Below are 57,404 nucleotides of genomic sequence, written 5' to 3'. Positions count from 1 at the left end.
CTGGATGGCTAATACTTTCTACTTCTCTCAGTATATCTACATTTTATTACATGCATAAAATTTATGCGTACTCCCTATTGACTTAATAGTAACTATTTAAGATAAACAGAAACTTGTTACTCAAATAATATGTTTAGAAATGCTATCAAACTTAAAATTAAATGACAAGGCATAGAAACACATATGTATACATATATCTTTTATTTTAAAACATAACTACTTTTGTAAAATACATTAATATCACTGTGATTAAATACAATTATTTTATAAATCAAGTAAAGTTCAAAATAAAGGACAGAATGGTATGGACCTAACAGAAGCAGAAGATATTAAGAAGAGCTGGCAAGAATACACAGAAGAACTATACAAAAAATATCGTAATGACCCAGATATCCACGATGGTGTGATCACTCACCTAGAGTCAGACATCCAGGAATGCAATGTCAAGTGAGCCTTCGGAAGCATTACTTACAAACAAAGCTAGTGGGGGTTTTGGAATTCTAGCTGAGCTATTTCAAATCCTAAAAGATGATGCTGTCAAAATGCTGCACTCAATGTGCCAGCAAATTAGGAAAACTCAGCCCTGGCCGAAGGACTGGAAAATATCAGTTTTCATTCCAATCCCAAAGAAAGGCAATGCCAAAGAATGCTCAAATTGAAACACAGTTGTTGCACTCATCTCACAGGCTAGCCAGGTAGTGCTCAAAATTCTCCAAGCCAGGCTTCAACAGTATGTGAACCAAGAACTTCCAGATGTTCAAGCTGGATTTAGAAAAGGCAAAGGAACCAGAGATCACACTGCCAACATCCCTTGGATCATAGAAAAAGAAAGACAGTTCCAGAAAAACATCTATTTCTGCTTCATTGACTATGTTAAAGCGTTTGTGTGGATCACAAGAAACTGGAAAATCCTTAAAGAGATGGGAAAGCCAGACCACTTTGCTGTCTCCTGAGAAATCAGTATGCAGGTCAAGAAACAACAGTTAGAGCTGGAGATGGAACAAAAGACTGGTTCCACATTTCGAACGGAGCTCATCAAGGCTGTATGTTCTCACATGGCTTATTTAACTTAAATGCAGAGTATATCATGCGAAATTCATGGCTGGATGAAGCACAAACTGGAATCAAGATTGCTGGGAGAAATATCAATAAACTCAGATATGCAGAAGACACCACCCTTAGGGCAGAAAGTGAAGAGGAACTAAAGAGTCTCTTGATGAAAGTGAAAGAGAAGAGTGAAAAAGCTGGCTTCAAACTCAACATTCAATAAATGAAGATCATGAAACCCAGTCCCATCACTTCATGGGAAATAGATGGAGAAACAATGGAAACAGTGACAGACTTTATTTTCTTGGGCTCCAAAATCACTATAGATATTGATGGCAGTCATGAAATTAAAAGGTGCTTGTTCCTTGGAAGAAAAGCAATACGCAATCTAGAGAGGATATTAAAAATCGGAGTCATTACTTCACTAACAAAGGTCTGTATAGTCAGAGCTATGGTTTTTCCAGTAGTCATGTATGGATGTGAGAGTTAGACCATGAAGAAAACTGAGCGCTGAAGAATTGATGCTTTTTAACTGTGGTGTTGGAGAAGACTCTCAAGAGTCCCTTGGACAGCAAGGAGATCATAACAGTGAATCCTAAAGGAAATCAGTCCTGAATATTCGTTGGAAAGACTGATACTGAAGCTCCAAAATTTTTGGCCACCTGATGCGAAGAACTGATTTATTGGAAAAGACCCTGATGCTGGGAAAGATTGAAGGGAGGAGGAGAAGGGGACGACAGAGGATGAGATGGTTGGATGGCATCACTGACTCAATGGACTCGAGTTTGAGCAAACTCTGGGGGTTGGTGATGGACAAGGAAGCATGGTATGCTGCAATCCATGGTGTTGCAAAGAGTTGGTCACAACTGAGTAACTGAACTGAACTGAACTAAGTTGGAGAAGGAAATGGCAACCCACTCCAGTGTTCTTGCCTGGAGAATCCCAGGGATGGGGGAGCCTGGTGGGCTTCCGTCTATGGGGTCCTAATCCTTTGCCCCAAATAACACAAACCACTTAAAACACAGTCAGATCCCATTTCTTTTTATATCAAGAAAAATGTATATACTGTATGAAGAGAAAATCAACCCATTAAATCAAAACCACAGCCAAACACCAGTCCCAAAAAGATTTCTAGACAATTTTTTCTCTCTCTTTTGGACAGAAATATTTCTTAAGAATGTTTTCATCATTATCACTTTCCTTTCTTTCTATTGTTAATATAGCTTTATTTGTTTTAAATTTTTTAAACTTATTGCAAGGAGATATCTTGACAAGAGCAGGAAAACATTTCAAGGAATTCAAGGACTCTTCTCTTCCTCTGCCCATTTGATACCAAGATGGATTGAATAAACAATAGAAACCTAGGGAATTAATCTTACAGAGAAAGGGATATGCTTGTATTTCCCCAGATGGCTCCAACGAACTCATATGACTTCCTCTTCAGAAGATTCAACCTAAGGGGGCCCCCAGCATCCAGACTAGAGACGATACAACAAAAACCTCAGGAGGAAGGAATTCCAAAACAAGACATGGCGACTTTAAAATTTTCCAAAAAACACCGCACTCGAGGTCATCGACCTTATGATCTCCCTACTTGGAGACAGATAAATACCCTTACTAATCAAACTGAAAATCTGATTTTTCAACAGGGAATGCCTCGGAATCCTGAAAATATTTTTCTTCTCTATGCTTGCTTTTGCCTCCCCTGCTCGAGCTAAACCAATTAATCACACTTACTGGGCTTACATACCTAACCCCTGCTTTATTTCAGGTTGTAGTATGGATGGAGAGAAAACCAAGCGTATGAATCAATGACTCCATACATACACCTTCTCCCTGGAGCCTTAAAGGGCCCTCACACTATGAAGAAGGGAAACTAATTAATATCTCTCTAGGTTATGAAGTCCTTCCTTTATGTATGGGCCCAGCAAAATTATGCATAAAAGTTAGTCGACAAACTTGGGTGTTTTCCCTGCCTCCAAAAGACTTTCGGACACTGCTTGGATTATTTACTGCCCTTTCCTTGTCCGTGAATCATGTTTATACTACTAAAACTTTAGGGAAAGAATTAGGAAAAGAACAAAGAACACTATGCAAAGGATTTACTAATAAAAACTTTAAATATATTCCTGTTCACTGGGACAAATGTCAAGCCAAATCAGGAAAATTAATATTTGTGGCTAAGCATACAATTGTCGATTGGGGACCCCATGGTATATGGTTATCTAACTGCTCAGTTCAGTTCAGTTCAGTTCAGTCGCTCAGTCGTGTCCGACTCTCCGCGACCCCATGAATCACAGCACGCCAGGCCTCCCTGTCCATCACCAACTCCCGGAGTTCACTCAAACTCATGTCCACAGAGTCGGTGATGCCATCCAGCCATCTCATTCTCCGTCGTCCCCTTCTCCTCCCGCCCCCAACCTTTCCCAGCATCAGAGTCTTTTCCAGTGAGTCAACTCGTCGCATGAGGTGGCCAAAGTATTGGAGTTTCAGCTTTAGCATCAGTCCCTCCAATGAACATCCAGGATTGATCTCCTCTAGAATGGACTGGTTGGATCTCCTTGCAGTATAAGGGACTCTCAAGAGTCTTCTCCAACACCACAGTTCAAAAGCATCGATTCTTCGGCGATCAGCCTTCTTCACAGTCCAACTCTCACATCCATACATGACCACGGGAAAAACCATTGCCTTAACTAGACGGACCTTGGTTGGCAAAGTAATGTCTCTGCTTTTTAATATACTATCAAGGTTGGTCATAACTTTCCTTCCAAGGAGCAAGCGTCTTTTAATTTCATGGCTGCAATCAGCATCTGCAGTGATTTTGGAGCCCAAAAAAACAAAGTCTGACACTGTTTCCACTGTTTTTCCATCTATTTCCCATGAAGTGATGGGACCAGATGCCATGATCTTTGTTTTCTGAATGTTGAGCTTCAAACCAACCTTTTCACTCTCCTCTTTCACTTTCATCAAGAGGCTTTTGAGTTCCTCTTCACTTTCTGCCATAAGGGTAGTGTCATCTGCATATCTGAGGTTATTGATATTTCTCCCGGCAATCTTGATTCCAGCTTGTGCTTCTTCCAGCCCAGCGTTCCTCATGATGTATTCTGCATATAAGTTAAATAAGCAAGGTGACAATATACAACCTTGACGTACACCTTTTCCTATTTGGAACCAGTCTGTTGTTCCATGTCCAGTTCTAACAGTTGCTTCCTGACCTGCATACAGGTTTCTCAAGAGGCAGGTCAGGTGGTCTGGGATTCCCATCTCTTTCAGAATGTTCCACAGTTTATTGTGATCGACACAGTCAAAGGCTTTGGCATAGTCAATAAAGCAGAAATAGATGTTTTTCTGAAACTCTCTTGCTTTCTCCATGATCCAGCGGATGTTGGCAATTTGATCTCTGGTGCCTCTGCCTTTTCTAAAACCTGCTTGAACATCTGGGAGTTCACGGTTTATATACTGCTGAAGCCTGGCTTGGAGAATTTTGAGCATGACTTTACTAGCGTGTGAGATGAGTGCAATTGTGCGGTAGTTTGAGCATTCTTTGGCATTGCCTTTCTTTGGGATTGGAATGAAGACTGACCTCTTCCAGTCCTGTGGCCACTGCTGAGTTTTCCAAATCTGCTCAGATGATATTAATGGGACTATGTGTGATTATATTATTCAAGGCACATAGAAAACTACTAATACTACAATGGAACATTACCATGACAGAGGACTTCTTGGATGGCTTGAGGGTAGAATGCCCCCACCTTGTCCTTGAATCATTCCTGATAAACAGATTGGGCCTGAGCAATGGGACATCTGGAAACTTGCTGCAAGCACCAAGGAACTTAAGACTTGCACTGGATATTTCACAGAGACTAATCATAGCATAGCAATTATTTGTTTTGATATAATCAGTCATATTTTATACAAGGCTATGTTCCACTTCCTTTTGTTATAGCTATAGAAAACTTACAATTCAATAAGACTTTACGTTCTGTAACTTGTATAAATTGTAAATTATATACTTGTCTTAACTCCTCTGTTTCCTTGAGAAATGACTCCCTTTTGATTCTTCGATCTCGACATAATCTATGGTTACCAATAAATCTTCAATGGCCCAGGGAAGAAGGTCCCATGCCTGGACTTGCTTCTCGATTACTCACTAAATTGCTCTGGCAATCTAAACGATTCATTAGATGGCTGGTATTTGGCATTTTGGGATTAATACCTATTTGCACCACTGCTGCTGTCACTGGTGTTGCTTTACAAACCTCAATTCAAACACATAATTTTATTCAAAGTTAGACTAAAGATGCCCATACTATGTGGGCCACTCAGGCACAGATAGATGAAGATATTCAAGAGGAAATACGAGAACTAAACAGCCTTCAAATGGGTTGGAGATCAATTAACAGATATACAAAAACAAATGATGCTAAAATGTGATTGGAAATGCACTCAATTTTGTGTTACTCCTGTTCACTTCAATAATGCCTACAACTGGGAACAACTCAAATTTCATTTGCAGAACATACATGATAATGCTTCTCTCATTGTACAATAATTACAAAAAGAAATATTTGAAACCTTTTCTAATAATCTGCCCCCTTCCACTAATTTGGAAACTTTAGCTGAACAACTAGCTGATCAATTATCGGGGTTAAACCCATGTGGATGATTTCAAAGCATTACTCACAGCATCAGGTCCGGAACTGTAATTTTAGTGATTGTCTTGACAATTATATTTGTCATCTACCATTGCCTTCTTACAAAGATTGTTAAAACTAAACAAACTCTTATGGTCAGAACTCTTTTTACAAATATTATAAATAAATAAGGGGGAATTGTCAGGGAGTGTTTAACATGAGGATTCCTATGTGCTGTTTCTCACAAGTCCTTTGTTTCTTTTCAAGTGGAGGAAGCAAGCTTCTCCCAGGAACTGGGGTCATTGTGTGAGATGGGCTTGGATCTCCTCTAGTAAACATTCTCTTTATGACAAACTTGCTTAGTCTCTTCCCCCTTTTCGTTGAAATATGATTGTCTCCTGACCTTGCGACCATTATTAACCCCTGGTTCCCTTGGTAACAGTTACTTACGTTTGGTTTTCTGATCTTTATCATTGTTGAAAGAAATTTCTTGTACCACAGCCTTTATATACTCACAGAGAAACCATTAAAGTACCTTCGCTCCATCGGAGCTTGGGTCCCCGTGTCCTTCTTTCTTTCTCTCTCTCTCTCTTTCTCGCTCCTCGGCTGATACCTTAGAGCTTAGAGACGAGTCTTGCCCACTCCTGCCCGGACTTCTAAGACTCTCTCGAGAAGGCTCCCCCTCGAGAGAGTGCCCGGTGCCTTCGTGGGAGACGCAAGTCCTGTGCCAAGGACTTAACTGGTTTCCTGCATAAACCAGGGAGTATCAGGTTCTTTCTCTCTTTCACTCTTATCTTCGTCTCCGGACCAGCAGGTCCCCGGTCCACAAAGGACCCGAACAGATGGTAAGTAAGACCAATGTGCTGGGTAAAGTCTTTGTCACAATCCTTACATCTACAAGGCTTCTCTCCAGTATGAATTCGCTTGTGTTTAGTAAGAGTTGCAGTGACTGAAAGCTTTTCCACATTCTTTACATTCCTAAGGTTTCTCTCCAGTGTGAATTCTCTGATGGCAAGTAAGACCTATGAGCTGGCTAAAGTCTTTAACACAATCTTTACATTGAAAAGGCTTTTCTCCAGTATGAACTCTCTGATGGTATATAAGACCTGAGAGCCGGCTAAAGTCTTTGCCACAATCTTTACATTTATAAGCCTTCTCTCCAGTATGAATTCGCTGGTGTTTAGTAAGATACGACTTCTGATTAAAGGCTTTACCGCATTCTTTACATTTATAAGGCTTCTCGCCAGTATGAATTTGCTTGTGTTTAGTAAGAGTTGTAGAGTGACTGAAAGCTTTTCCACATTCTTTACATTTATAAGGTTTCTCTCCAGTGTGAATTCTCTGATGGCAAGTAAGACCTGTGCGCTGGATAAATTCTTTGCCACAATCTTTACATTTATAAGGCTTCTCTCCAGTATGAACTCTCTGATGGTATATAAGACTTGAGAGCCGGCTAAAGCCTTTGCCACAATCTTTACATTTATAAGGCTTCTCTCCAGTATGAATTTTCTGGTGTTGAGTAAGATATGACTTCTGATAAAAGGCATTTCCGCATTCTTTACATTTATAAGGCTTCTCTCCAGTATGAAGTTGCTTGTGTTTACTAAGAGTTGAAGAGTGACTGAAAGCTTTTCCACATTCTTTACATTTATAAGGTTTCTCTCCAGTGTGAATTCTCTGATGGTATGTAAGACCTGAGCGCTGGATAAAGTCTTTTCCACAATCTTTACATTTAAAAGGCTTCTCTCCAGTATGAACTCTCTGATGGTATATAAGACGTGAGGGCCGGCTAAAGTCTTTTCCACAATCTTTACATTTATAAGGCTTCTCTCCAGTGTGAATTCGCTGGTGTTGAGTAAGATGTGCCTTCTGATTAAAGGCTTTTCCGCATTCTTTACATTTATAAGGCTTCTCTCCAGTATGAATTTGCTTGTGTTTAGTAAGAGTTGCATTGTGACTGAAAGCTTTTCCACATTCTTTGCATTTATAAGGTTTCTCTCCAGTGTGAATTCTTTGGTGGTATGTAAGACCTGAACGCTGGAAAAAGTCTTTGCCACAATCTTTACATTTAAAAGGCTTCTCTCCAGTATGAACTCTCTGGTGGTATATAAGACGTGAGAGCCGGTTAAAGTCTTTGCCACAATCTTTACATTTATAAAGCTTCTCTCCAGTATGAATTCTCAGATGGTAAGTAAGACCCATGCTCTGGCTAAAGGCTTTGCCACAATCCTTACATTTATAAGGCTTCTCTCCAGTATGAATTCGCTGGTGTTGAGTAAGAGTTGCATTGTGGCTGAAAGCTTTTCCACATTCTTTACATTTATAAGGTTTCTCTCCAGTGTGAATTCTTTGGTGGTATGTAAGACCTGAGCGCTGGCTAAAGTCTTTGCCACAATCTTGACATTTAAAAGGCTTCTCTCCAGTATGAACTCTCTGATGGTATATAAGACGTGAGAGCCGGCTAAAGTCTTTGCCACAATCTTTACATTTATAAGGCTTCTCTCCAGTATGAATTCGCTGGTGTTGAGTAAGATATGACTTCTGATTAAAGGCTTTTCCGCATTCTTTACATTTATAAGGTTTCTCTCCAGTGTGAATTCTTTGGTGGTATGTAAGACCTGAACGCTGGATAAAGTCTTTGCCACAATCTTTACATTTATAAAGCTTCTCTCCAGTATGAATTCTCAGATGGTAATTAAGACCTATGCTCTGGCTAAAAGCTTTGCCACAATCCTTACATTTGTAAGGCTTCTCTCCAGTATGAATTCGCTGGTGTTGAGTAAGAGTTGCATTGTGACTGAAAGCTTTTCCACATTCTTTACATTTATAAGGTTTCTCTCCAGTGTGAATTCTTTGGTGGTATGTAAGACCTGAACGCTGGATAAAGTCTTTGCCACAATCTTTACATTTAAAAGGCTTCTCTCCAGTATGAAGTCTCTGATGGTATATAAGACATGAGAGCCGGCTAAAGTCTTTGCCACAGTCTTTACATTTATAAGGCTTCTCTCCAGTATGAATTCGCTGGTGTTGAGTAAGATGTGACTTCTGATTAAAGGCTTTTCCGCATTCTCTACATTTATAAGGCTTCTCTCCAGTATGAATTCGCTGGTGTTGAGTAAGAGTTGTGTATTGCCTGAAAGCTTTTCCACATTCTTTACATTTATAAGGTTTCTCTCCAGCATGAATTAACTGATGTTGAGTAAAGCCATAGTGCTGGCTAAAGGCTTTGCCACAATCCTTACATTTAAAAAGCTTCTCCCCTGTATGGACTCTCTGATGGTCAGTAAGACTTGCGTGCTGGCCTAAGTCTTTGCCACATTCCTTACATTTATAAGGCTTCTTGCCAATATGGATTCGCCGATGTTGACTAAGTTTTGAACTCTGATTAAACACTTTGCCACATTCTGTACATTTGAAAGTTTTCCATCCTGTATGAATTTTCCTACGTCTACATAGATTGAGTGCATTAGGAAAGACTTTCTCACATTTTTTACACTTGTAGTTTTTCTGTGGATTCTGAATACTCTGCTGTTGAATAAGTTCTGAAGACTGATTAGAAACACATTCACTACAATTGTAAGTCTTCTCTCCAGCATGTGTACTCTTATTTAGTGGACGACCTGATGTTCGATAAAAGATATTCCTACATTTATTACTTTTAGAATTCTTATCTGAAGATTGAGGTGCCTGGTGTTTCGTAAGATCAGAGTATTGTTCAATGTTATATCCAGTTTCATTGCATGAAGAGTTTCTTGCTCCATCATAAATACTCTGGTAACTATTGGGGTTGGAGCTCCTACTTAAGGCCTGACTCGTGTTATTACACCTGAAAAGTTGTTTCATATTATCCTTCTCACGAAATGCATCAAACAATGATGGCTGAATTAAGTCTCTTCCATTATTATCAACATTACACGTTTTGGAATGGAGAGAAACTGTCTTTTGGTGGAATAATGACCCCTTGCTCTCAGATCCCTCAAATTGATTATATTGTGAGTTTTCCGCATCATTTTTAAACTTCTCCTTCTCAGACGTGGTTGAATGTATGTGTAATCGACGTCTATGTTCAGAGTGGTTTGAATGAGCATTTGGAGTAGAGACTGGATGACCTTCCAGATTTTCCACATTTCCCCTCAGAGAACGTGTATGTTTCAAAACATGATGTAAGTCATCGCTTACAAAGATACACTTCTCCGCAGATGTTGATGACTGAAATGGCTGTTTTCCCCAATTTGACTCACATCGCTCATGTCTTTTGGCAGTCATGTCCACATTATGTGAAACGGCCTCAATTTCTTTATGTCCATAGAAACATCCTCTCAGTCTTTCACATACCCTTGTATATCTCCAGCCTTTGGTTAAATGTTCATTTCCGAGGTGAGCTCTTTCATATAGTCCTAGGTTTGCTTCTTGGATTAAATTTTCTAACCTTGGATTCTTTGACATCAAACCATGGCTACTGTGAGAAGACACAGCTGAAAGATACCAAATAAAAGTTTTCTCATCTACTGTTCTCAGTGAATATCCTTAAAAGTGTAGAGAAAATAGAGACACAAGAATCAAGATGCACGAGGATTAGGCAGACTTGGAGTTCAACACTCTGCACAAATGCATCAAGAATACATCTGTAAATGGAATAGTTCTCACGGAGCCCCCTGTGAACACTAGCAGAGGACCTACAACACCTAAAAGCACAAAAAAAAGACTCTTGCTGAGCCAGGCAGACCGAAGAAGGAAGAAGGAGAAGAGGAGAGGAAGTGGGATGGGACCTGCAACCCTGGGGACATCTGAAGACAGAAGAGGCCTCCGCCTCCAGGGAAGCCCGTCACTGGGGCGGGATGGGAGCTCAGGTGGGGTAGAAGTGGAGCCTCATTGTCTGTGGGAAGAGAACATGGCAGCCAGCCTGTGGCAGCAGGACAGAGTGAGACCTGCACACAGGGTACTGACCCCAGCCCTGCCCGCCCAGCCTGAGAGGGTGTCCACCCCTGCAGACAAGGGCTGGGTGCTGGAATGTGGGGTCTGGAGAGCAGACCCAGGCAGAGGACTACTGTGGGCTGTGAGGAGACATCCTGAGGGGACGGGAGTGAGGGAGGAGCTCTACACATGGGAATGCATGTGGAGGAAGCCTGAACCTCCATAGCGCAGAGCGCCATTGGTGAGTGATGCCCAAAGAAGAAGCCCATTGCAGCCTCTCTCCCCCTGTGCTGGCCCCTCCTCCCTGGCACTAGGGAATAGGGTGGGCTCTATTGAGCCCCAGGCACGGCCTCCCCCCATGCACCTCCTCCACCATCAGCAGACTCCTGTGGGTGGGCCACATGCACAGATGGAGCTGAAAGCACAGCTAACTCCAGCGTTAAGGAAGAAAAGCTGAAGTCTCTCCTCACAGCTGCTCTAACCATGCTTTTACACCCACAACCAGCTTTGTCAACTCAGCCCCTACAGAGCATCTGAAGGACAAGGAGGGCTCCCCCAGTCACAGCAGGTGTAGCTTTAGCAGCTGTAGACTTTGTGGGCTCGTACACAAGGAGGTGTGGCCAGGCCGGAGTCCAAGCTGCCCCCACAGCACCACAGCACCTGGGCCGAATTCAGAGGATCTACGCTGGTGACCTGGTGAAAACATCTGAGAGACCCCAGGGCCATGTGCTGGCATACCCATGATTGAGGGGGGGTCAAGGGCAGTGCCAGCACGGGGTGACACGAGAGCTCGCACAAGGCATGAAGGGGACACACAGAGCACACCCCGAGGTGAACATCCCCAGAGGAGCAATCCTCAGTGGCTCCTCTCCCCGTGGGTGTGCTCCAATCACACCTGCCTCGACCACAGATCAGAATCACAGCGAAGAAACAGATCTGGGGGCTTCTACTCCACCAACCAGGGAGCAGACCCCACCATAGACAGGACGGTGACAGCCACAGAGCCAAGGGGAAGCTCCCCTCAATATCAGGGCAGGCTCGGGTCGCAGCAATCAAGTGCCCAGCAAGGGGATAAGGGCACAAACCTCAGGACCAAACTGACCCCCTAAGGGGCAGGCACAAGAAACAAGAGGAACTTGGATCCTGCAGCCTTCAGGGCAGAGACCACAAACACAGAAAATGTAATAAAACGAGAGGACAAAGAGTATGGTGCATGGAAGGGGCAAAATACTGAGCTACAAGCACCACTAACGGAAGCTGAGACACGCAGTCTAATGATTACCTTTTGCCCTAAGTCATCTTAAGTGGAGACAACAAACATTTTCAGAAATACTATGTGCCTTCAAATACTTTAATCCACTTCTTATCCCGTGCATTTTTATTGGAACACATTCTGTTAGATGTTTGTATCTAAAAGTCATAAATGATATTGACATACAACTAATTAGAAACTGAGGGCCATCGGAAACTGATAACAAATGAGATAAATTAATAAAGTCTGGGGAAGCTGATAACAAACAAGATAAATTAATAAAGTCTTAAGCATTAAATAAGAAGTGAGATTTTTAAAAACATGTTGGGAACACACAGAACTCTACTCAGTGCCCTGTGGAGACCTAAATGGAAGGAAATCTGAAAAAGAGTGGCTATTTATACATACACTGTATTCTCTTTTCTGTACAAGAGTACCGCATTGTAAAACAGCTACAGTCCAACAAGGATTTAAAGGACTTAAAAGGACTTCTTTATATGATCTAAAATGTTAATAGTTTGAAACAACCATTAGAAATATGGTGGAAATGTTCTAAGCTATTATGCCAATTTATTTTAAAAATCTGTGAGTTAACTGAATACATTAAAAGTATTTTACCATTGAGGAATTGCAGCAAATACACTTCAGATATTTAAAATGAGTTCACATAAAGAAAAGTGAGACACTGAAGTAACCCTGAGATTTGCATTTTCTCATTTTATGGAGGTTTTGCTTTATACACAGAAATGACTTGAGTTTAAAATTTATAAGGTCATATTTGTAGCTTCCAGTGTTTTAGAAATTATAAATCAGAAAAATAAATTCTGTCCCCATCATTCCTAGAGTTTTGGCAGCTTGTCTGAAACTCCACTCACACACTTCTGTCTAGAGGTAGAAACAAACTTTAAAAAGAAGGTCCTATATTTACTCATCAATGGGCACAGTTTTCCTAGGGCCCCCAAGAAATGAAACAGCAGCCAACTCATGCAAGTTATCACAGCCAAGAAGAGAATTTGAATTCTCACTGTGAATGAGAAAAGTAGTCATGGAGCTGAATTCATGAATGATTGAGAGGCAGAATAAGCCAGGCAATGTCTGTCTATGACAGCAAAAGAAATTAACCCCGAGTTCTCTAAAATCATTTCCACTGAAGCACATCTTCCCAAGCCACATGACAAAGGATGACTTCCTCACTGCTCCTTGGCCCTCTCACTGAGTCATCGGCTCCATCCATTCACACCTACCTGGGTATGTGGCTGTTGTGTCCGTCCTCCTTACATCCCAGGGATTCATTTGCTCCAAAAAGGCGACCAGGTCCGGCTTAGAGACCACAAGACCTGTTCATCAGAGAAAGGAATATTTGTTTTGCCAGAGATTCATCACTTTCCAATCCAATATGTATTTGGGTGAGAAGAGAACACACGGTGAATGTTAATACAGCCTAGAGAATGATTTCCCCAAACACTGGATTGAAAGCACCCTTACAACACTAACAAACACATAAGAATCCGGTCCCGAGATTCTGGTCAAGTACTGCAAGGCAAAAGTAAGCAGTGTAAATGTGATTTTCAGAGGAAGGTGTCACCATTTAATACCATGGAACTGATAGAATCACAGTCACGCTAGAGTGAAGGAGGCAGATGACATCAAGGAAGGAAAAGGTTAGAATCACACAGAATCACCACGAAGGCTTTCTCTCTAAACGCACAGATACCCATTTCCTGCTAGAAAGCAGGGATCTGAAGCTATTGTGGCAAGCAGAAAACTCCAGGAGACATTCTAGAGAACCAAACCCAGTGGTGGATAAGGGATTCTGGAAGGCAGTTGTCCTCACCCAAGGAGACCAGGTTCCAGTAGTTCTCTAACACCACGTCCCTGTACAATTCCCGCTGACCGAGGTCCAGGCACTCCCACTCCTCTTGGGTGAAGTCTATGGTCACGTCCTGGAACATCAACCGTCCCTGAAATACAAAGTACAGATGCCGTGTACTTTGGGGTCACAGAGTCAGACATGACTGATGACCGACTGACTGACTGACTGTCACATGGCCAAGCGAAGACTTCCTAACGTGACCCTAAATGAAAACACCAATTTCCAAGAACTGATTTTGATTGAGTGTAGTCCCCGGTATCACACAGTAACATTTTCTACCATATTTTTAACCCCAAGAAAAGAGGATATGATTCACAAGAAGCCTATTCTGATGTGGAAGAGAAATTATAATGTAATCAGATCAACACTGGCATATTTATTTTTGAGCGTTGTACTCGTGTGACCCAGAATATATTGTCTACCAAAAAATAGGAAACATTTTTAAAAAGCCGATTCTGATCCAAGAGTTCTGGAGTGAAGAAAATGTGCCCCATTTTTACCAAGCTTATTTGAACTAGTAACGTTGTAAATTCTGCTTCACGTATGACCATTCTGAACAGCAACGAAGTAGAATAGTAGGCAAGAATTCATACTTAAGTCTGTACTTTAAGTCTTTTACAGGTCTTATAGGATAGTAAACTTGGCACCAAGAATCATTTTAACTATTTAGTATATACTGTATATCTTTCTGACAGTTTTTACAGAATCTGGAATGTGCAACAGAAATAACAGCTCCTCTGTCCTTAGGATTCTCCAGGCAAGAATACTAGAGTGGGTAGCTATTCCCTTCTCCAGGAAATCTTGAAAAAAAAAAGAAAAAAGCAACCAAATCATGTTAACAGGTTTATAGACACAGACATACACTAAAATGGGACTATATACTTATTATTAATACTTAACAGAGAAAAGTTGTCATGTCAATAACATAACAGATGGTTTAACTTATTAAAATGTACATAAATATGAGGATGATGTTATTTTTATTTCTTTAAATAAACTAGGATACAGACATACACAATGATGTAAAATAGAGCTCTGGTTCTGAATTTTTTAATTTCCTGAAAATCTGTATCATTTGCAAAGAGCTATAGTTCAAATTTTAAAACAGTTGAACATAGATTAACACTAAGAAGATTCTTAGAAACATTTTTAAAAATACAAAAATGTGATGAGACTCTCTGATGTGAGCATGGAGTGTACCTGGGAATGATCAGACCTGTGCTCGAGTGACCAAAACTCCCACTCCCCAAACCCAGCATCTCTACTAAACACAGTCATCTTCCAAAGCAAAGAGAAACCAAGAGCATATGGGGTTCCCCCATTAACTGTGATAGTTTAGGCACATCCCTCACTGTTTCTTTCCAAGACACTTGTTAAAGACAAAAGGAAAATACATGAGCTCCGTAACATGGGAATCTCACAGAAGTACCTAAACCAGTGAACATCAGAGTCATGGGGTTAGAAGTACATGGAAGAATGCATTATCACTGCACGGGTATTTTTGCAATATTACAGAAACCAGGATCTGAATCTATCATTTAAAAATGTTAGTTTTAAGGAAATTTCACTTCATATATACCTCCTCTGACATGTGGCCTAATACCACATTTAATTAGTAAGTCTTTCTTATCGACAGAGGAAGAGGATAGTCCCAACTACATTTTTTTATTTCTGAACATATTCTGAAAAATTCTGGACCACTGAGTTCATTCTATTTCCAAAGGCATTGCCTTTTGCTCCTGTTCTAAAGACCTGAAGTTGCATCCAGATATAAACTCACCGTGGCGTCTCCCCTACCGCCCCAGGATCGCAACACAGAACAACGTCCACTGAGAATCCCTTACACCAGTGCCTCCCCGTCTTGCTCTTTCACAAAGCGAATATGTTCAACATCGAAACTGACTAATTCAAGGTGAGAATTCATCATGCTCTATAGAAAGCCAGGATACAGACATTGGATAATGGGCTCTGGGACATCAGGAAGAAACCGTCTAAAGAGCCAGTCTTCTTATAGAAGAAAAACTGGCGAAAATAAGCAGTTGGCAACAAACTCCCTAGGGAGAAAAATTAGAAGCAGAGAATTGAAGGTTTGCAGATTTTCAGTCCAGGCATTTCAGGAGGAAAAGCAGACACAGCCCCAGACTCGGGACAGGACAATTACCTGAGAAGCTGCCATTTCCTCCTCTTCTTCCTCCAGTTCTGCGTCTCCTCTGGGGGTATTTTGTCACAAATTCACATCTGGGTGTTAAGAAAATAACTTTAAAGGCATCCACACAACTCTTGAATCTGCAAGTGCTTCAATGATTAAGAAAAAATAGTTTTCTTATTTCTCTTTGCCTTTTTCAGAGCTCCGTTTTTACTTCCTTGGTTCCTGATCTGTAGCGGATAATCAAGACTAACCTGATATGCTAATCACATCCTGTGTTTGGTGCTTACCTTTCCTGCCTTCTCTTTGCAGACCACCCCTGCTAGTTCTTCTCCTTTCCTTTTGCATTACAGAGTGCAGGCCACAGAACAATTCGCAAGAGATAACGGACAGAACTCTATTTTTATTTTTCCAGTCCTCTTGCCTGGAAAATCCCATGGACGGAGGAGCCTAGTGGGCTGCAGTCCGTGGGGTCGCTAAGGGTCGGACATGACTGAGCGACTTCACTTTCACTTTTCACTTTCACACATTGGAGAAGAAAATGGCAACCCACTTCGGTGTTCTTGCCTGGAGAATCCCAGGGATGGGGGAGCCTGGTGGGCTGCCGTCTATGGGGTCACACAGAGTCGGACACGACTGAAGTGACTTAGCAGTAGCAGCAACGGACAGAACCACCAGGTTACCTGACCCAGCCTGTGAGGGTTTTTGAAACAATGCAAGCGGAAGACCCAGGTCCATGAGCCAAGAGCTGCAGCCTCACACTCAGCACTCCTGAGACCTCAGGAAAGGAGGATTTAGGGCAGGAACTTCTAGAAACAAAGAATGTCAGTCTGATTGATTGGGGAGGGGTTCCTTCTAGGATAGGTGTGGCCCTCCAAGGCCTGGTATCTGTGACTGCGGGGAGCGGCCCTGAATAAGGGAAACATAGCTCTGGGAGCTGCCTTGTGAATTCAAGGGTCTGTGCACAGACATAGCTCTCTGTCCCGCCACCCCTTGGAATTTAGGTAGTTAAGATAATCTTTAAGAAGCACCCTTTTGCCTTGAATGCACAAATGACACATATGGGATTTATTATGACTGCCCAGAGGAAAAACAGACCATCTTGGTATGACTCAAGTTAACATGTGAAGCCTTGGGATTGATGTACTCTAGACATTATCTCTTATGAAAAAACACCTGTGGCAGTAGAAAGTTTCTTGTAGCATAAGTATAAATATGCCTGTGAGAAATAAAGTGGTATCGCTTGCTTGCTTGTCTCATTGCAGCAGCGATCCTCTCAACCCCATCTTTTGTCTGTCTTTTTTTTCTTAGCCGTCGTAGCCGCGCTCCGTGCCCAGTTAGCTGTTGCCGGCGGGCCCGGCATGTGACCTTTAGGGAAGGGAGATGGGGAGTGACTGCTTGGTGGGAATCACCTGGGGCCTTGGGTTGCTGGAAGGCTTTGCTCTCCGAATTCTTCCCAAAGATACTTTGCCTGCTGCAAGCTAAGCCGTTCAGTCCTGTCCAGCCCTGCGAATCCACGGCGTGTAGCCCCATTGGCTTCTCTGCCCCTGGGGAATCTCCAGGCAAGAATACTGGAGTGGCTTGCCATGCCCTCCTCTAGGGGATATTCCCAACCCAGGGATGGAACCTGCATCTCTTACATCTCCCCATTGGCAGGTGGGTTCTTTACCACCAGCACCACCAGGAGAGTCCCATGATACCTTGAGTACTTAGTTTTCACTCCTCTCTGTAGCCTGGGGGACACAGCTTTTCACAAAATGATTTGCACTGTGACCACCTGCCTGCAGGTGAAGGACCTCCAACTTCAGAGACCAAGAGCCTGAAGGTATTTCCATCACAGCTTTCTTTGAAAATAAACCAGGGGCAGCAGTGAACACTGGATTAAAAATGTGTGTGTCTAGACGCTTAGTCATGTCTGACTCTCTGTGACCTATTTTACTGTAGTCCACCAGGCCTCTCTGTCCATGAGAATTCCCAGGCAAGAATACTGAAGTGGGGTGCCATTTCCTCCTCCAGGGCATCTTCCCGACCCAAGGATCAAGCCCATGTCTTTTGGGCCTCCTGCATTGGCCAGCGGATTCTTTAGTACTATTGCCACCTGGGAAGCCCAAAAATGTGTATGGGAATGGAAAAACGCCTGTGAAAATGATGTCCTAAATGCATATCTGATGACCAACAAAGGAAATAACGATCTGTGTTAAGTAATAAGTGACATAACGCTCAGCTGAAAAAAAACAACTGCGAGCTCAAAGTTGAGAATTAGGTTTTATTTGGTGGGAATGTTAGGTCTTGAGCCCAGAAGACAGTATGTCAGTTGATCTGACTGACAGTATGTCAGAGACAGCTGACTCTGAGGAGGCAGAGGAGGAGACAAACTATATACAAGTTTGCAGCAAGGGGCAGGTAATCTGATTATTAAAGGTTACAATAATTAAGAAAAAGACCCCTCACATGAAGAGATTTAGTGATCTTCTCTGTATGGTAAGATGCAAGTGTCCACGCTTATTGAAATAATTTCTTTCACAGGCATCTAGATATCCAGAAGTAATCCTGCTTCCTCGATTGTTCACATCCTAATTCCTTGTTTTCTATAAGGGATGGTAGATGAGGCAGCTAGACTCCTCTCACACCACCCCCTGTCCCTCCCACCAGCAGTTAGGGAGTAGGAAACAGCGGGATAGCTTCTGAATAACTGGCTTTGTTTCACCTGGGCTCAGAGACTTGCATTTACAAAAGGCATTTAGGCAGTAGGGCTTTCCTAGTGGCTCACTTGGTAAAGAATCTGCCTGCACTGCAGGAAAAGTGAAAGTGAAGTCGCTCAGTCATGTCCGACTCTTTGCGACCCCGTGGACTGTAGCCCACCAGGCTCCTCCATCCATGGGATTCTCTACGCAAGAATACTGGAGTGGGTTGCCATTGCAGGGAACCGGGGTTCAATTCCTGGGTCAGGAAGATCCCTTGGAGAAGGGAATGACAACCCACTCCAGTATTCTTGCCTGGAGGGAAGAAGGAATTCATAGGGCCTGGACTCCACCTTAGACCTGTTCATGCTGATCATACGCGGTCACCTTTCCAATGGATTCTGACTCTGTGTTTAGTGCCTATGAAAACGACAACAGTGGGATAAGACCCCCTCCAGACAGGGGAACCTTGAAGATCGTATCTAGGTTCGGTTCAGTTCAGTTCAGTCGCTCAGTCGTGTCCGACTCTCTGCGACCTCATGAATCACAGCACGCCAGGCCTCCCTGTCCATCACCAACTCCCGGAGTGCACTCAAATTCACCTCCATCGAGTCGGTGATGCCATCCAGCCATCTCATTCTCTGTCGTCCCCTTCTCCTCCAGCCCCCAACCTTTCCCAGCATCAGAGTCTTTTCCAGTGAATCAACTTGTCGCATGATGTGGCCAAAGTATTGCAGTTTCAGCTTTAGCATCAGTCCTTCCAATGAACACCCAGGATTGATCTCCTTTAGAATGGACTGGTTGGATCTCCTTGCAGTCCAAGGGACTCTCAAGAGTCTTCTCCAGCACCACAGTTACTCATCGCCTAAGAGAAAACATACACTAATCACCCCTTCCTCTAGACAGGCCGTAAATTGTTCTGTATCTATCGGAGTGTAACCTCGGGCTTATTGATTATTGGCTAACTGTTTGCCTGTTTGAGCACATGAGCAATGAGCACACAGCACGTGAATGATGGGGTTACTGGGGTTGTATTTTCCTTGGTGTATGTAAGTCTCAAAGAATTCGGAGTGGTGGGTTCAGACACGTACACATGGGGTATAAAAGATTTTCACAAATGCTGGTCGGGGTCCTTGGCTAAGAGGAGACTCTGCCTTGGGCCTGCCGGTGTCATAAACTGCACTTCACCATCTGCATTGTCCTTCTGAGTGAGTTTGTTTCCCGGAACGCGTGGCTACATTTGGTGCATGGGCCGGGAAACTCCTCACTTTGAGGAGACAGGTCGCATTTGAGGCCACCCCGAGGCTTTGTGGCTTGAATCTCCTGGAGGGGGGAAGGCGCCTCGCCCCTCTGGAAGAATTCGGCCTTCTCAACGCCCGGTTTCTTCGCCTTGGCAGGTAGTGAACCGCAGCAAGGGAACTGAGCACTCAGGTGGGGAGAAGCCCACCTGGCAGGGGGAGGAGGGGGCCTGGAACAGGCAGGCGGCAGCGATTGCTTGGTACACAGGTCAATGGGTGAGCTAGGGTTTAGGAAGGAAATTTGTGAAGGTCATTTAGGAGGTGTGTCCACGCCCTCTCAGGGAAAATTATAACCAGCGATTGCCAGGGGATTTTTAGGATAGGAAACTGGTCCTTGTATGCTCGTATTCTGCCCTCCCCCAGGAGGTGACCCCCGCGGAGTTGTCAGGCTAGAAGGAAGGGGATACATAAGTGAGTATGAATTGGCTTTTCCGGAGATGGCCTGGGACAGGGGATATTGAACCCATCTGTGTTTTCATCCGCACCTGATCAAGCCCACCAAGGCGGAACGGAATTTAAGGGAGAAACAGTCTTGGAGCACGTGGTGTTCTGGTTTGGCTGTGATGACTGGCAAGTGAAGGCAGGCCGATCCCCCGTCTCCCTCTGGGATCTGGCAGGTAAGGCTCTTCTCACCCCAATTAGGAAGGAGGCAGAATGGCAATTTAAGTGTCATCGAGTGGAAATATCAGAAATACATAGGGTACTGAGAACTTCGTAGACAGAACGAAAAGGAAAAGTAGAAGAATGTCCGAGAAGGTAAGCAAGATGGGAGGAAGTGAATTTAAGACAAGTGTATTAGTGTGCATAATTAATAATTTTAAAAAGATATTAGGAGGAGACTATGGGGTGAAGGCGAAGCCTAACCTCCTCCTCATACTCTGTGAGGTCGAATGGCCTCCTGTGGGAGTAGGATGGCCACCAGAGAACATCATGAACTTAAAAATAGTGGAAGCAGTCTATACAGTGGTCACAGGAGAGCCAGGACTGCTGCTGCTGCTAAGTCACTTCAGTCGTGTCCGACTCTGTGTGACCCCATAGACGGAAGCCCACCAGGCTCCCCCGTCCCTGGGATTCTCCAGGCAAGAACACTGGAGTGGGTTGCCATTTCCTTCTCCAATGTGTGAAAGTGAAAAGTGAAAGTGAAGTCGCTCAGTCGTGTCTGACCCTTAGCGACCCCACAGACTGCAGCCTACCAGGCTCCTCCATCCATGGGATTTTCTAGGCAATAGTACTGGAGTGGCTTGCCATTGCCTTCTCCGAGAGCCAGGACACCTGGATCAAAATCCACATATTGAGTCATGGCTAGGGTTAGCTCAAGACCCTCCTACATGGACAAGGTTCTGTATGCAGAAGGGAAAGGGAAAAATATTAATGGCACAAAAATTGACTGATGACAAAAAAGGAAATGCTACAGGATTCGGACGGGGATGACCTGACCCCTCCCCCATACTGGACAATGACGCGCCTGCCTCCCAGTGCTCCACCAGGACTGGAGGCCGCCTTAATGCCCAACCCAGGGCCAGGTGAAGTCCTGCAGCAGCCGCTGCTCCTCCGCCCGCTCTCCTAGAGGTCACAGAACTGCCACCTCGGCAGGCTCTGATCCCGGTGACAGAAGCCTCTGGCCAGCACTTCCAGGATCCGGCTCCAGCCGATCCGCCCAAGCTACACCCGCCTCTCCCGGTGAGTACTGACAAGAAGGGGAGGGAGGGAGACGTTGGAATTAAGCAGAGACTGCGCTCTGCCAGAGAGCCAGAGGGATGAAAGAGAACAGACAAGAGATTTACAATGCTAGACTGCTCTGGGAAAGTCTATCTCGGGGCCTCCGGAAAACCTCCTCTGCCCCAGGGACAGGACAGTCCTTCAGCTCCCAACGGCGGCCCTGGGCCCCGTTACAGCCAAACCAGTGTGCCCAGTGCTGAGCTTTTGGCCACTGGAAGAATGAATGCTCTAAGGCAAGGAAGGAGAAGGAAGCGCCCGCAGTGGTGGGGCTTGCTGACTTGGAAATTAAGTAGGGCTGCCGGGGCTCAGAGATATCAGGTCCCCGAGAGCCCATGGTAACTTTAGAAGTGGGGGACCAAAACACTGACTTCATGGTGGATACAGCAGCAGAACTGTCGGTAGTAACAAAACCTGGGGCACCACTGTCCAAAAAGACTACCGCTGTAACTGCGGTTTCGGGAGAAGAGATGGTGAAATCGTTTGCCAGTCCAGAAAATGTCAGATGTGGGGGCGCCAAGTGATTCATGAATTCCTCTACATTCCTGAGTGCCCAGTACCCCTGCTGGGAAGAGATTTGCTCTCCAAACTAGGAGCACAAGTGACTTTCTCCCCGGAGAAGAGGCCTACCTTCCAGATGGGCACTCTGACTTATTTGCTCTCTCTCTCAACACCACCCCAAGATGAGTGGAGGCTGCATGAGCCTCCGAAAGAAGAACCAGTGGGCCGGAAGAGCATGAGCGAGAGCTAACTCAATTATTCCCTGAGGTCTGGGCGGAAGACAACCCCCCACCCCCCAGGCTGGCTAAGCATCAAGCCCCAGTGATAATAGAACTCAAACCAGGCACCATCCCGGTTAGAAAGCGCCAGCACCCACTACCAACAGAGGCCCGGACCGGCGTACTGCCCCACATCAATAGATTGAAACAAGCGGGCATTCTGGTAGAGTGCCAGTCGGCTTGGAATATGCGGATCCTGCCAGTCAAAAAGGAAGGAGGACAGGACTATAGGCCTGGACAGGATCTCAGGCTAGTCACCCAGGCTACTGTGACTTTACACCCCACTGTTCCAAACCCCTATAGCTTATTAGCCTCCTCCTGCTGAGGACTAAAGCTTATACTCGCCTAGATCTCAAGAATGCCTTCTGCGTACGCCTCGCCACAGCGTCACGGCCCATCTTTTCCTTTGAATGGGAAGATCCAGCCGGGGGCACCAAACAACAGCTCATCTGGACTTCCCCACAAGGGTTTAAGACCTCCCCAGGTATCTTTGGGGAAGTCTTGGCTTCTGACCTGAACTCATTCCATCCGGAAGAGTATGGATGTTGGCTCCTACAATATGGGGATGACCTGCTGCTGCTGGCTGCTGAGACCACGGAAAAATGCTGGAAAGGGACAAAAGCACTGCTCCAGCTGCTGATGGAAGCAGGTTAGCAGGTGTCGAAGAAGAAGGCAGAGATCTGCAAGGAGGAGGTAAGGTATCTGGGGTTTGTTTTAAAGAAGGACACAAGGTTCCAGACCCTAGTTGGGTCCTATATACTGATGGCACTAGCTTGATAAAAGAAGGACAATGGCTGTCAGGTTAGCCAAAGTAGGAGGGGCCATCAAGACTGAAAAGGGATGGTGGGAATTGCCAAGTGGCAAATTATTGGTACTGTAGGAGCTGGCACACAATCTGGTAAGCCAAACACAGCAAGCGACCCACCTAGGCCATGCTGCCTGCTCACAGGTCAATGCTGCCTCTCGTGTATTCAGACAAAATCCTCCGGGTATTCAGCTGAAAGGCACGCTGCCCTTTGAACACCTGGGAGTGGACTTCACTGAGATGAAACCTCACCGACACTACCGTTACCTGCTGGTCATGGTACGCACGTTCTCGGGATGGGTAGCTTTTCCTACCTGGACTGAAAGAGCATCAGAAGTAGCCCGGTGCCTGCTTAGGGAAATAGTTCCCAGATCTGGACTTCCTACCAGCATTGGTTCAGACAATGACCGGCTTTTGTAGCAGATTTAGTACAAGTAAGCAAAACTTTAAACATCAAATGGAAACTGCACAGTGCACATAGGCCCAGAGTTCTGAGATGGTGGGATGAACCAACCGGACATTAAAGAGACTCTCTAAGTAGATCATAGAGACTGGCTGCTCCCTGGTGGACTTGCTTCCGACGGCTCTGCTCAGAGTCAGGAGGACCCCACAGTCCCAAGGCTGTTCTCCATACGAAATTGAGTGTGGGAGGCCCCTCCCATAATAAAACAGGTGTCAACAAATTTCCCTCAGGTAAGGGGGGATAAGATTTCACAGCAGATGGAACTGGGTAAGGTAATAAATCGGGTAACTAAGTTTGTACAAGAAAGGGTGCCGTTCCCCCTTGGGGAACAGATTCATGAGTTTACACTTGGTGACCAAGTATGGGTCAAAGACTGGAAACATGATTTGCTAGCCCCTTGGTGAAAGGGCCCTTATGTTATTCTAACTACCCCTACTGCAGTTAAAGTTGCAGGTGTTGTCCCTTGGATCCATCATACAAGGGTGAAGAGAACATAACATGCAGACCCAAAAACCGCTGAGTAGACTGCACAGAGGGACCCCGCTGACCCTCGAGAGACTAAGACCACCCTTAAGAAGAAGGAAAAGAAGATCCTGGACGAGCCCCTTCAGGAGGAAGCCGCACAATCAACCCCTGCTGCTTGGCCTCATCAACGTGATTTTGAATTTAACTTCCGATTCAACTCAGGACAATGTTTTCATCTCATGGGGCACATTCCTGCGCAGACCACACACATTCCACAACACTTCCAGCTGCTGGGTATGTGGGGCTACACCTCTGTCAGTGATGGATGGACTTCTTGGTGGGTGTCACCGCTCTGCCAAAGAGATTTTAAACCACTCTGCTCTTTTCTGGGATGACAAAAGGAGACTTTCCTCTCTCTTGTCAGTCATAACCTCTCCTTGCCCTCTTGGTGTAAGACCTACAGTCAATAGACTCGTGTCATGGGGTTACATTTGATATAAATGCCAGTGTAACAAAAGCCTAACCTACAACAAGCCCCGGTAAATCTACCTTATTTACATGCTAGGTGGACAACTCTGTGTTTCAAAGGTATGAGTATATTGCTGCCTTATTTGAACCCTCTATAGGGTCAACAGTTATCATGATTACAGTAGAGGCCTTGACTAATTTCACAAAACAGGCCGTCCTAAATAGAACAAAAGCCATCCAAGCCTTAAATGAAGACTAAATCCCAATGAGAAAAGCTGTAATTCATAACAGAATGGCTTTGGACATACTCACAGCTGCTCAAGGAGGGACCTGTGCTATAATTAAGTCTGAATGCTGTGTATACATTCTCCCTTTCACCAATTAAGGCAATGTATTGACTGCTTTAGTTGACATGAAAAACCAGGTAAAAGCAATGTCAAATGAAAACGTTCCTTTCTGGACTTCGGTCCTATCTTGGGTGAAGGGCGATTGGTGGAAAAATATATTTACCACTGTTATAGTTTCCTTGATAGTTCTGCTTTGTGGGAATTTTACAATGTATTATGAACTTTGTAACCTGAAGATTGATGTCATTACTCCCAAATTGGCGGTCAGGTTATAAATGATGTTCATAATATGAGTTAAGAGCATCAAGAGGGGGGAATGAAGAAGGAATTCATGGGGCCTGGACTCCATCTTAGGCCTGTTCATGCTGATCATGCGCGGCCACCTTTCCAATGGACTCTGAACTCTGTGTTTAGTGCCTATGAAAACGACAACAGAAGGATAAGACCCCTCCAGACAGGGGAACCTTGAAGATCGTATCTAGGTTACTCATCGCCTAAGAGAAAATATACACTAGTCACCCCTTCCTCCAGACAGGCCGTAAATTTTTCTGTATCTATCGGAGTGTAACCTCGGGCTTATTGATTATTGGCTAACTGTTTGCCTGTTTGAGCACATGAGCACACAGCAAGTGAATGATGGGGTTACTGGGATGGTATCTTCCTTGGTGTATGTAAGTCTCAAAGAATTTGGAGTGGTGGGTTCAGACACGTACACATGGGGTATAAAAGATTTTCACAAATGCTAGTCGGAGTCCTTGGCTAAGAGAAGACTCTGCCTTGGGCCTGCTGGTGTCATAAACTGCACTTCACTATCCGCATTGTCCTTCTGAGTGAGTTTGTTTCCCGGAACGCATGGCTACAACTGGAGAATCCCATGGACAGAGGAGCCTAGTGGGCTACAGTCCATGGGGTTGCAAAGAGTAGGACAGGACTGTGCAACCAAATTTCACTTTCTTTAGTGGTAGAGTCAAGATTTCCTTGACAAACATCAACCATCTCAGACATGCAGATGACACCACTCTAATGGAAGAAAGCAAAGAGGAACTAAAGAAGCTCTTGATAGGGGTGCAAGAAGAAAGTAAAAAAGCTGGCTTAAAACTCAACATTCAGAAAAACTAAGATCGTGGCATCCAGTCCCATCACATCATGGCAAATAGATGGGGGAAAAGTGGAAACAGTGACAGTATTACTTTCGTGGGGCTCCAAAATCACTGTGGATGGTTACTGAAGCCATGACATTAAAAGACACTTGCTCCTTGGAAGAAAAGCTATGAAAATCCTAGACAGCATATTAAAAAGCAGAGACATCACTTTGCCAAAAGCTATGGTTTTTCTCCCGGTCATGTATGGATGAAACAGTTAGACCATAAGTAAGGCTGAGCACCAAAGAATTGATGTTTTCTAATTGTGGTGCTGGAGAAGACTTCTGAGAGTCCCTTGGGCTTCAAGGAGAGCAAACCAGTCAATCTAAAGGAAATCATCCCTGAATATTCATTGGAAGGACTCATCCTGAGGCTGAAGATCCAACACTTTGGTCATCTAACAATGAGCCAACTCACTGGAAAACGCTCTGATTCTAGTGTTGAGTAAAAAGAGGACCAACTTGAGATCTGCAAGTTAAGTTTTATTTGGGGCAAAATGTTTCCATCGTTTCCCCATCTATTTGCCATGAAGTGATGGGACTAGATGCCATGATTTTAGGTTTCTCAATGTTGAGCTTTAAGCCAACTTTTTCCGTTTTCTCTCTCACTTTCATCAAGAGGCTCTTTAGTTCTTTTTCACTTTCTTCTTGCCCAAGCTGAAACTCCAATATTTCTGCCACCTGATGCAAAGAAAGGATTCACTGGAAAAGACCCTGATATTGGGCAACACTGAAGGCAGGATGAGATGGTTGGATGGCATCACCAACTCGATGGATATGAGCTTGAGGAAGCTCTAGGAGTTGGTGATGGACAGGGAAGCCTGGGGTGCTGCAGTCCATGGGTTGCAAAGAGTGGGACACGACTAAGCGACTGGACTGAACTGGGGCAAAATGAGGACTGCAGCCTGGGAGGCAGAATTTCAGATAACTCTGAGGGACTGCTCCAAAGTGGCAGTGGGGGAAGGTCAATGTATAAGGTTTTGGTGAACGGGGAGTTCAATGCCATTAAGCACTCATTTTACAAAAGGTTTGTTGCTAATCATGAGGATCTGCTGTAACCATCTGATGTAACCAAACCATTTAATGCCTCTCTAGACAAGATAGGGTGCCTGATGAACTATGTACGGAGGTTCCTGACATTGTACAGGAGACAGGGATCAAGACCATCCCCATGGAAAAGAAATGCAAAAAAGTAAAATGGCTGTCTGGGGAGGCGTTACAAATAGCTGAGAAAAGCAAAGGAGAAAAGGGAAGATGTAGGCATCTGAATGCAGAGTTTCAAAGAATAGCAAGGAGAGATAAGAAAGCCTTCCTCAGCGAACAATGCAAAGAAAGAGAGGAAAAACAGAATAGGAAAGACCAGAGATCTCTTCAAGAAAATCAAAGATACCAAGGGAACATTTCATGCAAAGATGGGCTCGATAAAGGTCAGAAATAGTATGGACCTAACAGAAGCAGAAAGTATTAAGAAGAGGTGGCAAGAATACACAGAAGAACTGTACAAAAAAGATCTTCACGACCAAGATAATCACAATGGTGTGATCACTCACCAAGAGTCAGACATTCTGGAATGTGAAGTCAAGTGGACCTTAGAAAGAATCACTACAAAGCTAGTGAGGTGATGGAATTGCAGTTGAGCTATTTCAAATCCTGAAAGATGATGCTGTGAAAGTGCTGCACTCAATACGCCAGCAAATTTGGAAAACTCAGCAGTGGCCACAGGACTGGAAAAGGACACATTTCATTCCAATCCCGAAGAAAGGCTCAAACTAGAAACAAAGAATGCTCAAACTATCGCACAATCGCACTCATTTCACACGCGAGTAAAGTCATGCTCAAAATTCTCCAAGCCAGGCTTCAGCAATATGTGAACTGTGAACTCCCAGATGTTCAAGCAGGTTTTAGAAAAGGCAGAGGCACCAGAGATCAACATCCGCTGGATCATGGAGAAAGCAAGAGAGTTCCAGAAAAACATCTATTTCTGCTTCATTGACTATGCCAAAGCCTTTGACTGTGTGGATCACAATAAATTGTGGAACATTCTGAAAGAGATGGGAATACCAGACCACCTGACCTGCCTCTTGTGAAACCTGTATGCAGGTCAGGAAGCAACAGTCAGAACTGTACATGGAACAACAGACTGGTTCCAAATAGGAAAAGGAGTACGTCAAGGCTGTATATTGTCACCTTGCTTATTTAACTTATATGCAGAGTACATCATGAGGAACGCTGGGCTGGAAGAAGCACAAGCTGGAATCAAGATTGCCGGGAGAAATATCAATAACCTCAGATATGCAGATGACACTACCCTTATGGCAGAAAGTGAAGAGGAACTCAAAAGCCTCTTGATGAAAGTGAAAGAGGAGAATGAAAAGGTTGGCTTGAAGCTCAACATTCAGAACACAAAGATCATGGCATCTGGTCCCATCACTTCATGGGATATAGGTGGAAAAACAGTGGAGACAGTGTCAGACTTTATTTTTTTGGGCTCCAAAATCACTACAGATGCTGACTGCAGCCATGAAATTAAAAGACGCTTACTCCTTGGAAGGAAAGTTATGACCAACCTTGATAGTATATTAAAAAGCAGAGACATTACTTTGCCAACCAAGGTCTGTCTAGTCAAGGCAATGGTTTTTCCCGTGGTCATGTATGGATGTGAGAGTTATACTGTGAAGAAAGCTGATCGCCGAAGAACTGATACTTTTGAACTGTGGTGCTGGAGAATAATCTTGAGAGTCCCTTGTACTGCAAGGAGATCCAACCAGTCCATTCTAAAGGAGATCAATCCTGGGTGTTCATTGGAAGGACTGATGCTAAAGCTGAAACTCCAATACTTTGGCCACCTCATGCGACAAGTTGACTCACTGGAAAAGACTCTGATGCTGGGAAAGGTTGGGGGTGGGAGGAGAAGGGGACGACCGAGAATGAGATGGCTGGATGGCATCACCGACTCTATGGAGATGAGTTTGAGTGAACTCCAGGAGTTGGTGATGGACAGGGAGGCCTGGCATGTTGTGATTCATGGGGTCGCAGAGAGTTGGACACGACTGAGCGACTGAACTGAACTGAACTGACTATGCCAAAACCTTTGAGTGTGTGGATCACAATAAACTGTGGAAAATTCTGAAAGAGATGGGAATACCAGACCGCCTGACCTGTCTCTTGAGAAACCTGTATACAGGTCAGGAAGCAACGGTTAGAACTGGACATGGAACAACAGAGTGGTTCCAAATAGGAAAAGGAGTACGTCAAGGCTGTATATTGTCACCTTGCTTATTTAACTTATATGCAGAGTACATCATGAGGAATGCTGGGCTGGAAGAAGCACAAGCTGGAGTCGAGATTGCCAGGAGAAATATCAATAACCTCAGATATGCAGATGACACCACCCTTATGGCAGAAAGTGAAGAGGAACTCAAAAGCCTCTTGAGGAAAGTGAAAAAGGAGAGTGAAAAAGTTGGCTTAAAGCTCAATATTCAGAAAACTAAAATCATGGCATCTCTTCCCATCACTTCAAGGGAAATGGGGACATAGTGGCAACAGTGTCAGACTTTATTTTTGGGGGCTCCAAAATCACTGCAGATGCCGACTGCAGCCATGAAATTAAAAGACGCTTACTCCTTGGAAGGAAAGTTATGACCAACCTAGATAGCATATTAAAAAGCAGAGACACTACTTTGCCAACAAAGGTCCATCTAGTCAAGGCTATGGTTTTTCCAGTGGTCATGTAAGGATGTGAGAGTTGGACTGTGAAGAAAGCTGATTGCCGAAGAATTGATGCTTTTGAACTGTGGTGTTGGAGAAGACTCTTGAGAGTCCTTTGGACCTCAAGGAGTTCCAACCAGTCCATTCTAAAGGAGATCAGTCCTGGGTGTTCATTGGAAGAACTGATGCTGAAGCTGAAACTCCAATTCTTTGGCCACCTCATGCGAAGAGTTGACTCACCGGAAAAGACTCTGATGCTGGGAGGGATTGGGGGCAGGAGGAGAAGGGGATGACAGAGAATGAGATGACTGGATGGCATCACCGACTTGATGGATACGAGTTTGAGTGAACTCTGGGAGTTTGTGATGGACAGGGAGGCCTGGCGTGCTGTGATTCATGGGGTCGCAAAGAGTCAGACACGACTGAGTGACTGAACTGAACTGAACTGTGGACCCTTAATTAAAATACAGACTACAAACATAGGGAAAGACTTATTTTTCCAATATAATAATATGAAAATTGTGACTACTATGGTTTACACTACAGAGGTTAGCAAACACTTAGCAAACATGGCCACACACTAATTACATGCCTTTTCTAGGAAGGGTTTCCCATATATTTCTAGGTTATCACAGAAGATGTATTTCCACATTGACAACTAATATTCATGACTTGTGTTGATGTTATAATGGTACAACAATATTTTAGTGAACTGTCATTGTGTTATCTTCACAAATTAAGTGTTATAACTATTGAAAATTTGGAACCAACCTCTGTTGTACTTTAATACATGCAAAGAGTCCATGATCACTTACATCATGGTGACCTCTTGGGATATATGACATCAAAGACAGACACCTGCATTAGGATGTTCATTGTACATTTTACATTCCGGTTCCATTGTGTAATGGAGAATAGATAGAAATGGTTGTAACACAATATAGAAGGGTTTCTCTTATCCCTCAAGTACAAACCATAAAAAAAAAAATCTACGTTTGCATACACACTAAAAATGAAGCACCATATGGATTTCACTGTTGAATTACATTCATTCTCAAATAATCTCAAATCATGTCATTATAAACAGGATGCATTGCTAATAATTGTAACTTTCTAACCATCAACCCTTCATCTTGTGACCCCGACTAACATATTCACGTTCTATGTGTTTTAACTATGCATTGCTCTCCATAATAATTCTCCTTCAGAGGAAGTTCAGAAAACAGGACTGACGAAATCCTTGCTAGTTTTTAGTCTCTGGTATGTATTTAGATTTGTGTTTTGATGAAATACTTTTGTACATGTTTGTCACATTATTTCCATATGTTTCTTGTATAAACTCTCATGCTTTCTGATGTGTGTTTAGGGCAAACCTTGTTTCATCACTTGTTTCATTACTAGATGCCAGGGTCCCGCCTCAGCAGAGTCCAGGGATACCCTCAGGATGAACGGCGTTGGCGAAGAAAAACAAGCGAGTCGAGTCTTGGTTGGGTGCAGAATCAGTACTACTTTATTTTCTACATCAGTGCTTGTATACCTTAAAAACAATAATTCTACGGAGTAGGGAGTGTCTTGATAAGATTATAGCATGGGTTCTGATTTTTGGCTCTACCCCCAAACATCTGCAGAGACAATTTTCCACACTAATACTATATGTTTACTTATTCTCTTATCTACCTTATCTCTATGTTTACTTTCTAGTGTAACCCAGGCACACCATAGACAGGGGGCAGGGAGACACAGCAGCAAGCACTGGTATGTCACCCTGAGGGCCAAGGGTCTCATGAGCTCGCTCCAGATCTCACCCGAAGGGGCCTTCTAAACTCCTGAAGGGCTCTGTATTTACTTTTGCTTGTGGAGTGTTTAGGCCTGTTGTTAGCAGACTTAGTTTTATGCCAGGGGTGCTTTGTGCAGTCGTGAGCATTCCAAATTCTAAATTGACATTTACAACCCCAACAGGGCCAGAAGGGGTAGGATGTTCTGTGTAAAAATATTTTCCTCATCCCTGGCCTGTTCATAGGGACCCATGCACCCACAGGGGCTGTATCGCTGCCGTGCAAAGGTTTCAAGGGGGATATCTGAGCAGGAGTCAGAAGAATTTTTAGAAAACATAGAAGACCACCAAGCATCAGAAGAAGAAAAGATGGAGGCCCGGGAGTAGATGATGGGGCGGCCCGGAGAAATCCCCGGAGGTCTGGACAGCCTTGCGTGCCAGCTCCTCCAGCCAAGACCTTGTCATGGGCGGGGTCTCTCATGCCGGCTCCCGACAACTAGGGCTTCTCTCCAGTGTGTGCTCTCAGGTGTTGAGTGAGATCACTGCTCTGACTAAAGGCTTCGCCACGTTGCTTACATTTGTAAGGTTTCTCTCCATATGAATTGGCTGATGTTTAGAAAAATTTGAACTCTGGCTAAGGCTTTGCCACATTCTTTGCATTTGCATGGTTTCTCCCCAGTATGAATTTACTGACGTTGGGGAAGACCTGAGCTATTGGTAAAGGCTTTGCCACATTCTGTACATTTGTAAGTTATATCTCCAGTATGAATTCACTGATGTTGAGTAAAACCTGACATCTGGTGAAAGGCTTTGCTGCAATCCTTACATTTATTAGTTTTCTCTCCAGTATGAATTCGCTGATGTTAAGTAAGATTTGAATTCTGATAAAAGACTTTGCCACACTTTGTACATTTATAAGGTTTCTCCCCAGTATGAATTTGCTGATGTCAATTAAGATTTGAGCAATAGATAAACACTTTAACACATTCCTTACATTTATAAGTTTATAAGATTTCTGGCCAGGATGGATTCATTGATGGTGTCTAAGATGTGAACTCTTACTAAAGGCTTTGCCAACATTTGAAAGGTTTCCAATCTGTATGAATTATCCAATCTCTACTTAGATTGGATGAGTGAGTAAAGACTTTTATACATTTCTTACACTTGTTTTCTTTCTGTGGATTCTGAATAGTCTGCTGTTGAATAAGTTCTGAAGATTGATTAGAAACTTTACCATATTCACTACAATTATACGTCTTCTCTCCAATATGAGTATCTTTATAGAAAGACTTGATATTTGATAAATGGAACATCATAGTTACTCAGAAATGTGCACAGTTTTATTAGGACTCTCAAGAAATGAAAGAGCAACCAGTCCATGAAGGTTGTCACAAGCCAAGAAGAGCATTTTAGTTCTCACTGTGAAAGAGAAAGGTAATCACCAGACAAAATTTCATCATAGTTTAACAGGAAGAAGGCAGCAGGTGATAGCCATCTATGACAGAAACAGAAATAAATCCAGACTTTTCCAAAATCATTTCCAATGAAGCAGATCTTCTGAAAACACATGACGAAGAATGACTTCCTCACTGATGCTTGGCCCTCTCACCTGAGTCATCGGCTCAATCCATTCACACCTACCTGGGTACATGGCCATTGTCTCCATTCTCCTTATACTCCTGGGACCCTTCATTTGCTCCAGAAAAGTGACCAGGTCCACCTAGAGACCACAAGACCTGTTCATCAGAGAATGGAATATTTGTTTTGCTAGAGATTCATCACTTTCCAATCTAATACGTATCCAGGTGGTAGAATGTTAAGACAGCCTAGAAAAAGATTTCCCTAAATACTTTAGTGAAAGCACCTATACAGCACTAGGGAGAAGGCAATGGCAACCCATTTCAGTACCCTTGCCTGGAAAAAGCCCATGGATGGAGGAACCTGGTGGGCTACAGTCCATGGAGTTGCTAAGAGTCGGAGACAACTGAGCGACTTCACTTTCACTTTTCACCTTCATGCATTGGAGAAGGAAATGGCAACCCACTCCAGTGTTCTTGCCTGGAGAATCCCAGGGACAGGGGAGCCTGGTGGGCTGCTGTCTATGGGGTCACACAGACTCGGACACGACTGAAGCAGCAGCAGCAGCAGCAGCATACAACACTAACTAATACACAAAAATCACATCCCGACATTCTGGTCACATACTACAAGGCAAAAGTAAGTAGTGGAAATTTGATTTGAAGAGGAGGGTGACACCATTTTATATCAGAATTATAGAATTAGCACTAACCTAGACGTAGGCAGACTACATTAAGGAAGAAAAAAATTTAAATCATCATGAAGTCTTCTTTCTAAATTCATAATTTTCCATTTTCCCATAGCAAGCAGGGATCTGAAACGCTATTAAAAGAAGCAGAAGATGCCAAGAGACAGTCTAGAAATGCAGGAACCAAAACCCTGAGAGTAGATAAGAGGTTCTGGAAGGAAGTTATTCTCAACCAAAGTGGCCAAGTTCCTATAGTTCTCTAACATCATGTCCCTGTACACTTCCCACTGACTGAGGTCCAGGCAACCCACTCCTCGAGTGAAATCTATGGTCACATCCTGGAACATCAGCTGTCCCGGAAATACAAAGTACAGATGACATGCGGCTGTGAGAAGACTTCCTAATGTATCCCAAGATGACAAAAGCAAGCTCACAGAACTGGTTTCGATATAGGAGAGTGTTTGGTGTATACTTTTTACACAGCAATATTTTCTACCGAATTCCTAACCCAAGAAATGACGAGATGGGACCCACAAACCATTTCAGAAACTATTCTGATCTGGAAGAGAAATGATAAAATAATCAGAACGACATTGGCACTTCTTTTTTTTTTTTGGCCACACCACCTGGCTTGTGGGATCTTAGTTCCCTGACCAGGGAATGAACCTGGGACCCCACAGTGAAAGCCCCAAGTCCTATCTACTAGGCCACCAAGGAATTCCCGGCATATTTATTTTTGAGTGTTGTATTTGTATGACACAGGATGAATTATCTATCAAGGAACCAGGTAATATTTTTAAAAAGCATACTCTGATCCAAGAGTTCGTGAGTGGGACAAATGCGCCATTTATTTTAACAAGCTTATTTTTTTTTTCCTTAGTATTTTCAACAAGGTTCTTTTAACTAGTAATGTTGAAAATTCTGCTCCATGAATGACCGTTTTGAACAGTAATGACATACAATAAGTACTTATAATAAGTACTTGTAATAATAAATAATGTAAGCATTCATACTTACTTTTGAATTTCAAATGTTTTTACAAATTTTACAGTTCTAATAAGATAGCATCCTCAGTAGCAACAATCATTTTAACTATTTACTATATACTATATATCTTTCTGATAGTTTTTACAGAGTCTTGGATGTGCAACAAAAACAATTTAAAATCAATAATGTTGTTCCACCTTTCTGCAAATCTATAGCAAACGTTCCATACACAGTTTAAATTTATTTCACTTTATGTACTCTAAACTTTAACTAATAATACACGGACAAATACACAGGGACAACTCTAAAGAAAGTTCACAGTTTTTCTAATTGTGAAGAATACAAAAAACAAGAAAAATAATCAATCAAATCATTTGAACATTTTCATGTATACATATACTAAAATGGAACTATATATTCATTTCACTAAAAGGAAACAAATCTAAGGCCATGGAAAATATGTAAGAACAATTTTCAAAGGTCAGAATAAATAAACATATTCATGAAATGATGATGGCTTTTGTATAAACCCTAGGTTTCTGCCTGCACGCACAGATGCACACATAAACACACTTAAGGGGAAACAACCTTCCATAAGTAACAGACCTTTAGGAAGAAACATTTTCAATCCACCTTTTTTTTTTTTAAAAAAAACTCAAGTGTATTCTAGGATTTATGGTAAGATAAACATTTACAAATTGTGCATGAAAGCGTGCTAAGTCACATCAATCATGTCCAACTCTTTGCGACCCCATGGACTGTAGCCATCCAGACTTCTCTGTCCATGGGATTTCCCAGGCAAGAATACTGGAGGGGGTTGCCATTTCCTTTCCCAGGGGACCTTCCCAACCCGGGTTCTCCTGCATTGGCAGACAGATTTTTACCACTGAGCCACCGTGGTTCACTGAAAACAATTTTTTCTCTTCAGTAAGAATGATCAAATACACAATATGAGAAATAGTCTACATTTTATTAGCAAATATACCATGACACCTATTTAGAATACATTTCCAGACCAAAGTGAAGAAACTGTAAACCTTTACTGAAGCACATAAAGTCTGAAAATCACAAGTTTTACTTGGAAGACGTGGTGACATAAAGACTTCAGTGACTGCAAATTCAGAACAATTCAAACTCAAAACAAACATGGATATTTCAAATATAAGTCTCAGCTGTATCTAGGAGAGCCAACAAAATTTTGAAGTTTAAAAAGAAAAAACCTAAATAAAGGGAAATTACAGATTTCTGTAATTACAATCTGTAAATCTGTAATTCTGCCAAATTACAGATGAAGTTATCACTGTATAGACTAGTAAACCTTCAAAACAAATGATGCAAAATAGTTACAAGGTAGCCAAAGAAGCTCACCTAAAGAGAAACTTGGACATTATTTTGAACCATAAAATAGAAGGTAAACACAACAAAATATTTTTAACAATGCAACAGGTGAGGTATTCCAAGGTAACAACAAAAATCAGAGGGGAAGGAAAAAAACCAAAGGGCATAAAGGAAAGATTTAGGTTTCAGTGTTGTGTAATAAAGAATTTAGGGACTTGCCTGATGGTCCAGTAGGGAGAAATCTGCCTGTCAGTGCAGAGGACACGGGTACCATCCCTGGTCAGGGAAGATCCCACATGCCTTGAAGCAACTAAGCTAGTGTGCCACAGCTACTGAAGCCCACGTGCTCCAGAGCCTGCCAGTTATTAATACAACCACTGAACCCGTGCCTTAGAGCCAGAGCTCCACACAACATGGTAGCTCCTCCAGTCACAACAGAGAAAGCCCAAGCCCATCAGCAAAATCCCATGAGAGCCAAAACCAAATAAATACTGAAACTAAAAGGAAAAAAAAAAAAAAATTTTGGCAGGTTTTGCTCCCCAGGTTGTGGAAGTTTGTTAACTACTCTTGGAATTTAAGTGTTTTTTTTTGTTCCCTTGAAATTTCCTTAGTGACTGAAGTGGCTTTATTACTCTCTGTGGGCCCTGATTATTTATGCTAACAACATGACCTATGGTGGGCCCCTAGTTTAACAATGGGATGACTCAGGTTGTGAGGCTGGCCATTTCACAAAGACCAAGGAAGTGACTAGAGGTTTAGAGCTTTGAACCAGGTGGGCTTATTAGCTCAACATCTAAGGAGGGGAGAATGCTGGAGATGGTATCAATCCCGCCTATGTAACTAAACCCAAATAAAAACTCGGGGACTTAAAAGCTTGAGTGAGTCTTTGGCCGGCAATACTACTTTCCGTCACATGGATGTGCCAGGAGGGCAAACAAACCCGTTCAGAAGTTTAGGAGCTTATCAAGTCCAAAGAAATACCATTTCAGGAAAGAGAGAACAAACACGGACTACGCCTCTTACCTCGGAATGAGTCATTTCTGACTCCACGCTTTTCTCTTCCTCTGGGCTTCCTTCTCAGGTAAGATCAGTCTTGGGAAGTGACCCGAGTGTTGAAAATAGTCTGTTCAATACTTAGAAAAACACACCGAGGTCCCTGTAACACACACACAGGGAGGATCGCAACAGGTACAAAATAGAATCTTCCACGGCCACTGATACAGCAGGGGTTCTGGAATACAGAATCAAACGAGGTGCTTTTAGTTTTACTCTTCTCTTCATAACTCGCGGCCCTGCCTGTGAAAACCACACAGGGTTCTAGGCTGACCCTCCCCTTCAAACCTTAGGCGAGACCCTGACCAAACTCCATACAGAATAGAGCCTCCTTCACCTCTTCGTGCATCAGGGACCTTGGGGTTGCGCAATGCAGGACTTGAAGCAGCGGCCTCTACAAGTTAGAAGGTAGAAGTGCCCGAGAAGGACGTGGCTCTAGAACGATACTAACAGCAAGCGGACGTGGGCCCCAGGGACCCGGCAGGTAAGCGAACGGACTGCAGAACTCACGGCGATGCGAGGACACACTGGGGACGCCAAAATGGTCCCGGTAGTTTGATCGTCCACAGAGACCCCCGAAACCCACGTGTGAAGGACCACAGGCTGAGGGACTACGAGATCCGGGTCCTAAACAAACAAACTCACCAGAACTCTCGGTCGATCATTTCACTCCATTCCGGGTCTGCAGGATACTGCGCACGCGCGGGCGGAAGATCCGGCACAGGGAAGGTGAGTGCGCTCCGCCGCGGCCAACGAGAGGCGACGTAAGCGGAGAGGGTGGGGCGAGGCCGGAAGCGCCGGGAGGTAGGGGCGGGGCCAGTGGGGGCGGGGCCTGGCCCCCTTCACCCGGGCCCCTGTCAGGTTTGTGTCTGTTGGCCCTTCTGTCCAGCTGTGCTCCCTTTCTCTGCCTTTTGATGCCTTTAAATCTCTTGGATTTCCTCTGGAAGAGAGCTACTTCCTGCCTGTTCTAACTTACTGTTTCACACAGCTGAAGGCAAAAGAGACGAATTTTGAGAGCTGCCGCTATGGGAAGCCGAGATGTTTTCAGCAAGTTGAAAATCGGGGAAAATTCAAAAGCCCTTTGTGTGAGTTGTGAAGGTGGGTGTCTCCTCAGTGACGAAAAGTAGAATGTAATCACTCAGATGCTCCGTTGGGAGGAAGCCTCAGTAATTGTAACCAGAGACCTACTTACAACAGGGCAGCTGGCCTTTCCCTTAGGAAGTGATTCCAGAAAGAAAGAGGGAGACCGGCATCCACATTGTCGTTTATAAGGTAACCCCAGAAATGACATACCGTTACTCCTGTCAGAATATGTTGATACACAGATTGCCTCTGTTAATCGTTGCTGCTGCTGAAGCAACCAATTGCCCTGCTTCTTGCAGGACTGAACAAGTTTCCAAGAAACAGGACTTTCTGTGCTAAAACTGGGCATGAAACTAGGCAAATGGGGCACGTGGATCACATCGACTGCTCTGCACTTAGCTTCCCAAACACCCTCCCCACTGTTGGCTTTCTTTCCTAACCTCCTCCTCTTCACCCAGTCCTTGAAAGGATAATCTGGAGAAGATTTAACACAAGACAGGAAAAACAGACGCCCACAGACAATTGTATCCCAGGAGAGTACACCTTTCTCTTTAAATGTGAGATTAGCAACTTCCCTGGTAGTCCAGTGGTTAAGATGCTGTGCTTCCACTGCAGGTTATGTGGGTTCAATCCCTGGTCGGGGAGCTAAGATCTCAGAGTTGAGGATTTAATTTCTTACACAGAAAGCATTAATCATTACAATATAAAGGAAAATGTATGTCAAGGTAATAAATTACTTATTAAAGAAAATGTGTTTAGGAGCTTCCCCGGCAGTCCATGGTTAAGACTCCACTTTCTGATGCAGAATTGCGATTCCTTCCCTAGCCAGGAACTAAGATCCCACATGTTTGGGGGTGTGAACAAAATGAAAAGAAAATATGTTTCTTAAGTATCTGTGAGTGGGGACATATTCTAAGTAGAGGATATTGATACTGATTTTCATGATAAAAATATCAGTAGGTCAAATCTCACGGTTCTCTGCTGGAACCTCTGGTTCTGAATATGACTTTGGTCACTAAGAATTAGGAGAATATTCTCTAGGGAGTTGGCACTAAGGTGTACCTGCTATTGCAGACTACAGCGGAAATTATGCGGGGATTTCTGTCTATCAGACATTGAACCCTAACTATAAACAGGAGGTATTTGCCTCAAGATACTTTTTGAGAAGTTCTATGACATTTCAGACAATGAGGTATGAAAGTTTCACCTTTGTAAAATGACAGATGGAGAAATTCTTGAGAGTCCCTCTCAGGTGCTTTGGCTCCATTTCTCTACTCATAATCTAAATGGAGGCACAGTTCAGTGGTCTCAAGAATAGGAAAAAACTCGTTTTTGGTGGAAACACTTCTCATGGATACAAACTATGCAAGCAGACACATGAAATTCCCTTCCTTTGTTTTGTTCAGTTCAGTTCAGTCGCTCAGTTCTGTCCGACTCTCCGCGACCCCATGAATCACAGCACGCCAGGCCTCCCTGTCCATCACCGACTCCCAGAACTTCCTTTGTTAGACCTCAGTAATTACTACTGCTTGTGAGTCCCTGTCTGTCTCCAGGGACCAAAGGGAATAGAACCTTCCTCAACTATTTCAATAGTCCCTTTGGAGATGATCAGTACAAACTTTTAAGTGTTGTTTTATCATTAGCAACTGAGCAATAAAGATTTTCACAAATAATTTCAGTTCCCCAAGCCTGTCACACATCGTAGGTACAGGTGAAAAGATAATTGGAGTTCTGAGGGACATGAGGTCACAGGATCACAAACCCATATCTAGGAGTCTGACTGCCTCCCTGTCTGTCACAGGAGCAGCGACGTGACAAGCACCCTGAACCCAATATCCGGGCCATGTGAGGATATCAAGTCAGTATTTTCTGTTTCAACCTGTGGGCAAGAATCTGCAAGAAACAAGTGCTTTTGGGAGTCTTGATTGGTGAACATACAGGAAAAACAAAGTGTTCTGATTCAAAATAATCCAGTGCCAAAGCAACATTGGAAGGAGGAATACTTCAAAAAATTAAATGGAGCTATTAAAGAGAGATTAGGTGCTACCAGATGTCAGTTCCCAATGTCTCCTAATTATCTTAGTATAATTCTTTTTGAAAAATATTTATTTATTTGGCTGTACCGCATCTTATTTGAGGCATATGGGATCTAGTTCCCTGACCAGGGGTCAAACCTAGGCACCTCCCCCCAGTCCCGACCTCCCACCCCCCACCCCTGCCCTCACTGCAGCTAGCATTGAGAACGAGGTGTCTTAGTCACTGGACCACCAAGGAAATCACAGTGTAATTTTTGTGACAGTGATTATTATTGTAGAATCCAAGCAATATGAAACCTGATGTTTCATGGAATTGCAGAAATATATGGGAAATATGGGAGTACCTTACAGAAAGCATACATTTTTAGGGTTACTATATATATGCCAACAGTACCTCCATGATTAATATATCTATAGGTATGATCTTTTCTAGAAACAGTGTATACAGTTGACAATTGTGTGCTTAGTCCATCAGTCGTGTCTGACTCTTTGCAACGCCATGGACTGTAGCCAGCCAGGCTCATCTATCCATGGAAGTCTCCAGGCAAGAATAGTGGAGTGGGTAGCCATTTCCTTCTCCAGGGGATCTTTCTGACCAAGGGATCGAACCCTGGTCTCCTGCATTATAGGCAGGTTCTCTACCATCTGAGCTACCAGGAAGCCTTAGAAATACCTTCTCTAACTCTGGAATTTATAAAGTGCTTAACAAAGACATTGTTTCCTACTGAAAACATCCATAGTTGGCTGATTTGGGTCAGACCATTTTCCAAAAGTAACTTCAGAAATGGGTTTCAGATGGCAGCTATCAGGCATAAAAGCAGAGTGTGTCCTATTCTCGGATTTGAAAATATTCTCAAAATGTATAGTTGTGGGCTTCCCTGGTGGCTCAGAGGTTAAAGCGTCTGCCTCCAATGCGGGAGACCCGGGTTCGATCCCTGGGTCGGGAAGATCCCCTGGAGAAGGAAATGGTAACCCACTCCAGTATTCTTGCCTGGAGAATCCCATGGACGGAGAAGCCTGGTAGGCTACAGTTCACGGGGTCGCAAAGAGTCGGACACGCCTGAGCGACTGAACGGAAAGGAACGGAATGGAACTTCATTTTACAAAACAAAAATCACTTTTTAAATATGTCATTTTCTTTAAATGTGATATATTAATGTTGCAGAAATCTTGACTTCCACTTAATACTTTTAATGTCACTTAATTTACAGATCAGTTTATGATTTGGAATTAGTGTGTTTATTTTGTATGTCACATCAGTTTATCACATATTGTTATTTCTAAGTATCATCAGTTCAGTTCAGTTCAGTCGCTCAGTCGTGTCCGACTCTTTGCGACCCCATGAATCACAGCATCCCTGTCTAAGTGTCATAGTTTAGGTTATAGACTTCCATGACTGATAGATGTTTATTTAATCCCTGTCAAAAAAAACAAGTTGTATTTCTCTCAACAAGCAAGTAAACAGCTTATAGTGCATTTGAAAAACAAAATTTGTCAAAAAATTTTTAAAATATTTTTAAATTTTATTTTTTAATTGAAGGGTAATTCATTTACAGAATTTTATTCTCTGTCAAACCTCAACATGAATCAGCCATAGGTATACATATATCCCCTCCGTCCTGAACATTCCTCCCTCCCCCATTGCACCCCTGCAAGTTGATACAGAGCCCCTATTTGAGTTTCCTGAGACATTCAGCAAATTCCCACTGGTTACCTATTTTACATGGGGTAATGTATGCTTCCATGTTACTCTCTCCATTCATCTCACCCTCTCCTCCCCTCTCCCCATGTCCATAAATCTATTCTCTATGTCCGTTTCTCCATTGCTGCCCTGCAAATAAATTCTTTCCTGCCATCTTCCTAGATTCGTGAAGGGGGGCCAGGTATACTGTGAGTGATTTAGATAGTAGGGAGAATCGATCATAAGAAACATCTAATTAGAATGAGACTTCCCACTACGGTGAGATACCAGACAGCTAACCGCAGCTTCTGACCCAAATCCCAGTCCTGGGGTGTGACTGAAGCTAGTCCTGTAGTGAAGAGCACAGGAATAGTACCAATCAGGAATAGAGGCCAAAGTTGACAACAAAAATCCATTGATACCTTTATAGCCAGATCCTGCTTTTTTCCCAGCCAGCTGCCAGAGTGTGGCTGGAGCAAGGCTGAAGTATCCTCAAGCTTCTGCCATGAGCGGTCTAGTCAGCTTCTGGACCGACTAGAGCAGGTCTCAGTGTCTTTGGTGGGTGAGGGCTGCTGTTTTTGGAACCAGACCTTGAGGGGATTTTCAGGGTCCTGAACTGTTTTCCAGGTGTCCTTATTACCGGAAGTCGGTGCCTTCTTGATTCTGGTGTGGTGGATCCAAGGGATGATGCCTGTAACTTTAAGAGCAGTAGGGGTTGCCAGGACAACCCTGTGAGGGCCGGTCTCAACAGGCTGACATGGTTCTTTTTTTCCCAATCTTCAACCCATACCTCATCTCCTGGCTGATTGGAATGAACCCAATTGCCCAAAGGAATGGGTGTCCTTGCTAAGGTTTCTCAGGCAATATGATGGAAGACTTTTCCCAGGATCTGGAGGTGCCGGAACATCTCCAGCTCAGCCAGTTGTTGGGGGTTTCCCTTGAGTTTTCCTGTCACTGGAGGTTTTCTCCCATATAAGATCTCAGAGGGAGAATAGCCTGAGGACTCAGGGTGCCTCGAGCTTGGAGTAAGGCTAGGGGGTAACATGTCGACCCAAGATAACTGGTCTCCTGACAGAATTTAGCTAATTTAGTCCTGAGGGTACAATTCATGCGTTCAACTTTCCCTGAGCTCTGTGGCCTGTAAGCAGTGTGAAGCTTCCGTCTGAGGCCCAGTGTCCAGGATAGAGTTTGGATTATCTGAGACACAAAAGCTGGCCTGTTATCAGACCCTATGGAGAGAGGCAGCGCATATCTCAGGATCATATCTCTTCACAGGGCCTTGGCCACTTCTTGTGCCCATTCAGTGCACATGGCGTGGCTTCAGCCTATCCCGAGTAGGTACAGACTACCACAAGGAAATCTGGCAATAAGGAGTTCATGATCTGAGCCACAGTCAGCTTCTGGTCTTGTTTTTGCTAACTGTATAGAGCTTCTCCATCTTTGGCTGCAAAGAATATAATCAATCGGATTTCGGTGTTGACCATCTGGTGATGTCCCTGTGTACAGTCTTTTCTTGTGTTGTTGGAAGAGGGTGTTTGCTATGACCAGTACGTTCTCTTGGCAAAACTCTATTAGCCTTTGCCCTGCTTCATTCCGTGCTCCAAGGCCAAATTTGCCTGTTACTCCAGGTGTTTCTTGACTTCCTACTTTTGCATTCCAGTCCCCTATAATGAAAAGGACACCTTTTTTGGGTGTTAGTTCTAAAAGGTCTTGTAGGTCTTCATAGAACCGTTCAACTTCGGCTTCTTCAGCATTACTGGTTGGGGCATAGGCTTGGATTACTGTAATATTGAATGGTTTGCCTTGGAAACGAACAGAAATCATTCTGTCGTTTTTAAGATTGCATCCAAGGACTGCATTTCGGACTCTTTTGTTGACCATGATGGCTACTCCATTTCTTCTAAGGGATTCCTGCCCACAGTAGTCAATACAATGGTCATCTGAGTTAAATTCACCCAATCCAGTCCATTTTAGTTCACTGATTCCTAGAATGTCGACGTTCACTCTTGTCATCTCCTGTTTGACCACTTCCAATTTGCCTTGATTCATGGACCTAACATTCCAGGTTCCTATGCAATATTGCTTTTTACAGCATCGGACCTAGCTTCTATCACCAGTCACATCCACAACTGGGTATTGGTTTGGCTTTGGCTCCATCCCTTCATTCTTTCTGGAGTCTTTTCTCCACTGATCTCCAGTAGCATACTGGGCACCTACCGACCTGGGGAATTCCTCATTCAGTATCCTATCATTTTGCCTTTTGATACTGTTCATGGAGTTCTCAAGGCAAGTATACTTAAGTGGTTTGCCATTCCCTTCTCCAGTGGACCACATTCTGTCAGACCTTTCCACCATGACCCGCCCGTCTTGGGTGGCCCCACACCCAAGCTCAACATTCTGAAGCTCAACATTCAGAAAACAAAGATCATGGCATCTGGTCCCATCACTTCATGGGAAATAGATGGGGAAACAGTGGAAACAGTGTCAGACTTTATTTGGGGGGGCTCCAAAATCAATGTGGATGCTGATTGCAGCCATGAAATTAAAAGACGCTTACTCCTTAGAAGGAAAGTTATGACCAACCTAGATAGCATATTAAAAAGCAGAGACATTACTTTGCCAACCGAGGTCCGTCTAGTCAAGGCTATGGTTTTTCCAGTGGTCATGTATGGATGTTAGAGTTGGACTGTGAAGAAAGCTGATCGCTGAAGAATTGATGCTTTTGAACTGTGGTGCTGGAGAAGACTCTTGAGAGTCCCTTGGACTGCAAGGAGATCCAACCAATCCATTCTAAAGGAGATCAATCCTGGGTGTTCATTGAAAGGACTGATGCTAAAGCTGAAACTCCAGTACTTTGGCCACCTCATGCGACGAGTTGACTCACTGGAAAAGACTCTGATGCTGGGAGGGATTGGGGGCAGGAGGAGAAGGGGACGACAGAGAATGAGATGGCTGGATGGCATCACCAACTCGATGGACATGAGTCTGAGTGAACTCCAGGAGCTGGTGATGGACAGGGAGACCTGGCGTGCTGTGATTCATGGGGTCGCAAAGACTCGGACACGACTGAGCAACTGAACTGAACTGAACTGAACCACAAGGAAATACTTAGAGCCCCTATAGGGCTTGCAGAGAAGGCAATGGCAAGCCACTCCAGTACTCTTGCCTGGAAAATCCCATGGATGGAGGAGCCTGGTGGGTTGCAGTCCATGGGGTTGCTAGGGGTTGGACACAACTGAGCGACTTCACTTTCACTTTTCACTTTCACACATTGGAGAAGGAAATGGCAACCCACTCCAGTGTTCTTGCCTGGAGAATCCCAGGGACGGGGGAGCCTTGTGGGCTTCCGTCTATGGGGTCACACAGAGTCGAACACGACTGAAGTGACTTAGCAGCAGCAGCAGCAGGGCTTGTCTTCAGTAAAGTCCACTTCTAGACCTTCAAAGTGTCCCAACTGTCAGCACCCCTGTGTCGGGTCTTGGTCCTTGGCTGGTGTTGTTCTTAGCACAAATCACACAGCTAGCACTGATCTGCACACACAGGGCTGGGAGCTCAGAAATGAAATAGTAGCGGCCCAGTAAGCTCTCCAGCGCAGTTTTTCCTGAACGAGTTTTCTCCTGATGTTGTTTTTCCATCTGGATTTCTATATTGCTGGAGACAAAGATTCTTTGGTCTGGGAGCTTCCACCAGCTCTCCTTTTCTTTTATTCCTCCCTCATTGAGAGCCCAATGAGGGGCTCCCAGAGCACTTCACCTAGGGTCATGTATAAAGGCTGAACCCCAAGTACTTTCTCTGCCTGATTCTAGCTTTGACCTCTCTCAGAAATTGGTATACCTTGGGGATGGAAGCAATTCTGGTGCCAAGAGGACGTTAAATGTTGCCTCAGGGCCCACTATAGGGCTCAGTGTGGAAACAGCGACAGACTTAATTTTAGGGGGCTCCAAAATCACAGCACATGGTGACTGCAGCCATGAAATTAAAAGAGGCTTGCTCCTTAGAAGAAAAATTATGACCAACATAGACAGCTTGTTAAAAATCACAGACACTACTTTGCCAACAAAGGTCCGTCTAGTCAAAGCTATGGTTTTTCCAGTACTCATGTACGGATGTGAGAGTTGGACTACAAAGAAAGCTGAGTGCTGAAGAATTGATGCTTCTGAACTGTGGGGTTGGAGAAGACTCTTGAGAGTTGGACAGCAAGGAGATCCAACCTGTCCATCCTAAAGGAAATCAGTCCTGCATATTCATTGAGAATAATGATGCTGAAGCTGAAGTTCCAATACTTTGGCCACCTGATGTGAAGAACTAACTCACTGGAAAAGACCCTGATGCTGGGAAAGATTGAAGGCAGGAGGAGAAGGGGACAACAGAGGATGAGATGGTTGGATGGCATCACCCACTCAATGGACATGAGTGTGAGTAAACTCTGGGAGTTGGTGGTGGACAGGGAGGCCTGGCCTGCTGCAGTCCATGGGGTCGCAAAGAGTCAGACATGACTGAGCGACTGAACTGAACTCTGTTCTGAACATTGAATTGCATCCAAATGTCTCTGTTCTAAAGATTTGAATTGCATCCAAATGTCAAGTCATCACTGCATTTCCCAATTTCCCTAAAATCCCAACACGAAACTACATGCCAATGGGAGTTAGGATAGGAATGACTCCTCTTGTTGGCTCTCACAAAGAGAAAATTTTCAGCAGTTGAAAATCACTAATTCACGTTGAGAATTCATCGTGCTCCACAGAAAGTGAGGATGCAGACAATCGAGAAAAGGGTCTGGGACACAAGAAGTAGTCTAAAGGGCAGGTCTTCACTATTGTAAGAAGAAAAGGAAGAAGATAAGATGAAAACAAATGCCCCAGGCAGAGAGCTAAAGGCTTGCATATTCTCATTCTAGGTATTTCAGGAGGAAAAGCAGACACAGCCCCAGACCCAGGACAGGACGTTTACCTCAGAAGCTGCCATTTCCTCCTCTTCTTCCTCCTGCTCTGCATCGTCTCTGGGGATGTTATGCTGCAAATGCACATCTGAGTTTTGAGAAAATACCTTTGAGGGCATCAACATAGCTCTTTAATCTGCAACCACTGCACTACAGACAGAAGGACCTTGAAAAGCTGAGAAGAAAAGCTGTCCTCTGTCTCAGGAGAGATTCAGAAACAATCACGTCCTACTTGAAGACCAGCCTGCGAACTTATTTCTTGATTTTTCTCTCCCCATAGAGAGCTCCTAACACTCTGCTCACACAGATGACTTGAGCTGACTGAATTCCCCGGTCCAAATCCAGCTAGACCAACACTGCAGCCTCTCTCCAGGCCTCAGCTCTCACAAATGGACCAGGAGCCACATCCTGAACCCGGGCCTCCCCTTAGAGTCCCCTGGAGCATTTCCTACTGAGCACACTGATGCTCCCACAGGACCAAGAGAGAACTCTGGGGAGGGCACCAGTGAGGTCATTGCTTACCACCAGTCACGTGATCCTGATGGACACCACTTGGCTAAAAATTCTTTCTGAACCATTTCAGTGAATAGAAACCCCTGGAGTTCAGGTCCCTACTCTAAGAGGATATGAATCTTCAGGTCTACAGTGGGGCCATGAAATGAATCCTTAGCAAGTTCCCTGTGTTTTCTGATGTTTCTTCCCCCAAAAATACGTTCAGGAGCCCTGAGGTCAAGTCCTCACACTCACCACTCCTGAGACCTCTCTGTAGGGGAGGATTTAAGGGTGAATTTCTGAGAGAGGTCAAAGCTAGAATCAGGCAGAGAAAGTACTTGGGGTTCAGCCTTTATACATGACCCTAGGTGAAGTGCTCTGGGATCCCCAGGCTGAGTGTGGATTTTGCCATTCAAATCAAGACAAGTAGGATTCTGGTGAGCTTTGTGAGGGTGTCATTGAAGGGGGCCTGTGAAGGAGAACCTGGGGTTTAGTAAAACTGCTGATCTCAGGAAGGTGGCCTTCTAGTGCAGGTGCTCACAGGACTGGCTGGTGTGAGCTCAAGGACCTGTAGGCTGCCTGCTCCCCAGACAGATGCTGAGGCAGCAAAATCAAGGAGCAGCTCAGGGAAACTGTCAACAAAACTCTGTATTGTATATAACAATACTCTGTATAATGCTTCCTTTTAGAATCATCACAGTGTCCGAGTAGCTACAAAATGGGAGAGGAGATACAACATAGAAATGATGGAAAATATATGAAGGTATGAAAGTTTTAAAGCCAGCAAGTAAACTAATTTCCACATATGCCATCTCTCTGTGCTACCAAATACCTTTTTATGGTCTCTTCACTACAATCTTAAATAAGGTGGGAGAGGTTAATGGTGGTGGTATATTAAGCACTTCATTCATTACAATCAACTGAAACACTAAAAACCATTCACTTTTATTAATAACAATGTATTAATTTCACACATAGTTGAAATAAAACCTTTTACAAATTACATACAGATGAGAAATACAAAGAAAGATATTCATTTTTCTCATATAATGATGTAAAAATTGTGATTTTTATTGCTTACAAAACAAAGCCTAGGAAACACTTAGTAAACATGATATATACTAATTCCATGCCTTTTCCAGGAAGGGTTTCTAATACGTTTCTAGGTTATCACAGAAGCTGTCTTTATTTCAACATTGTCAAGTAATATCATGACCTGTGTTGATATTATAAAGATACATCAACACTGCAGTGAACTGTCATTGTCTTCTTACAAATCAAGTGATCTAACTATTGAAGATTTAGAACCAACTTCTGATACATGGAAAGATTCCATTATCACTTACATCATGGCGACTCCAGGGATATTTCACATCAATGACAAACACTCCCATTTAGATGGTCATCGTCCATTTTACATTATAGTATCCTTCATCTTCTAATGGAGAATAGATAGAAATGGTTTCAGTTCAGTTCAGTTCAGTCGCTCAGTCGTGTCCGACTCTCCGTGACCCCATGAATCACAGCACATCAGGCCTCCCTGTCCATCACCAACTCCCGGAGTTCACTCAAACTCATGTCCACAGAGTCGGTGATGCCATCCAGCCATCTTAAAGGCTAATCTTTGAAGCATAAACCATCAAAACCCTATGTTTTCAATCATACTAGAAATGAAAAACATTATGCATTATTTGAGCATTGAATTACATTTATTTGGTTTTCAAATAATCTCAACTCATGTGATTATAAACAAGGATACATTGCTAATAATTGTAACTTTCGAATCATCAAGCTTCATCTTATGATTCATGCTGATACATCCATTTTCTATGTGTTTTAAGCATGGATTGCTCTATACAGTAATTCTCCTTCATAGAAACTTCAGAAAAGATTGATGAAATGCTTTCTAGTATGCAGTCTCTGATATTTATTTAGATTTGATTTTTGATTAAATACCTTTCTACATATTTGTGACATCATTTCCGTAGGTTTCTTGTATAAATTCTTGTGTTTTCTGATGCACGTTTAGGGAAAACCTCTTCCATCACTTGTTCCATTACTAGGGTTTCTCTCCAGTGTGTTTTCTCAGATGTTTAGTGAGCCAACCACTCTGACTAAAGGCTTTGCCACATTTATACGATCTCTCTCCAGTATGAACTTGCAAATGTGTAGTAAGAATTGAGTTCCGATTAAAGGCTTTGCCACATTCTGTACATTTATAAGGTCTCTCTCCAGTATGAACTTGCAAATGTGTAGTAAGAATTGAGTTCCGATTAAAGGCTTTGCCACATTCTATACATTTATAACATTTGTCCCCCATATGAATTCAGTGATGTTTAGTAAGATCTGAACTCATAAAATAGGCTTTTCCACATTCTGTACATTTGTATGGTTTCTCCCCAGTATGGATTCGATGATGTTCAGTTAAAGTTGAACTCCGAATAAAGGTTTGGCCACATTCTGTAAAATGATTAGGTCTCTTCCTAGTGCGAATTCGCTGATGTCGAGTAAGATGTGAGCAACGGATAAAGGCTTTGTCACAGTCTTTACATTTATAAGGTTTCTCTCCAGTATGAATTTGCTGATGGTGAGAAAGTGTTGAGTTATGATTAAAGGCTTTGCCACATTCTGTACATTTATAAGCTTTCTCTGCAGTATGCATTCGCTGATGTTGAGTAAGAAGTGAGCAACGGATAAATGCTTTGCTACATTCTGTACATTTGAAAGGTTTCCTTCCTGTATGGATTTTCCTATGTTTACTTAGATTGGATGAGTTACTAAAGACTTTCCCACATTTATTACACTTTTTTTCTTTCTGTGGATTCTGAATAGTTTGCTGTTGAATAAGTTCTAAAGACTGATTAGAATTTTTACCATATTCACTACAGTTATAAGTCTTCATTCCAGTATTAGTACTCTTACATAGAGGAAGACCTGATATCTGATAAAAGGTATTTCTACATTTATTACTTTTAGAATCCTTTTTTGAAGATTCGGGTCCCTGATGTTTCATAATGTTTGAGTCTCCTTCAACTTTACACCCAGTTTCATTGCCTGAATACCCTCTCAGTCCATCATAAATACTCTTGTAATTATTGGGGCTGGAGCTCTTACTTAAGGTCTGACTCATTTTATTACACATGGAAAGTTGCTCTGTATTAACCATATCATGATATGTAATGAACAATGATTGTTGGATTATATCTCTTCCATTATTATCAACAATATACATCTTGGAATGGAGAGAAAATATGTATTGCTAGAAGAATAATGACCCCCTGCTCACGGATCCCTCAAATTGATTATATTTTGAGTTTCTCCCCTCATTGTTAAATTTCTGTTGTTCAGATGTGCTTGAATGTTTGCTTAATCTAAGCCTATATTGAGAATTTTTTGAACAAGTATTTGCAGTAGAGACTAGATTACCTTCCAAATTTTCCATGTTTCCTTTCAGAGAACATGTATGTTTCAAAAAATGATGTAAATCTTTTCTTAAAATCTTATACTTCTTGGCAGATGTTGAAGACTGAAGTTGGTGTTTTTCCCAATTGACTCATGTTGCTCATAAGGTTTTGCAGTAATATTCGTATTATATGTAACTGTCTCAATTTCTTTATGTGCATATAAACATCCTCTCTGTTTTTCATATGCCCTCATATATTCCCAGTTCTTAATTAAATGTAAGTTTCTGAGGTGGAATCTTTCATATATTTGTAGGTTTGCTTTTGGGAATAAGTCTTGTAACCCTGGATTTTTTGGCATCAAATTCTGGGTATCTTGTGGAGACATAGCTGAAAGATACCAAATAATAAGTAATTTTACCTACTATTCTCAGTGAACATCCTTAAAGGTTTAGAGAAAATTGATGAAACCTTCACTTGTTTAGAAATAGAAAACAAAAAAATAGAACAACACCAACAACAAAGGATAGAATAAAAATAAAATAGAGATGGAAGGATCAAGATGCCAGAAGACTAAGCAGACATGGAATTCATCTCTCTCCACAATCACATCAAGAAGACATCAGAAATGGAAAAACACGCACAGATCCCAGCTGAACACTAGCAGAGGCCCTTAGAAATCTAAAAGAACAAGAATGGGAACGAGAACAATTTCTGCTTTGCCAGGTAGGACAAGAGAAAACAAGGGAAAGGAACAGGAAAGAAGTGGGATGGGACCTGCAACTCTGGGGGAATCCGAAGAGAGGAGAGGTCTTGACATCTGGGGAAGCTCCTAACTAGGGGGGAGCCCAGTTGGAACAGAAGGGGAGCCTCATTTTCTATGGGAAGAGAATACAGCAAGAGTCAGAGGCAGCAGGACAGAGTGAGACCTGCCCACAGGGTACTGACCCCAGACCTGCCCGCCCAGCCTGAGAGGGTGTCCACCCCTGCAGACAAGGGCTGGGTGCTGGGATGTGGGGTTTGAAGAGCAGACCCAGGCAGAGGACTGCTGTGGGCTGTGAGGAGACATCCTGAGGGGACGGGAGGGAGGGAGGAGCTCTGCAAATGGGATGCTTGTGGAGGAAGCCTGAACCACCATAGTGCAGAGCGCCACTGTTGGGGGAGGCCCAAAGAAGAAGCCCATTGCAGCCCCTCTCCCCCTGTGCTGGCCCCTGCTCACCAGGCACTCGGAAGGGCTCCCACTGAGGTGGGCTTTATTGAGCCTCCAGCCACTATCTTCTACCATGTATTTCCTCCACATATCATAGACTCCTGTGCTCTGGGACAGCCTTAGGAACAACCACGTGTGAGTGGGCCAATTGTACAGATGGAGGGAAAGCACAGCTGAACCCTAGGTTAAGGAAAAAAAGCTGAAATCTCTTGTATCAGCTACACAAACCATGCTTTTATACCCACAACTGGCTTTGTAACCTCAGCCCCTACAGAGCATCTGAATGGACAACAAGGGCTCCCCCAGTCATGGCAGGTGTAGCTTTAGCAGCCATAGCCTTTGTACAGGTACATAATGGGGCAGGGCCAGGCCAGAGTCTGAGCTGCCCCCATTGCACCACAACAGGTCCAGCTCCATGATGAATGCAATGCTGGGACCTGAGTTCAGGGAATCTATGCTGGTGACCTGGTGAAAACAACATCCGAGAGACACCAGGGCTCTGTGCCATCATGCCCATGGTTAAAGTGGGGCCAAACACAGTGCCAACCAGGGTCACATGAGAGCTCACACAAGGCATAAAGGTGACACCCAGAGCATACCCCGAGGTGAACATCCCCAGAGGAGCAATCCTCAGGGGCTCCTCTCCCAGTGGGTGTGTTCCAATCCCACCTGCCTCCACCACAGATCAGAATCACAGCAAAGAAACAGATCTGGGGGCTTCTACTCCACCAACCAGGGAGCAGAGCCCACCACAGACAGGACAGTGACAGCCACAGAGCCAAGGGGAAGCTCCCCTCAATATCCCAAGCAGGCTCAGGTCACAATAACAACAAACAAAATCCCCTTCAAGGGGATAAGGGCACAAGTCTCTGGACCAACCTCACCCCCAGGGGACACACACCAGAGCAAGAGCAACTAGGATCCTGCAGCCTGCAGAACGGAGACCATGAACACAGAAAATATGACAAAATGAGAGGACAAAGAAGTATGGTGTAGAGGAAGGAGCAAGATAAAAAGCTACAAGAACCAGTGAATGAAGAGGAGACAGGCAGTGTAATGATTAGCTTTTGCTTTAAGTCGTATTAAATGGAGACACCAAACATTTTCAGACATACTGCTGCTGCTGCTGCTAAGTCGCTTCAGTTGTGTCCGACTCCGTGCGACCCCATAGATGGCAGCCGACCAGGCTCCGCCGTCCCTGGGATTCTCCAGGCAGGAACACTGGAGTGGGTTGCCATTTCCTTCTCCAATGTGTGAAAGTGAAGTCGCTCAGTCGTGTCCGACTAGAAGCGACCCCATGGACTGCAGCCCACCAGGCTCCTCTGTCCATACGATTTTCTAGGCAAGAGTACCGGAGTGGCTTGCCATTGCCTTCTCCGTTTCAGACATACTGAATTCCTTTAATTCTGTAGGCCACTTCTTACCACATGTGTTTTTATTTGAGCATGTTTTATTAGATGTTTCAATCTAAAACTAAATGATATTGATGTAGATCTAATCAGAAAGTGATGACATGAAGGAAATGGCAACCTATTCCAGTATTCATGCCTGGAGAATCCCATGGACAGAGGAGCCTGTTGACGTAAAGTCCATGGGGTTGCAAAGAGTTGCACATGACTGAGTGACTAACACTTTCACTTCTGTTCTTTGTCCTGGATCTCTGATATTCTGGACTAATTCTGTTCTCAGTTGTCACCAAATGTAATATATTTACAGTAAACAATCTTTTTTGCTGTCTTAGTTGAAGAAAAAAAAAAGTGATGACATGTAGGACAAAGTTTGGGGAAGCTGATAAGAAACATGGTAAACTTAATAAAGTAGTTCTTAAGAAATTAAATAAGAAATGAATCTTTAAAAATATGGTTGGAACTCTATTCAGTGGTCTGTGGAGATCTAACTGGGAAAGAAATATAAAAAAGAGTGGATATATATATACACGTAATTCTCTTTGCTGTATAGCAGCACAACATTGTAGAACAGCTATACCCCAATAAGACCGTTTTAAAAAGATTTCTTTATATAATCTACAAATCATAAAAGTTTGCAACAACCATTAAAAATATGGTGGAAAATGTCTAAGTTCTTATGCCAATTTATTTGAAAATTCTTTCAGTTAATTGAATATATTAAATTATTTTAGCATTGAGGAATTGTGGCAAATACACTTAACATATTTAACGAGTTCATATAAAGAAAAGAGAGACTTTGGAGTAAGCCTGAGATTTGCATTCTTTCATTTTAGGGAGGTTTTGCTTCATGCAGTGAAATTATTTGAGTTTAAATTTTATAAGGTCATATTTGTAGCTTTCAGTGTTTTAGAAATTATAAGTCAGAAACAAAATCTGTCCCCAATATTCCTAGAATTTTGGCAGTGTGTCTACAACTCCATTCACGCACTTTTGTCTCAAAGAGTAGAAACAAACTTTCAAAGGAGTGTCATAGAGTTATTCAGAAATGTGCAGAGTTTTCCTATGACCCCTAAGAAATCAAAAAGCTTTCAATTCATGCAGGTTGTCACAGACCAAGAAGAGAAGTTTAGTTCTCACTGTGAATGAGAAAACTAATCACTGGAGATGAATTCAGGAATGATTCAACAGACAGAATGGGGCAGGCGATATCTGACTCACAGCAAAAGAATAAACCCAGAATTCTCCAAATCATTTCCACTGAAGCAGATCTTCCCAAACCACATGACAAAGGATGATTTCCTCACTGATCCTTGGACCTGAGTCATCGGCTCCATGTATTCACACATACCTGTGTATATATTCCTTATATTCCTGAGATCCTTCATTTGCTCCAGAAAGGTGACCAGGTCTGGCTTAGAGACCACAAAACCCACTTATCAGAAAAAGAAATATTTGTTTTGCTAGAAGATTCATCAGTTTCCAATATAATACATATTGGTGAGAAGAGAAGGTGTGCTTAATACAGCCTAGAGAATGATTTCCCCAAATACTTTACTGAAAGCACCTTTACAACACTAACAAATACATAAAGAACAGATCCCGGAACTCTGGTCAAGTGCAAGGCAAAAGGAAGTAGTGGAGATGAGCTGTGAAGAGGAGGGCGCCACTATTTAATACTATGAAACGTCCACAATTAGCAGGGAGCTAGAACGAAGGAGGCAGACTGCATCAAGGAAGCAAAAGGTCACAATCAGATTGAAGCATCATAAAGCCTTTTTTCTAAACTCACAAATTCCCATTTTCCCCTAGAAAGCAGGGATCTGAAACTGTTGTGGGAAGGAGAAGATTTCAGAAGACATTTTAGAAATGATGGAACCAAAACCCAGATAGGGGATTCTGGAAGGCAGTTGTCCTCACCCAAGTTCCTGTAGTTCTGTAACATCACGTCCCTGTACAATTTCCACTGACCAAGGTCCAGGCAATTCCATTCCTCTTGGGTGAAGTCTATGGCCACATCCTGGAACGTCAGCCATCCCTGAAATACAAAGTACAGATGCCATGTGGCTGTGGGAAGACTTCCTAATGTGACCCAAGATGAAAACACCAAGTTTGGAGCACTGGTTTAATAATGTAATTTTTACACAGTAATATTTTCTACTGTATTTCCAATCCCAAGAAAAGAGAATGAGATATGATCCACAAAACATTTCAGAAACTATTCTGATCTGGAAGAGAAATCGTAAAATAATTAGATCAACATTGGAAGATTTATTTTTGAGTGTTGTACTCATGTGACCCAGGGTAAATTGTTTATCAAAGAAAAAAGAAATATTTTTAAAAAGCAGATTCTGATCCAAGAGTTCTGGAGGGGGCGGCCAATGTGCCAGATTTTAACAAGCTTATTTTCACTAGTTATGTTGAAAATTCTGCTCCATGAAAGACCATTTTGAACAGCAATGAAGTAGAATAGTAAGGGAAGAATCCATACTTAACTTTGAACTTTAAGTGCTTTACAGATTTTACAGGTCTAATAGGATGGTAGCCTGAGCAGCAATAATTTAGTATATACCATATATCTTTCTAACATCTTTCACAGAGTCTTGAAGGTACAACAAAAGTCATTTAAAATCAATAATATTGCTGTTCTACCTTTCTGCAATATTTAACAGACATCTGTTAAATGGCAGAGCTTAAAACTACTTCAGTGTATGTACTCTGCTGCTGCTGCTGCTGCTGCTAAGTCACTTCAGTCGTGTCCGACTCTGTGTGACCCCATAGACGGAAGCCCACCAGGCTCCCCCGTCCCTGGGATTCTCCAGGCAAGAACACTGGAGTGGGTTGTCATTTCCTTCTCCAATGTGTGAAAGTAAAAAGTGAAGTCGTTCAGTCGTGTCCGACCCTTAGCGACCCCACGGACTACAGCCAACCAGGTTCCTCCATCCATGGGATTTTCTAGGCAATAGTACTGGAGTGGCTTGCCATTGCCTTCTCCGGTATGTACTCTAGACTTTAACTAATAAAACACAGACAAAACACAAGGACAACTCTAATGAAAATTTATAGAATTTTCTCTAATTGTGAAGAATGTAAAAAACAAGAAAAATAATTGATCAAATTATGTTAACATGTTCATGCATACAGACATACTCTAATATGTGACTATATACTTATTAAGAGTAAGGGAGAAAACTTTTCATGTCAATAAAATCAGGATAATTTTTAACTGGTTAACAATATACCTATCTATGAGGATGATATTCTTTTTATTTTTGTAAATACACTAGAGTACAGATACACACAATGATATAAAATAAAACAGAGCTCTGATTCTGAATTTTTTAATTTACTGAAAATCTGTATCATTTGCGCAGTTTTATTTTAAAATTTAACACAGTTGAACATAGATTAGCACTAGTATGATTCTTGTAAACATTTTGGAAAGTATAAAAATGTGATAAGACTATGTTTGTGATGTGAACGTGGAGTGTACTGGAAACGATCAGACCTGGACTTGAGTGACGAAAACCCCCACTCCCAAAACCCAGCATCTCTGCTAAACACAAGAGTGTTCATTTTCCAAAGCAAAGGGAAACTAAAAGCATATGGATTTTCTCCATTAACTGTGATAGTTTAGGCACATTCCTCACTTCTTTGTTCTAAGGCCCTTGTTAAAGCCTGTCAAGTACAAATTGGCACTTATCAAGAGCATTTACCAGTAACTGAACAACAAGTGTATTTGCCATCTGCCTGTGTGGATTCTCTGGTGGCTCTGAGGGTGAAGAGTCTGCCTGCAGTGTGGGAGACCTGAGTTTGATCCATGGGTTGGGCCGATCCCCTGGAGAAGAACATGGCAATCCACTCCAGTATTCTTGCCTGGAAAATCCCATGGACAGAGGAGGAGCCTAGTGGGCTACAGTCCATAGGATCTCAAAGAGTTGACACAACTGAGTGACTTCACTTTTACTTTCTTTTTGTGCTGCTGCAACTGACAGTCCTGA

At 43.2% G+C, this 57,404-nt stretch overlaps 1 protein-coding gene and 1 pseudogene across 1 annotated transcript; both read right to left on the bottom strand.

The window, feature by feature from the left end:
* Window positions 1–4,009: 4,009 nt before the first annotated feature.
* On the bottom strand, window positions 4,010–37,875 carry LOC129546408 (uncharacterized). Its single transcript, XM_055411324.2, has 7 exons — window positions 37,801–37,875; window positions 37,126–37,333; window positions 33,153–33,231; window positions 15,882–15,958; window positions 13,682–13,808; window positions 13,092–13,184; window positions 4,010–10,156 (listed from the first exon to the last, which is right to left on the bottom strand). The coding sequence occupies exons 4-7, from the start codon at window positions 15,894–15,896 to the stop codon at window positions 6,660–6,662; spliced, it is 3,732 nt and encodes a 1,243-aa protein (XP_055267299.2). The 5' UTR covers window positions 15,897–15,958; window positions 33,153–33,231; window positions 37,126–37,333; window positions 37,801–37,875; the 3' UTR covers window positions 4,010–6,659.
* An 11,487-nt stretch (window positions 37,876–49,362) lies between these two features.
* LOC129546313 (uncharacterized) overlaps window positions 49,363–57,404 on the bottom strand; it is a 10,752-nt pseudogene continuing 2,710 nt past the window's right edge.

The sequence above is a fragment of the Moschus berezovskii genome, chromosome 22 (assembly GCF_049115385.1).
Source record: "Moschus berezovskii isolate FMDL1 chromosome 22, NW_MosBer_1.0, whole genome shotgun sequence".
In the NCBI taxonomy this organism is placed as follows: domain Eukaryota; kingdom Metazoa; phylum Chordata; class Mammalia; order Artiodactyla; family Moschidae; genus Moschus; species Moschus berezovskii.
This window is presented reverse-complemented; position numbering and strand designations above follow the sequence as displayed.

Excerpts from the sequence above, each read along its gene's own strand:
- LOC129546408 (XM_055411324.2), bottom strand. Across the intron at positions 13,185-13,681 it reads CTGGAACCTGGTCTCCTTGG|GTCTTGTGGTCTCTAAGCCG; the intron begins GTGAGGACAACT and ends TCTGATGAACAG. Across the intron at positions 10,157-13,091 it reads CACAACAGCCACATACCCAG|CTGTGTCTTCTCACAGTAGC; the intron begins GTAGGTGTGAAT and ends GGTATCTTTCAG.